The sequence below is a fragment of the Pituophis catenifer genome, unplaced genomic scaffold, assembly GCF_029215685.1.
Source record: "Pituophis catenifer annectens isolate HBS135680 unplaced genomic scaffold, rPitCat1.0.hap2 SCAF_8, whole genome shotgun sequence".
Lineage (NCBI taxonomy): Eukaryota > Metazoa > Chordata > Lepidosauria > Squamata > Colubridae > Pituophis > Pituophis catenifer.
Genome location: NW_027256888.1, coordinates 41,954,027 through 42,020,087, shown reverse-complemented (window position 1 = coordinate 42,020,087; position 66,061 = coordinate 41,954,027). Strand labels below are relative to the sequence as shown.

At 36.0% G+C, this 66,061-nt stretch overlaps 3 protein-coding genes across 7 annotated transcripts; 2 read left to right on the top strand and 1 right to left on the bottom strand.

The window, feature by feature from the left end:
- The first annotated feature begins 5,750 nt into the window (after window positions 1–5,750).
- ZDHHC2 (zinc finger DHHC-type palmitoyltransferase 2) lies at window positions 5,751–22,194 on the top strand. 3 transcript variants are annotated; one of them, XM_070948468.1, is made up of 13 exons: window positions 5,751–5,940; window positions 8,570–8,746; window positions 8,844–8,870; window positions 10,456–10,550; window positions 13,090–13,210; window positions 14,715–14,784; window positions 15,303–15,335; window positions 15,816–15,936; window positions 17,661–17,793; window positions 17,887–18,013; window positions 18,157–18,246; window positions 20,123–20,235; window positions 22,131–22,194. In XM_070948468.1, the coding sequence occupies exons 1-13, from the start codon at window positions 5,751–5,753 to the stop codon at window positions 22,169–22,171; spliced, it is 1,338 nt and encodes a 445-aa protein (XP_070804569.1). In that variant the 3' UTR covers window positions 22,172–22,194. The 3 variants fall into 3 exon arrangements, with proteins under 3 accessions (XP_070804569.1, XP_070804570.1, XP_070804571.1); XM_070948469.1 differs by lacking the exon at window positions 8,570–8,746; XM_070948470.1 differs by lacking the exons at window positions 5,751–5,940; window positions 8,570–8,746 and having other exon boundaries at window positions 8,855–8,870; window positions 18,157–18,250; window positions 20,127–20,235.
- Window positions 22,195–29,664: 7,470 nt separating this feature from the next.
- Window positions 29,665–52,039, bottom strand: CNOT7 (CCR4-NOT transcription complex subunit 7). Of its 2 annotated transcripts, XM_070948220.1 has the most exons (8): window positions 51,938–52,039; window positions 47,189–47,388; window positions 46,957–47,052; window positions 46,305–46,498; window positions 44,524–44,685; window positions 37,963–38,107; window positions 33,612–33,722; window positions 29,665–32,306 (listed from the first exon to the last, which is right to left on the bottom strand). In XM_070948220.1, the coding sequence occupies exons 2-8, from the start codon at window positions 47,303–47,305 to the stop codon at window positions 32,178–32,180; spliced, it is 954 nt and encodes a 317-aa protein (XP_070804321.1). In that variant the 5' UTR covers window positions 47,306–47,388; window positions 51,938–52,039; the 3' UTR covers window positions 29,665–32,177. The 2 variants fall into 2 exon arrangements, with proteins under 2 accessions (XP_070804321.1, XP_070804322.1); XM_070948221.1 differs by lacking the exon at window positions 46,957–47,052.
- Window positions 52,040–52,333: 294 nt separating this feature from the next.
- On the top strand, window positions 52,334–63,760 carry VPS37A (VPS37A subunit of ESCRT-I). Of its 2 annotated transcripts, none has more exons than XM_070948260.1 (12): window positions 52,334–52,686; window positions 53,906–53,980; window positions 54,707–54,821; window positions 55,504–55,604; window positions 56,487–56,700; window positions 56,974–57,044; window positions 59,271–59,398; window positions 59,487–59,545; window positions 59,626–59,694; window positions 60,319–60,462; window positions 61,461–61,541; window positions 63,097–63,760. In XM_070948260.1, the coding sequence occupies exons 1-11, from the start codon at window positions 52,517–52,519 to the stop codon at window positions 61,539–61,541; spliced, it is 1,227 nt and encodes a 408-aa protein (XP_070804361.1). In that variant the 5' UTR covers window positions 52,334–52,516; the 3' UTR covers window positions 63,097–63,760. The 2 variants fall into 2 exon arrangements, with proteins under 2 accessions (XP_070804361.1, XP_070804360.1); XM_070948259.1 differs by having other exon boundaries at window positions 62,275–63,760.
- The last annotated feature ends 2,301 nt before the right edge of the window (window positions 63,761–66,061 follow it).

The following is a 66,061-nucleotide window of genomic DNA, read 5'->3' as shown; positions in this document are numbered from 1 at the left end:
AAAATGCTTTAAAAGTTTTTCAGTGCAGAAAAGGTAGAGCAATCTAATAACTCATTATGCATAACCCATATCAGGGACTTCACAAATAGCATGATTTGTGCATTCATCAATACATTTACCTGTACTTTTTAGCAGGGTGAAACTGTTTCATTTAAATTCATTTAAATGGTCAGGAAGTCTATAAAAATACAGATGTATTTAGAAATGTATTTTTAAAAATCAAGTGTAGTTTATTTTCTCATGCCATTCCATTTTTGTAGTTCGTTTCTTAAGCTGATTAATGTGCCTATAATAATTACAATTATATAGGAGAAATATTTCCTTCTAGAATTATTACAGGAACATATATTCAAAGTATGAAATGAGGTTCATTTTTAAACAAAATCTAATTGTGTGGATAAAAATTGTAAAGCTATCTATCACTATGAATTATTAAGGTTTATAGTATAGAAAGAACCTAAGATTTTTTTAAAGAAAAATCTATAGACTATTTAAATTAGATTTTTTTTATTCAATTCTTATGTTTTTCATTATTGGCATTCAGATTAAATAAAATTAGGCACTTTAATTTATTTGATCTAAAGATGGTAGCTTTACTTCAGCACTTTACTATAACCTTGTAGATTGATCAAAGCATATTGATTTTAAATGTTATAATGATGCATAATAATATAAAATAAATGTATATTTATTTATTTATTCTATGCTGTTAATGAAACAGCTTGGATACTAACAAACTGAGCAAAATTCTATTTACAAGATGGATCTCTTGCTCTGGCTTCTCTCTACAGCTCCTCCTGTAAGGGCTTCTGAAACCACAGGTTGTGATAGTATGAAGAATCACCAAAGATCTTCTTTTCAAAAGCAAAAATCACTGTTTAGATTCCAAACTATTCTTTTTTGTGCTTTCTTTAGATAATCTACTAAAATAATTTAGAGTCGGTAAATGAAGAGAATTCAGATCTCTGACATAAAACTTATAGTGGCTTTTTAAACTGCTGCTACTTATCTGGTTTTCATAACTGTAAAAGGAATGCAATACCTGTAGAAATATCAAGCCATATTCAGCCACAAAACTTTACTAATTTTTTTACCTACAAGATTTATATAAGCAAAAGGATTATAAATGTAGCTTCCATTAATACAGGGGTGTTAAGCTTACGGCCTGTGGGCCAGATGCATCACGTGCTGACCACATCCACCTCCGGTTTAGTGAAGGGGGAAAAAGTTGTGATATGTCATGTGATGACGTGTCATCAAAAATTTGACACCTCTGCATTAATACATAACATTAGCTCACTTAGATTACAGCTCTATATGAGAGTGAGCATGGTAGGGAGAGCTGGGAGGCACTGTTCATCCATAGCCTCTTTGCCTTGCAAATAAGCCCTGAAACTGGAAGGATAATATTCCTCCCTCATTTCTGCTTTTTTACAGTAATTTAGTAGGGCTCTACCTATATCAAAGACTAAAATATCAAAGTTTCCTAAAATAGCAAAATAATTATGATAAATCAGGTCCATAAATTATTGAAAACTGCAAGGATATAATTTTGTTTTTTTAAATAATCAAGAGATACCATTTTCTTATAGCTCCTGAATACATGAATGCAATACAGTTTTTCATTTGTGATCCAAGGATTTGTTCAGATGCTTACCAGTTACCTGGCAGAGCATATCCACATTTCCACTATTGTAATACTGGTTCCTATTAAATGAATAGATGTACAAATAAGCAGGGTTGAATCACATTGCCTCCTTCTGTACTGCCAGTTTTTGAAGGATGCTATAAATCTACTATTAACCAATCTAACAGAGTAGCACTGGATTTATATATTATCTGATAGCCAGCACTGGATTTATATATTATCTGATAGCCAGCGCTGGGTTTATATAGTATGTGATAGCCAGCACTGGATTTATATAGTATCTGATATCCAGAAGTCAGAGATTACCTGTGTCCTTATGCATGTTTTAATTTTACATAACAACTAATTATTTCACTAAAATAGAAACTACAATTATGGAATGAGGTTTATATTGGACTTGATCTAAACATTTTGCTACATGAAGAGGAAATGCTTCTGTGTCTTCTCTATGTCTTAAAAATGTATAAAGAGGGGAGTGTACAGTTTTTCAAACTGCACAGAGTAGTATGGAAAATGATAAATTAATGATAACTTTTTTTCACCAAATAAAAATATTTCCTTCCGTTAAGAACCTCTTATAGGTTAATTGGAATCAATTAAATTAGATGATACATAATTAAGTTTATGGTGTCATACTGAATTAACAAAAAGATTTCTTAAAATGCATAAACTGAAAACAGAAAAGCTGAGACTGCCTTAAAGTAGCAAATTTTAGGAAGAACATAGATGATGATTTAGGACAAACTGGATATTTGTCCATATTTCAAATAGAGAGAAGATATTGTCTTGCTTTTAGAAATAAGACCACTATGAATAAAAACAAGAAAAAATCTATTTGAATTTTTCTTCAAAATGTGCACGGCTGTTATTAAAACTGAACAAAGTGCAAAATTAATTCAGACATTGTTTTCATTATAATCAGTACTGTCTATTATTTTATGTAAGAATATAATAAGGTTACTGTATGTTTGATTACTTAGACAAAACATATGACACTGTACATAAGCCTTATGTATGAAAGATGCTAAAGGCTGATCGTTAAATTTGAATACAGCATATAATACAGCAGCATATACAGCATATACAGCATATAAAGAGGCCGCAGAATATGAATAGACGAGATGACTCTTCTAGGTTATCAAGTATTTGGAGACCTGCACTGAGGGAAACTCAAGTTTTAACATCAGAGAATAGGCAGAGATTCCAACAGGCAACCAGTGGTGTTGTAATGCCTGCCAGAGTCCTTCCCTCTTTGCAGATGATAGCTAGCAATAGGGAGAGAGAGAGAACCGAGCCAGAAGATAGGCTGAGATCTCAACAAGCAATCAGCGGTGTTGTGATGCCTACCAGAATCCTTCCTTCTTTGCAGTTGACAGTTACTAATAGGAAACCAGAGAAAGCTGGGTCTTTAACACGCAGTCAGGCTGCAGCTAGGATAATGAAGCAGGAGAAAAAATTGCTGCCCTCCAATCAGGACACAGAGTTGCAAGCTAACCAGCATACATTGGCAGCAGCGAACATAGAAAAGCGACAACTTCGATCTCACAGCATACCTACAGCTTCTAAACTGAAAGTACAACGATGACAGAGAACTTGTCGAAACGTTGCCAAAAATAAAAATTTTTAAGTGTTGGTTAGGATTTTAGCCAGAGTTTCAAAAGACCTTACAAAGTGTTTTGTTGGGATTTTGGAGGATCTTAAACTGAGATTTTAGCCAGGATTTTAAGCATTTCAACTAACAGACTTTTAATGACACGGGAAAACACCAGAGATTTTAACTTTTTACATATAAAGTATGTGTGGACAATTCAACACTGAGTAGTTAATAATAGATATGAAGTATTCTCTTGCTTATTTAGTAGAAACATGAAAAATGGTTGCACTGATGTTAGAGATGTTGGTTAAGGAAGTGTTTTTATGCCAATGACATCATGTTATTTGACTGAGAACTTGAATGATTTTCAGAGAATGACAGATTCGTAATACAGTGAGAAGTATAGATGTGAAAATTAAAATAAATATAGTTTCATTTGACATATAGAATAAATAAAAATTGAAATAAGTGGCAAAAATTAGAACAAATGTATAAATTTGTGCACCTTTGCAGTATGTTTAAGAAACATGGGGAAATGGATGGAAACTTTTTATAACATGTCAATTATCATATAAAGATAGTAGATAATCTCTGATCTGCTGCAAGTTATGTTTATTGAAAAAAATTAAATTGGGTTGACAAATGTCTGCTTTTTTCCACATCCTTTATGAAAATGAGATTATATATGTATAGAGAAAATTAGAAGCTGAACTTAGAATAAATGGAGTACTAAGAAATTACATCCTCTTTAAGTTCTATAGTTTTATGTATCAGGACATAGTAAAAATCTGGTCCTTAGCAGTTCTTAAAAATATTCTGGTTAAAAATGGACACTAATGTCACAATCAATACAAAAACTATGAGTTGCGCAAAGAGCCATGGAAAGATACATGTTCAGCATTATAACACAAGATAGAAAGACCTGCATATGGATTAGAGAACAAACGAAAGTATACAATATCATCAAGGGAGTAAAGGAATTGAAATGGAAATAGCAAGAAGAACTGATGGCAGGTGGACTAAGACTGTCATAGAATGGATTCCACTTGATAAAAAGTGTCCACAAAAGAGAACTAAAACAAAATGGATCTACAACATCAGTAAGTATTGCAGGCCCAATTGGCAAAACAAAGCTCAAGACTATATTGATTGGAAACGTGGAAGAGACCTTCATCCTGCAGTGGATAGACAATGGCTAAAATGATTGTGACAACCTCAGATGAACAACAACACATTACATATTAAACTATGTTTATTTTAGAAAAAGAAAGCCAAAATGGAGAAACTGTATGGAAAACTATGTAACCCAACCAAACTAGAAAAATTAAAAAGAAATCCCGGAAGAAGATACTGGTCAACCATCATATTATTGTCAAGAAAGCAACATGAATCTCTTCATGTGGCCAATAGGAATTGACTTAAATATGATGGTGGTTTGATTTTACAAATTGAAAAACAAGGGAAACTTTTACATGTCATAATGGCAACCAGCCATCCTTCACGCAATGAATTAATCTATCAATTAAACGGGGGTTGGTGAGGATTCAACTACTGTGATTTGCAAACCAAGTGTTGGGCACTTAGTATAAAGCAGAGACCAGGTTACAATTTAAAAGATCAAGAAGACAAGACTAAATCCACTCTATAAGTCTAAATTTCAAAGGGAGTTCATGCTGTTATATTATTACATTAGTGTTATGTTGCTGGAATTAATTTATCAAAATGAATTCCTTCTGTACTGGCCTATGATCGTTATAAAAAATTGATTTCATTTAAATTTCTTCCTTTTGGCTGCAAGACTGCTACATCGCAGGAAAAGGTCCTTATCTTATGTCATATTTCTTCAAACTAGCCATTCATTCCAAACCAGTAACTTTATTCCTCAACGTCCCATCGGAAGACATAGTCCCAAACATTGCTGTAGGGATTGATGTAGATTAACAAAACGTTTACTGGCGCAAAGTTTACCGCCTAACGGTTGCCAAAAGGCTGAAGAGCGGCCGAAGGGACAACGGGAATTGCAGCAGGTATCCCACGGACCGGTCCCTGTGTACACCTTTCTAACGAGGTACCAACCGCGTCCGTCCCTAGGACCTCCTCAGGATGGGTGGATCCCGAAAGCCCGTGCCGCCTCCTGCTACAGGGAGGTGGGAAAGCCTCGGTTTTCCTCTCCCCGCCCTTCGCCCTGCGAGCCATCAATGCGAGCAGCCTGGGGCGGTGGCGGGAGAGTCCTCAGCCGCACCTTCTTTTTCCACGGCCCCGGTTCAGAGATGGGCAGCTGAACCCTCTTCAGTGACTGACGGACAACCGAGCGGGAGGGAGGAGAGGTCAGTGGCTGGAGGCGATCGTGGAAAGGAGGAGCAGCCTTGCCGGCTGCGCTGAAGGGGAAGGCGACGAAGCGCTGGGACCAGCCAGCCACTTCTGCCGCCGTCGCTGCCGCCGGGGATGTGCGGTGAGGGCCCGGGCCCTCCTGGCAGACGGAAGAGCTGATTAACCGGGGAAGGGAAGATGGGGCGCGGGAAGATGGCGTCTCCGGCGGGGTCGGTGGCTTCCTCCCGCAGCTGCTCTCGGATAGGAGGCGGGAGGCGACACTGCCTGTGGCGGCGTGCTGGTCCTTTCCTTTACTGGGTGCCGGTCCTCTTCATCTGCAGCATCCTGGCCTGGTCTTACTATGCCTACGTCGCCCAACTCTGTCTGCGTGAGTCCCTTTTTTACCTTTCCTTATTTATTCAGTATTGACGGATTCTTATATGGATCTGATGCTGGAAAGCAAACTGGTAATTTTAAAGGGAGCTTGATTTTTAAGACTTCTGGCCTTAATTCATTAAGAAAGATCTCTTGAGAGTAACTATCTGCTGTACAGGAAATAATGTCTCCTGGGGTAAGTGTTAGCATTTGTTAATCAAGGCAGAGCAGTAAAAAAACGCCTTGTGTGCGCTTGCTGGTATTGAAATAGCAATGTTTATCAGCAATATATAAACAAACGCAAGGAGTAGGCACACACATTCTCTGTGAAGCTATATTTCTAAGAATGGAAAGCAAACTTAGGAAATTGATTTTAATACCTGCACATTATCATCTTCTGGGTAAATAAGCTCAATGAAGAAATAGATAAAAATATCACAGTTTAGATGTTCTGCTCTGGTCTAAAACTTCTAAGCACTTTTATATTATAACCAAATTACCTGCTGGATGGTGTAACTATAGGTATAAAAATAAGGAATTGTATTTTTCAGAATCTGAACTGACAAATAATCTAAATTTCACGAAGGTTGGCTGCCATTAAAGCATGTTAATAGAATAATGCCTTATTTGAATATCATTTTCAGGTATGTTAATTCTTTGTGTTGCTTCTTTTTTGAAATGTTGATTAATAAAATACCTGAAGTGTCCACAGTCTGTATTAAAGGTTGCCTTTATAACCAATATCCAATGTTTCTTACCTAAAAGAAAGATGAGCCTGCATTAGGGAGATCCTTTGGGTGACAGAGAGAGAATATTAGAAAATACTTGTTTATTTCCATTATTGTCCTCTCAATGAACCTAAGACAATTCTAAAAATAAATTACACTGAGAAGCCTAATATGATAAGTATGCTGAAAATGAAATGAATAGTAGATGATATTACTGCTTCTCTTGGAACCATAGCAACAGTCTCTTCCTAAACCTCTTCACCACCTCAATCTGGAATAATGCTATTCATGTGATTTTGATTATCCACTGTTCCTTTCTTTCTCACATCCTTCCCCTCAGTCTTTTTATATTTTTCTTGAAATGTGAAAAAGTAAACAAGAAAATGGTGGACTGATTTTTGGTGCAATCTTTTTTAAAGTCAGGATGAGATCTAACTTTTATGTCACACTCCCCTACTTCATAATTTATTTATGTGATGACTCTCCTATTTTGGTTTGGTTTTATCTCCATGGAGAATTTGGCAACAATTCAAAATGAGAGTAGTTGATATTTTGTTTATCCATACTGTCTGACATTTAGTCATGAAATATGTTCAAAGATGAAAACTAAACCTCACTGTTTACCTCAGAATAGTTATAATTTTCATTGTATGTGGAAATGAGTAAAAATGTCAAGGAAATCCTTACAAATGAATGTTCCTAATTTCTGTCTTTGAATTGCATAGAGAGAAAGCAAAATTTCAGTACTGTAACTGTCAAATCATTAACAGTTTCCAACCAGCTACAATTTATTAATTCTTAGTAATTAGTCATTCTGTAAAATAATTAAATATAAATATTTCATTCCTTAACAATTCATATCTCATAGAATCATTGAATGTAAGGTTGGGAAATTGCTATAAAGATAATTCAGTTAAATCTGCAAGAATCCCTTATTACAGCAGCCGTGACAATGGCCATTCAACAACCTCTGTTTATATATTTCAACAAAGGGGAGTCCACCATTTCTCAGGAGGCAATCTGTTTCTCTGATGTTCATACAATTAGCTTTTTTTTTTCTGATGTCAAACTGAAATTGACTTCCTTCTAATTTAATCCCATTGTTTCTTAAAGTATCTTAATAAATATACAGTATATTGCTACCCATCAAAAGGAACTCTGAGCAGTGAACAAAATAAAACAAAATACAACTTAAAGTAACCAAATTGAGGCTTCTGTAAAAAAAATAATACCTTACCACACATAATACCTTATGTGTTTGTACGTTACACAGAAACAGAGTTCCATTAAGATTCCAGGCAAACTCCGGTGAGAGAAGCCAAGGTTTTCATGTCTTTCAGGAACGACAACAAAGTCTTCTCCTGCCTTGTGGAACAGCTCAGAATGAATCCGCCCCATCTTCTGGCCGATCTTAAGATACATGAAAATGGCTATCAGATCTGTCTCAGTCCATTCTTGAAAAATATGTAGTGCCTTCAAACACTGCAAATTTTTCATTGTATTCTCCCTATCATCTTGGTTGTTGTCCTTTGGACAGACTTCAATTTGTAAAAGTTTTTCCTGAATGTATTGCTCAGAACATCTTGGGAAAACAGGAGGAAGAGTTGCAGACTAGACAACTATCATGCAAAAGGTATCTCAGCTGACGGAAGCAAAAGAGACATGGGAAGCATTTCTGAAAAGACTCTTTCTGGTTTTCTGAAAAGTAAGAGAGGGAAAGAATGCTTTCAGGCTTGCGAGATTCTGTTACTTCAACCTTTCAATAAGTGTTAGAATTCATAGTTAGTGCTTTTTGTATGGACTGTTTTTATTCCCCTCTGAAAAATCTGCAAAGGTCTTATTCAAAAGCAATATTTAATTCAACTACAATGTACGAATGCAAAATAAACTACAGTATTTATATGTTCATTCCAGGGGTGGGTTCTACTTACCTTTACTACTGGTTCGCATTGGGAGCGCGCATGCGCGCTTCTGTGCATGCACAGATCACCTATGATGACGTCCGGGTCAGTGGGCGGAGACTTCCGCCGGTTTTACTACTGGTTCTTGTGAACCGGTCCAAACCGGGGGCAACCCACCACTGGTTCATTGGTAAGTATATATGTACTCCAGAAACTGAGAATGCTTTTTTGGTGTCCAAATAATGTCAAGTTTTCTCACTGATCTTTCCTCCTTTCCTCTTTTGCAGTAACAATATCAAATATTGGAGAAAAAAGTAAGTAATAGCTATTTTTTCCTACTTTATAGTTTATAGAATTTAAGGCTGCTATAATGTGTATATGTTCAGAAACTTCATTAAAAAATTTATTTATTTCAGCAATAAATTATTGAAGATTGCATGCCTTTTTAAATTGGATTATAGGCTGCATTTTTGTTTCTATGTCTCCCTATATAGATCATTATATAGATCATTAAACCTAAGCGATGATCATCAGGTTTTTGTCGACTGGCGGCCCCCAGGGGGAGAGCCTTCTCTGTGGGGGCACCTACCATCTGGAACGAGCTCCCCCCAGAGATACGGAAGATCCCGGACCTGTGCACGTTTCGCCGTGCTCTCAAAACTTTTCTATTTCAGCAAGCTGGCCTGGCCTAACTCCCATCTTTTAAATTTTTTAATTTGTGATTTTATAAATTGGGTGTTTTAATCTGTGTTTCGGCCGAAATATTTAATAATTTTAAGGGACTTTTTTAATATTTGGATTATCTGTATTTTATCTTGGCTGTTCACCGCCCTGAGTCCTTCGGGAGTAGGGCGGTATAGAAATTTGATTAATTAATTAATAAATAAATAAAGAAAGAAAGAAAGAAAGAAAGAAAGAAAGAAAGAAAGAAAGAAAGAAAAAGGGGACAAAAGGTTAATCTTCTCTGTGTGCATGACAAAATATAACCAAACAGATTCTTTATAATTTAATAGAAGAAATTGAGGTAACTTTAGTTGATACTACCAAACTCCTTCCTATTCTTCTATTTGCTGCATTAATACCAACATTGTAGTACTGTAGTACTTATATTACTCCTTGCCCTAGAAAATGGGGCAGAACCAGTCAGGAGACAATTAAGGAATATATAACGGTGTTTATCTTGTGTATTGCTATGTATTTTGTCCTATCTTCTACTGACACTAATATAGTTTGGTAAGCTATTTTCTTGTTTTTCTTTGATTTTATCTTCTTTATTCTAGTAGTTAAATTGTAGACTTCTTGAGCAGAAAGTTATCAGCTTTTTTATTCCATCCATAGATAAATTATATTATATAGTAAAACTACATTGATGACCATCATCTTAGATGAGTTTAAGATGGATTAGTAGTTATTGCCTGTTTACCATATCTCTGAACATTAGCTGCTATAGAAGAGTAATTGGTTTTAGTGGCAATAGGACATAAATAAGTCTTTGATTTGATAGAACAGGGCCCTTGAGTTTCTGTTATTATTGTATAAAACCAGGTGCATAACAATCTTGCTATATAGACCCATTAAGAAGATTTTCTTGCCCCCATTAGATCCATTCCAAGGAATACAGATATAGATAATGAAAAGTTTAAATGACAGAACATACAGAATTTTCTTCCTTACAAAGTTTTATATCTGAATACATTCTGGTAGTGCTTTGTAGCTTCTTTAATAGCCATTTTTTATAGTTTTATTGCTGTTATGATAGCATTGTTCTTTATTGTGAACCATTCGAAACGTTTGGCTCTTTTCTTTTTCTTTTTCTTTTCTTTTCTTTTTTGGTTGTCTGTATATCTCTGACAATTTCTATCGTTTGCTTAATGTCTTAATTTTATGATCTTGTTTTAGTGGTGTGCCTGATTGCGTATCATCTATTTTTCATGATGTTTTTGTGGTCTTACTGGAAAACAATCTTTACATTACCAATGAATCCTTCCAAAGAAGTAAGTTATAATTTTGTGTAAGAAAAAAAAACTTGTTTACTAATTTTTTTTCTGGGGCACAAAGGTTCTGTGTGTCTACAGTAAATAACAACCTACATAAATATATTCTCTCTAGCTTTCCATCTGTTCATCTGAAGACATAGGCTACCCACATGTGTACTTTATTGACAATATCAAAGCTTTTAACATTTTATGTGTGAAAAACATTAGTTTATATTGTGTGTTCTTTCAAGAACTTATTCTTTTTTCTCTAATTTGCTATTATAGAAATATCCTTATTTCTATAATACCCCCCCCCCCCAAACAAGTATATTCAGTTTCTTAATACTGAATTTTCTTAGTCTTGTCATCAGCTCAACTAACTGGTGGAAATAATTTTAACATATTTCAAATAGCAGATTGTTAAATAAAATTGAAAAAATATATTACATTACAATTTATACATGTACAAATGGAAAAATGTAATACTATTTCTTGATCTTAATAAAGGAAACAAGGAAAATCATTTTTGTTTCTATAGGCAGACCTATTATTTTTAATTATTTAACAAATGTACAATAATGTGTTATTTTAAAATGTTGGTTTAAATCTATGTATAGCAATCATTTTATAATTACTTGCAAAGGGCCACTTCTTTCATTAAATGATATAAAACATTGCTGATAATATTGTGGTTTATTCAAAGATTTCTCTTCTGCACACTGATCAAGATTGTCTTTTAACCTCATTTTCAGATTGCCTTTCAAATTATTTCTTAAAGAGGTTAAGGGCAGATTTAGTTTTAATATCTGAAATATTCTACCATTTTTATGGGGAAGAGAGATTGATGTACTGATTTTCAATATTACACAATTGTAAAAATTTAAAAATGAAAACTTTAAATAGTTGTCTTTTCATTTGTTTTCTTTTGTTCTTAAGAATATGAATGTACTTTCTTCCTACCAATTTCGCTTAGCAATATGGGAGGGGTAATTTGTTAGGATTCCCTTAAAAACTCTAAGCACAGTCCAGCTTTAATAAATCAGATCCTTAATTATGGATAAAGTTATAATTTCATGTTCAAGTAACTGTGATTACCGGTTATCCTTGAGGTACAACAAGCAATTTAACGAACGTTTGAAGTTACAATACACACCCCAAAAGCTAAATATGAACCTGTTTCAAAGTTACAAACCCTGCAGTGGCCCCATGGTCATTTGCCCTTACAACCAAATACATAAATGCTGCAGCACACCCACCCACTTATTACCATTCCATCCTGCCCAGCCAGGTCCTCAGAGGCACTGGGTCTGTTTTGCCAACATACCAAGTTCCACGCACTCCTCCCCACTCCCCAGTCACCATTCGCTCTCTTATCCAGAGTTCAGGAAGTCAGGATAGAGAAGGCTGTTCCCGTGCTCCGCCACCTGGCACAGTCAAGAAGAAATTCTGTCACTTTTGCTTCCGTTGCAATCCTTTCCTCTGCAATGAGTATAAATTGCTATGATTTCTTCTTAGAGCCCCCAGTGCTAGCTTTAGACTTATGCTGCAAAGCTAAGAAGAAATTGTGCCCATTTTGTCCCTTGCAATCCTTTCCTCTCCAACCAACTTAAATCGGTAGTGATTTATGCTGGCTGTCAAGGAAAGGATTGTAAAGGAAGCAAAAGTGATGGGGTTCTTCTTTGCTCTGCCAGCATATGACTAGCATAAAACTGGTGACGCTAAGAAATCATGCCTATTTTGGTCCCTTGCAATCCTTTCCTCCCCAGCGTAAATTGGTATGATTTCTTCTTAGTGCCACCAATGCTAGCTTTACGCTAGTCTTACGCTGGCAGAGCAAAAAAGAACATTTGCTTTTGTGGTAATTCTTTTCTCCCCAGCCAGCATAAATCACTACCAATGTATGCTGGTTGGGGAGGAAAGGATTGCAAGGAACCAAAATAGGCATGATTTACACTGGCTGGGAAGGAAAGAGTTGCAATGGAAGCAAAAGCAAGAGGATTTCTTCTTGATTGTGCCCTTGAGCAAGGGAGCAGCCTTCTCTACTCCAACTTACCTGAGCTCTGGATATCTTCAAAAGGTACGTGTGCAATTGTGATGGGGTGGGGTATGCAGGTGGCCCATAGGGCTCTAGGGCACCCAAGGGGCAGGACGCAGAGCACAGGATACCTCAAAGGGTGGAGAAGGCCTCCTAGGTATGCCTATGCCTGCACTACACCTCCCTCAGTTTCTCACACACCTGAGTCACCACATTCTCTACCTAACAACCCGTGCATTCATTTAATGAATGCATTGGAGAAAGCAGGGACAGGGAAGTTGTTAATCATGTGCTTCATGTAATAGTCCATGACTTCCGACAGAAATGGGCAATCTCCATTACTCTCATAAGTCGAGGACTACCTGTATAGATAGTCTTTCTGAATTCAGAAAGTAGCAGCCACATCTGCTTGCAAAGAATTGTCTCTTTAGTTTCAAACTTTCCAATATTTAGGTAAATGTCTAAAGATGATTATACTAAATGGTTAATAAATAATGATTCAAGAACTGCATTATTTCCTAGTTCCACTTGAGCTATTCAGATAAGGAATTGCTGGAAAGAGAACCTAGAAATGAAACCCATCAAGAAGTGCTGAAGAGGGCAGCCAAGGACCTCCCTATCAGTACAAGAACAATGTCTGGAGGTAAATATTTGTCAATAATGATGTCCTCCTGATTATTTAGCAGACATAAATTAAGAGTAGCCTTATAAAATCTAAAAATTCCATTATGAAATACATTAAATAAAAAAGGTGGTTGGTTTCTGCCCAGTGATTTACTTAAAATGAATTCACTTGTTAGAAAAAGACCAAGCTAGGGAACATATTGTTCGACTAGAGGGAAGGACAAAGAACATCTAGCATTCTTCTTATAAATAAATATTTAGTAGATTGTCAGGTGTACTATGGCAACTAGTTTTGTAAGACTGCACTCAAGAGGCTCATCTAGAGTGCTTTGTGATCTCCAGCTTTGGTTCTCTATTAAGCAGCCATTCAAAATGGTTCTCTATAAATTTTTGTTTAACAATCCATGAAACCACCCCAGTTCCTTCTCTAGCCTATGTCCAGCTGATGGCAGAGAGATAGAATTTGTGCCCGCTGTTTTATTGCCCAATAGATGGTCCAAATTTATTTACTTGAATCTTTTTGAAAAAAATCAAACCCAGTTATAATATGCCAAAACTAAGTGAAACAAAGTGAAATGAAATGGTCTCTCAGGAAAAAAAACATTCAAAATTTAGGATATGTTGGATTGTTTTGCTCATCTCTATAAATTAGGCCAGAGTATTTTAAAAAGAACAATTATTAAACCAAAGGATGCACTAAAGTTATTGTATCTTTAATTTCAATTGCATTTAATTATAAATAAAAATTACTAACATTAAAGTTATTTCACATGTTTTTCCAGAAAATATTAATATAATATATCATTGTTTTAAAAATATAACTTGAATTCAATCCAGCATTATCCCATATGTTTTATATTAAGACTTCCCTGCTTAAAAACTTTTAGTGTATAAATAAAACAATATTTTGGCTCTCTTTACAGACTTTGTGATTATGATCCTTTCTGGAACAATTGTATAACTATTTGAAAAGGATGATTAGTTGACTGCACTTCCAGTCCTATTGAATGTAGAGATTGTTTCTTAGGAGAATTCTGCATAATTTCAAATTCATGCAGCAGCAGCTATTGATCAGTTTTATCGAATAATTGTTGGTAACTTTGATTAGTTGTAGTGAAAGGATCTGATAGTCTCTTCAGTTGCTTGCCAAACAACTGATTATTTGCCAATATTTGTTAAGAGTTATGAGAATCCTCTTGGTACTGAGGTTACTAAAATCAGCAGATATTTTTGCATTATTGAAGAATATGGTTAAAATATGTTTTAGCTAAAAAGTAATTCTATGCACAAATATGCACAAATATCTATGAATATGTCTTATTGTACTCAGTGGTCCGAGTACAAATTAACAGGGTAGAATTATAATGTATAACATCATTTATTTTTTTGTGTTCAAAAAGAAATATGAGATTGTTAGCAAAATGACTCTTTGTTACATACTTTGAACAGTTGTCTGGGATATGCAGGAAGATATACACAAGGCAGCAAGGAGAGTAAACATGAATCTTTTTGTGTCTTTACAGCAATCAGATATTGTGATAGATGCCAACTTATAAAACCAGATCGTTGCCATCACTGTTCTGTCTGTGATAAGTAAGAAACAAACATTACAATATTTGCAAAGCTGAGAATTTATTTCCATCTTGCCTGTCTTATTTATTTACTCACTTACTTACTTACTTACTTACTTACTTACTTACTTACTTACTTAAGCACTTATATAGCCGCCCATCTTATATCAAACTCTGGGTGGCTCCTAATCAAAAACAAAAATTACATAGAAGCATATTAAAACTATTAAAACCAAAGACATAAAACCAAAAACCTGAGCCCAAATCAAGCTTCCTATATTCAGTCACCTCATTTTATGCCAGGCAGAGGCTAGACAGCCATCTGATTTAATGGTAAGACAAAATAAGGAAGTTATCATATGAATGATAGCTAAATCAGGTCAAGCACAAGTTAAATTATTCATTTAGATGCTGGCCCAGTTAGTTATGGACTAACTTGTTCTATGTATTAAAATTGTCTTTGGCATAAAAGTTTTGTTGCAGTATGATTAACTTTTCTGTGAATTCTATAAAATAATCTGCATTGTTTGTTTTTTTAAGATGTATTTTGAAAATGGATCATCACTGTCCCTGGTAAGTAATTTTTTGTCATTATGAATATCAAGAATATCGGGAAACTGGCTGTCTTTATTAGCAAAAAAAAAAAAAGATTTTACTGTTGCTACTTTAACAATATTACTGGTCAGAACGGAAGAAGAACTATAATGAGAAGCAATACTGTTGAAACCAGTTTCTTTAAGAAACTCCAGGGAAGGAGTAATATACCAGTTCAAAAGCTGTGTAGTTTTTGTGGAAAATAATGAAAGAAATACCTTAATGACCCCAGTCCATCTTTCTGTTTTTAATTTTTGTGACTATTACATGTTTATGTTTGTAATATTATTATGAGTTATACTGTTCATTGATGTAACTCCTTTATTTAAATAATTATTGTAATGTGAAAAACAGAAGTGTGTTTACTCATAATAACAAATGGAATATTATAAATGATAATTTGTGTGTGTGTGTCCATTCATACATATATTTTCAGCAATTTGTATTCTCTTTTCCTAGGGTGAACAACTGTGTTGGATTCTCAAATTACAAGTTTTTCCTTCTGTTCTTGGCTTACTCTCTATTATACTGCCTTTTCATCTTTGCAACTGAGTTACAGCATTTTATTAGATTCTGGACAGTAAGTTTCAATTCATTTCTGGTTCTGATGATGTATACACTATTGAAACTGTTGTGTCTATAAGCTTCAATTAGATGACATTGGAAGATGTCTAAATGGGCTCATGGACTCATGCCAGGACTCATGACTCCTGTGAGAATGAAACTTGGGAAAGCTGTAGATATTTCAGCACCACTGCACCTTCTGATTACACTTCCATATGACAGGCATTGGTATTTAAATATATATTGGTATTAGTCAATAACTGGAATATTCTGAATTGTTTAGACTGTGCTTAAACTCTATATAGCTCTATAGTTTTTCAAACAATGTTCTGCTTAAAGCTGGTCTTTAAAATTGTGTCTTCCTGACAAGATATAATGAGAATCAGGAATATGTGATTTTTTCTCCCTACATATTCCATTTACAGTATTTACCATAAATGTTATGGGTGTTAATTAGTATTTTGGATCTTTAAATAAAATTAGATAGATAGATGATAGATGATAGATAGATAGATAGATAGAAAGAAAGAAAGAAAGAAAGAAAGAAAGAAAGAAAGAAAGAAAGAAAGAAAGAAAGAAAGAAAGAATGATAGAATTCTTTATTGGCCGGTGCCTTCAGTATTTTTAGTACTTAAAAAACTGGTTAGAGGTCAATTACAGAGTACTCTTAAATTGATCAAGCTTCAACTTATAAACCTAGTTCATTCATCATGTTTAGTTGTAATTTGATTAACAATTAATTAGCTATGATTTAAATAAATCACAAATACCTGTAGTTGGATTTGAACAAATCATGGTTTACAAAACACCATGTCTGGGTTTGCACACTATCTTAAGGCACATTCAAACAGTCCTCTACATTGTTCCATATAATAATATAAGTAGTCATTGATTTATGACCACAGTTGAGCCCCAAATTTCCATTGCTAAGCAATGCAGTTGTTAAGTGAATTTTACCCCATTTTGCTATCATTTTTGCAACAGTGTTAATCATTGCAGTTGTTAAGTGAATTGTGTGGTTGTTAAATGAATCTGGCTTCCCCCATTAACTTTGCTTGTTGGAAGCTAGCTGGGAAGATTACAAATGGTGAACACATGACTCCCAATTGTCAAAAGCCCAAATTTTGATCAGGTGACCATAGTTTGAAAACTGGACATAAGTCAGTTTTTTCAGTTCCATTGTAATTTCTAAAGGTCACTAAATGAATGGTTTAAGTTGGGCCTACCTGTATTTATAGCACTTCAATTAGGTCAAATATAGCAATAGCACTTAGACTTATATACCGCTTCATAATGTTTTTACAGCCCTCTCTAAGCGGTTTACAGAATCAACATATTGCCCCCAACAATCTGGGTCCTCATTTTACTTACCTCGGAAGGATAGAAGGCTGAGTCAACCTTGAGCCTGGTGAGATTCGAACTGCCAAATTGCAGGTAGCCAGCAGTCAGGAGAAGTAGCTTGAAGTACTGCATTCTAACCACTGTGCCATTGCTATATTATAGTTATAATATAAATCAGTGTTTTTCAAAGTTGTCAACTTATAAGATGTGTAGACTTTATACTGTCAGGGGAATTCTGGAAGTTGAAGTCCACACATCTTAACGTTGACAAGTTGGAAAAAACACTGGCATAAATAAGAGAAGATTGTATGTAGTCATTATTGATCTAACTTGATTTTTAAATGGATGTATTTATGTGTCTAAAAGAACATTGAAAGATTTTTTTCTCTTTCTTTATAGAATGGCCTTCCTGACACTCAAGCCAAGTTCCATATTATGTTTTTGTTCTTTGCAGCAGCTATGTTTTCAATTAGCTTATCCTCTCTCTTCGGTTATCATTGCTGGTTGGTCAGTAAGAACAAATCAACTTTAGGTAAGGAATTAGAATTTTATTTTGTCAATAAACCAGGCTGTCCCTTGAGAGTGCTATTTTGAAAATGTTAAACAATGCAACAATTTCTTATAGAGGCCTTCCGAGCACCTGTTTTTCGACATGGAACAGATAAAAATGGGTTTAATTTGGGCTTCAGCAAAAACCTAAGGGAAGTCTTTGGAGATGAGAAAAAGTACTGGCTGTTGCCAATTTTTACCAGGTGAGTTCTGCATTTAAGAGAGCATTGTTTCCCCATTAAACTATGTGAGCTAAATAGTTTTTTAAAACCAAAACTTAAATTCAACATTGAAAAAGCTTTTGAGTGCAGTTTGCTTATGTATACGTTTTTTAATTAATTTTCAGCCTAGGAGATGGATGCTCTTTTCCTACCTGCCTTGTTAACCAAGATCTTGAACAAGCTTCTACTCCTGCAGGACACAATGCAAATAAAAAGTATGTCTTTAGATGATGATGATGATGATGATGATGATGATGATGATGATGATGATGATATAGACAGACAGACAGACAGACAGACAGACAGAAAACATAAAAACAGCTAAAAGCATTGAATCACAGACACAAAATAATCTAATAGGCAGCAGAAATAACAAAACAAAATTGAACAGTTGAACAAATAATAAATATCAATCCCATATCTGGGACCAAAGCAGATTTTTACAACTTTCCAGAACTCCAGGAAAGAGAGAACCAACTTTATTTGGTGGGGATGCTGTTCTGGAAGCACTGGGGGAGGGGCAATAGGAAGTCATACTTCCTATGCCCCACAAGATGGCAATATTTAATGGAGGGGACCTGGAGCGCACCCACTTTGCTTGAACGTAATGGCCAGGCAGAAATAGCTGGAAATAAGTGGTGTCTCAGCTACCCAGGCCCAATGTAAGATATTATTGTGTATGTTGTTATTTGATATAGAAATAATCATCTTATACTTCAGACACATTAATAGTGATTATCTGCCATCCAGAAACATTCAGAAAAGCCATACATTCAGTATGAAATCTCAGTAGTACAACACTTGGAGACGTACATAATGGCCTTCATGTAGCTCATAACAAATGCTAAGCCATGTCTAAAATAATTAATGATCACTGCCTTTTATCCAATTCTGTTCTGTATCTTTCTATCTTAACAAAAGCAGCAAACCTAACTTGCATCTCTTTCACAGCCCATCTATTATACCTAGTAATGGGTAAATAAGACCTCTGGGGTTTTTTTTTTTAACAAATTGAACTTAAAACATTTTTAGTGCGTCCTCACATTTGCGAACCGGTAGGGAAGTGAATACCACCCCTGACAAGAGGGTTCATGAGACAAAAAGAATCCAGAATCCACAAGGCCCGATCCAAAATCAAGGCACGGTGTCAGTCCAAAACAAGGCAGGAATCGCAATGACCAAGAAACACACAACTAGGAAATGAACACTTTGTTCTCAGTGTTATTTCCATCTGTCTCCTGTGTTAAATAGCTTCCAGTGCAGCCCATCAAAGGGATGAAGCTGCCACCTCATCAGTAGCCAAACTAACCTTCACTTCTCCTGCCTTTTCTCTGCCCTTCGTGTTCTCAGATCAGGTGGAGAAAGCAGTTCCTCTTCCTCATCACTGACCAGCTGCAGCTGTGTGCTTTCCCCACCTGAAGCCTCTGGACTTTTCTGCTTCAGCTGTGCTTCAGCCAATCACTCTCAGCCAGCTGCTTATGCAGTCACTCTCCCATTGAACACTTATCTCACTTAGGCTCACAGTCCCCATCTTGGAGCCATCAGCCGATTCCCTTCCTGATGTGCCGGGGACTGGCTCATCCTCCTCTGAACTAACATCTGGAAAGGCATCTGGGGAAGCATCTGGGGCAGTCATCACAGAAATTCCTTACCGTATGGCAAACTCTCTCTCCCTTATTGGGAAGGAAATAACATAGGCGTTCCCCTGCTGTTATTAGGAGTCAGGCTCAACTAAAGCTATATTCCCCAAGCACCCTGAGCAAGGAGCCTTGGTAGTACAGTGGTTTAAAGCACCCTGTTATTAACACAGCTGCCTGCAATTACTGCAGGTTCGAATCTTACCAGGCTCAAGGTTGACTCAGCCTTCCATCCTTTCTAAGGTAGGTGAAATGAGGACCCAGTTTGTGGGGGCAATAAGCTGACTTTGTATAAAATATACAAAAGTATGAAGGCTATTGCTTAACGCATTGTAAGCCGCCCTGAGTCTTCGGAGAAGGGCGGCATATAAAATCAAATTAAAAATAATAATAATAATAATTTAGTTCATGGAATTGCTTCTCATTCAACTTTTTTAAACCATTTTTTTAACAGTGAGAATAGTCACCATTTTCCGGCTAAGACATTACGAGATTCTCAGAGCCACCTTCTTACTGATCCTCAATCTTGGACACAAACTAGTGCAGATACTGAAAAGAACAAACTAGGTAAGAAATTGTTACAATATTTTTAATAGTAAGTTTTGAAAGTGTCTTGTTAGGGTGAGGCATCAAATCAGATCATTTCAGCCAAAGATAAAATGAGAACATTTTAGGTTCACAAGCTGAAAGTTTGGACTGAGCACATATCTTGATACAGGTAGACCTCAACTTACAACCATTACTTTAGTGACCATTTGAAGCTATAACAGCACTGAAAAAACTGATTTACGCCTGTTTTTCACACCTATGACCAATGTGACCACATCCTAATGGTCATATGATCAAAATTCAGATGTTTGGCAACTGATTCATATTTATGATGGTTGCCATGTCACTGTCCTGGGCTCATGTGATCACCTTTTGTGATCTTCTGACAAGCAAAGTCAATGAGGAAGACAGATTCAGTTAACAAACATGTTACAAACTTAACTGCAGTGATTCAATTTACAACTGTGGCAAGAAAGGTTGTAAAATGGTGCAAAACTCACCTAACAACTGTCTCACTTAGCAATAGAAATGTTGGGCTCAATTGCAACTGTAAATCGAGGAGTACCTGTATAAGATGTTCAGAATGTTGGCATTTCCTTCCCTTTGAAGAAACCCTTTCATCATGAACAATTCAGTGAAGATAAATTCATTTTTTCATCTAGTGATGATTTTGATTTATTGATTCTAAATGGTAGAAATAAATAAGAATAGATGAACTCAGTGTACAATTATGAGAATTGAAGTCTTGGTTCTACTAATATCACTCAGTGGTGTACCCCCATCCCAAGAAACCATCACTGAACCAACATAGTAGAATTACTGTTCTACTAGCCCCGCCATATGCATGAAAACCTGCTGGGTGCCTTTGGGCCAGTGACTCTCAACCCAACCCTCCTCACAGGGTTGCTGTGTGGAAAATAAGAGGAGTCTTAGTTATTTATAAAAATAAAGCAGCATTAAAAAGGGACCATTTTTGTTCAGTTTACACACATAATAGGGCAGTTGGTTGCAGCTTCAAAGGACACTTGAGGAAGCCGATGATCTGCACCTTTTTCAGTCAAGTTTCAGGCTGAGATATACTGCAGTATTTGAAAGCATTGGTAGCACTTCTGAGTGACAGCTGGCAGGACAAGAATGATGTAACTTTCCTGGTTCTTCTGACCTCTCAAGCAGCCTTCCACAGTCCATTGATTGTGTTTGCCTTCTGGGCTGATTCCAGAGTTTGTAAGGTGGAGACACAGTTTTATAGTGATCTCATTCATTTGTCTGGCTAATTTCAGTTGGTGCTTGGAAGGGGTGGAGGAGAATAGAGCCTTCTTTGTAGGATTTATTAGAGTTTAACACTGTTTAAGACCTAACACAAGGCTGCTGGGCAAGGTCATCTGCCAGCATGGGATCAGGTGCCATAAACCTACAGATGATGCTCAATTATATATATATATTGAGCCTGACTGGCCAAGTGATATAAAGCTCCTGTCTTCATACATGGATGCTGTTAAGGTCAAGGTGCGGAGAAACAAGAGTCAAGTTCAAACCCAGTGAGACAGAGTGGCAGGGATTTTGGCTATCCCATTTCTGAGAACTTTTCAACTTTAGTTGTACTTCCCAAATGGCAATCATAGCCAGGAGTGTTTGCCTAGATCTGCATTGTGCACAATGATGTTCTTTCCTTAGTTGTAAATTTCCATGCCTTAGTCACTATGCAGTTGAACTATTGCAACAGACTCTATATGGGCTGCCCTTGAGCACCACTCAGAAGGTACACACATACAGAAAGAAGCAGTGTGAGTGGTTATTAGTCATTTTGGTTTATCCACACAATGCTTCTGCTCTAGTTGTCAGTAAGCTTCAAGGTGTAACTTATTTAAAACAAAGTTAAAAATCATTGTTTAAGAGAATCTTTTTTTTTAAAGGTATGAGCAATCCTGCATTATCTATGGAAAATGAAACCTAGTCTTACAAGTAAAGAAAACAACATTGGGTCTTAAAGTAAGTTATTTTTTAAATTTTTGATGGCTATTTCATATTTAATAAAATGCTTCAGTATTTCTCAACTTTGGCAACTTACAGATGCATACTGGCTGGGGAATTCAGGGAGTTAAATCCACACATCTTCAGGTTGCCAAGGTTGGGAAACATTGCTTTGTTTTGTAATTTCTGTAGTCGTGTAGAATGAAAGCCATTAATCAAATTGTTTTTCAAATAATACTTTTTTGTAGAAAAAGCACTGGTGATGAAAGGATGAAGAATTCATCCAGTACATCAGCATTCATCAACCAGCTACTCAGTCCACTGCTACATGGATGTGCTCAGAAAAATTTCAAGACCTAATTAGCTGTCTCTGCATCATCACTTGAAATATCTGTTGACACGATTATCATAAAAATAATGGTTTGGCTAACATAGAATATGGTTACAGTGTAAAATGGAAGTCTTGAAAAATGACACGTTGGGAATGAGAGAAATCTTAACATATACAGGACAACTGTTAATCTTTTAGAGATTATAGGCGTGGTTTTTGCATCAACATTTATAGCTCAAATGAGCATAAACTTTATATATAAACTAAACACACTCTTGGAAGCAGTTCTTGAATCTTTGAATGGAAATCTTGCTTGTGATTTCCACCTTCAAACTACCTTTATTCCTTGGACTATAAAGAAAGCTTTCTCGGTTCATTGAATAGTTTGTTTGTTGATTGGGTATAATGAGAAGATATTTTTGATTGCTGCCTTCAGTTGAGTTAGCAAAACTTTTAATTATAAACTAGCCTCAGGTTGGACAATCATGCTCATGCATCCCTTTATATAAGGGCTAGATTACAATTTCTCTTATTTCATAACTGAGAGACCAAAACAAACTTCACATTTATTTATACATGTAAAAATAAGGAGTGTAGTTAGAACCATGCTCAGAGCAAGACTTTTTGAAACTTTGTGATGGCGAATTCAGTTACTCAAGCTTACTTGAAATGATTTTTTTAAAAAAAATTCTTGAGAATGGTCAACTTAAAACTTTGACCTAAATTTGTATTAATAAGAGGCTTTGTTGTAACTGAGCATCCTTGAATTGCTGCATTTCTCGCTATTACCCGGGTGATTTACATATGAAGAGATGTAGAATATCATGTTAACACTCATGTTCATACTTTTACCGTGGTTTAGATTATATTCTTAATAAGATAACTGGATCTAGCAGAGACACACTTTAAATGAAATTAATTATCTGGGGCTTTTATGAACTTTTATATGATCTGATTTAAGAACCGAATTTAAAATTTACGAAATTTCGGAAGCCAAGGAACTTAACAGTTTCATAGAACTGGTTTTATCAGTGCCTTTGCATGTACAGTGGAAGATGGAATTAATACATTTAAGCTGCACATAATACAGTATGCTGTTTACATAAAATAGGTTTTAATTAGTTTCAAAATGGTCCATAAACAGCTTGGTTAGAGAAGAATGTGAGAAAATTGTACATCTTACTGAAAAGTATTTAAGAAATAAAAAAATTGTTTTCAGAATCACTTTGGCAGTCACTTTAGACTTCTAAACAGGCACTACACATAAATCTGATTGAATGACATTCCCCAGCTGCAGTGGTCTCAAATATTTTTTTAAAAGCAACACATTATTTTCTGTAGCTGTATAGATTTTAAATATTTCAGAATGGTCTTGTGGAGAATAAATGAGATAGCATGATGATATTGTGATGATATTATTACAACTGTAATAGCGTAGATTTGGATTTTTCCCTGATATTTTAATCTATTTGAAAAATCTCAGTAGGATCTAATCACCAAAAGTGCCAGAATATGACCCATAAAATTTGGGATATTTGAAAAGGTTGTGTACTTCTAGTTTACAGTTTTACACAACATATATTAGCATTGACAATTCATTTTCATAGCAGTGTTCTAATTATTTATATTTAGATATGGAAGTGATGAGAATAAAATGAGAATACTCCTTATACTGCTTAATCATCATATACTGTACATTGTGAAATGTTTTGCTCTGTTGGGTTGTCTTTAAACTATGTGTAAATTGAAGGGGAAAAGTTGCAATTCAGTTCTCATACACTTGTTAGATATAACACTTTACAGTATTTTTCAATAAAATTCAAAATAACGGGACATGTCTCTCTCAGCATGTCTTTATGAAAACAGAGACTGTCAGCTGTCCAATGCCAAAATTTTGAGAGGAAGGAAGACTTGAACATATTCAGGTGATAAGAGCCATGTAAACTAGAGAGGAGTTTACGGTAGATATGGGACTTTAAAATAATGTACCTTCTTTTGATACATTGAGCATAGAATGTATTCATTCAAATTGTTTTTTCACATTACACCCATTATTTTGCTCTGGAAGTAAATTCCGTTGACCTTTACAAGCAGGAGACTTCCAATAAAAGGTTTGGGATTGGGGTGAATAGTGAGATAGCAATGACAATAAAGAAAAAAAAGAGGCATCTCTGCAAAATGGTATTCTAATCAGCCTTGTTCAAATTCCCACTGTAACTGTTTGGGAAAAAGAATTCTGTGCATTATCTGCTATACACTTGCATTTGGGAAACCACAACCTTGATGAACTGAAAACTAGGGTTCTTGCCTGATTAAAGACATTTAATTGTAATCAATTACATGTTTTTTGCTTGATTGCTTTATTCCTAAGGTGGGCAATCTTTGTGAGTTTGTATGTGTGCCAGGGAAGAGCCTTGTCATTTTCTAACATTGTGTTTCACTTGTTTTAGGATTACCACTATAATTTTATCTGATTCCTGTGTTACATGTGCACTAACAAACTTGGTAATGGGTAAGTGGGTATATTGTGATTTGGGATGAACGTAAGTTCAGGAAGGGGAAAAATACCTTAAATGATGCAGGCCTTGCCTCCATGCAAGAGAAAAAAGAAATGCTTCTATACAAACTGAATACAGCAGAAAGAATCTTAAGTATTTGTGTTAGAAATGTATTGCCATATTGAGCAAGGAACTTTTTAAATGCCTACAGGAAACGTATACACATTGGTAGATTTATTCTATGTTTTTCATAATTTTTTTCTAAATGTAGAAAGCAAAATATTTAATTATAGCAAAATCTGAACAAATTGATTTGAGTTCTTCAGTGTTATTTCATCAGAGTTTAAACATTTCTTCTGCACTTGGAAAATGTAGCTACTATCCCGTCCTACTAACTGGAATTCAGAATAATTGATAGTAAAAATCCAGCTGCTATAAAAATGGTAGAGGTACTCGACTTACGACTGGTTGTTTAGCAGCTATTCAAAGTTACAGTGAGTGCATGATCCAGATTCAAAGTTCCAATGGTTGCCCCCTGGGTCTGCAGTCACATGACTGCTTTGGGCACTCGGCAACCAGGCCGCATGTATGGCCATGTGCAGCATGCCATGGTCACATGACATTTTACAGCAATTTTGCTGAAAACCACACCCATAATGAACTATTGGCTCACTTAACAACTGTGGTATTTGCTCCACAAGCACTGTGTTCATTTAATGACTGCCAGAAAAAGGGTTGTAAAATTGGGTTGATAAATGATTGATCCATTTTGTAGCTGTTACAACTTACGACCATGGTGGGCAGGTTACATTACGTTTCTAAGTCAAGGACTACCTGAACAAATAATTATGTTCCAACAGCATTTTCCTTAACTCTTCCTGCACCTTTTATATCAGTATTCAAACTCTGAATATTGTTAATTATCAACAGTATGTTTTGGTGAAACCGTAGCAAGTATGAAATTTCCACAGCAAAACTGCAGCTAGATGACAATACTATCAACTGAAAATAATGTTTTAATCATAATTTTGTCTGATTTCTAAAGACTCACTGTGCACTGTTTTACAAATGAATTAAAATCCATAAATGTACTTTAGTTAACTGAACACAGACAAAACTAAGCAATTACCTTTGTGAAATGGATTTGTTAGTGGCCAATGCTAGTTGGAAAAAAAATCTGTCATCTCTAAAAATGCAAACTGCTACCGTATTCCTATAACAAATCACACCAGTCTATACAAGATCAGTTATAGATACCACCTAGTAGCTTTCTCATATAAACAGATTGAACAATAAAAGCTGTGTTAAGCTAGAATTTGGAAAATTGCAAAGCATATATAAAAATATAAACACATTGTATACATCTAATAGGCAATTCACCTCAAGTTGTATGTCCATTGGAACATGTACATGAACATAGCAATATACTATATTTTAATTTCTTAAAATATTAATTTTCCCTTATTTTCAGGAAAAAATCAATTATCATTCCCAAATAGGTTTTCAATTATCTGAAATAGGAATTTGTTTGAAAGTAAATTATGGGCATTAAAGATCTATCCACTAGCCCAAAGTACTTTTCTAAAGGCATATTTCATTAGTCACTGGAACATGATAAAGCAAAGACTTGATATCCATGTTATTATTTCACCTGTAAATGATACTTTATCCAGAAGAACTCAGAATGCTTGAGTAAATTTTATTTTTGAGGAAAATATGTATTCCTATAGGTATCAGGATTTAGTAATCATACTATAACAGCAAATTCTTCAGTTTTGTCTTTCTGCATAATTATCAGACATGCTATACCATTTAAAAGCAAAAGAACAGAACACAGTTGGAATCAACATGGAATATTCCAGTTTTACATAGGTTTTGCAGTCGTAGTTTTTAAAAAATTCATACGTTGCTCATAGAGTAAGGCAGGTAGAATTCCACCTTGAGTTTGCAAAACAGAAGCCAGCTTCTTTAAATGGAACCAGCCTGTTTCATTCAAGATTGAACACTTTTCTAAAATCAAATGATTTCTGGAACCCTCTAGGGATGGAATCTTCCATGGTGGGATGTTTGTACACCCCAATTCTCATGCTTGTTATGACTGTCAAGACCATCGTTTTGTTGTTAATCCAGAAACAGTAGTTATCATCTCAAAAAATGTGCACAAAAAAGACATTCAAACAGTGCAGGAAGGGATAAAGAGTGAAACATATCTCCAAAATCTAAGGGGATTAAATACTTTTTATTAGTAGTGTGCCTAATGTAGTGCTGTATGAAGATAATCTTGAAGAAATAAAAGGGCAGTGTCACAAATACCAGATTAGCCTTGAAATGGAAGAGTATGAGTCATTTTTTAATTCTTTTGGACACCTAAACAAGCCCAGTTTTGTGCATCCTAAACATCAAGTCCAATGCAGAAAGTTGATGAAAACAAGAAAATGTCCATTTGCTGCACACTAAGCTAACTTTAGTGACCTAATTACTATATTATTATAGTGCATTATTTTACATGACTATCAAATAAAGTTCAATTATGTAACATATACTGTATGTGGAGACAATTACTGTAATCACTGCTGCAAATTTTAGCAGTTTAAAATGCTCAGGGTACTCTGATTAGACTGGCTGTCGGTAACTTGCGACTCCAGAGCTGTATGCGGCTCCCCGCCGACCCGGTCATGCAACCTGCTCTCCGTCCTGAGAAGGTACAAGCCTCTTCACAGAGCTGCACAGGTAAACCACCCCAGCGTTTTCTCCGCACTGCCTGCAACTGGCCCCTCTTTGTGATTCTGTGTCCTTCGTGAGCAGCTCAGCACCAGCCGCGGTCCCCTTTGTGCCAGCTCAGGAAGGAGGGGAATGTGGAGAAGCAACTGCCGCGGTTGGATGCAGGGAGGGAAGAGTTCCGGCTGTCCTGCACAGCAAGGCCAGCTACTCACCTGAGTGTGCAGTGGCGGCTGCAGGAGGAGGAGTCACCATGATCCCGGCTCAGGAGGGTATCCTGCTTGTGTGCAAGCACACAAGAGAGACGAGAAAGAAAAAAGGGGAGAAAAAAAGAGGGAAATGAGAAAATGATGGAGGGAGAAAGAGAAACGAGAGAAGGGGGAGAGGGAGAGGGAGTGGAAAAAGAAAAGCAAATGAGAGGGAGATAAAGAGAAATGGGAGAGAGAAGGGGAGAAAAAAATGAGAAAATGATGTAGGGAGAGAAAGAGGAAAAAGAGAAATGGGGGGAAAAGGGAAACAAATGAGAGGTGGAAGGAGAGAAAGGAAGAAAGAAAAAGGGAGAGGAAAGAGAGAAAAACAAATGAAAGGGGGGGAGAGAGACCCATTTCCCACAGAAAACACCGGGAGCCATAAAACCTAGGTAGGCATGGCTGGGGGGGGGTCATGTGACAGGGGAGTGCCTGCCCAGGTTTTGTGGCTCCTGGTGTTTTTTGTGGGAAACGGGTCCAAATGGCTCTTTGAGTGTTTAAGGTTGCAGACCCCTGGATTAGACCAATTTCATCTACAAGGAATAGGCGTTCAAAGACATAGATTTAACTGTTCTGTTATTTATGCCCTTCATGGCTTTTATGTTTATGTATGCTTTCCTATTTTGTTTAATAATGGCAAATTTTCAATTCCATATAACTATTTTTAAATCTAACATTCCCATACTGAAAATATTCTCAAGTATTGGCCTAATGCCAGATTGTAGATAAAAGTGCAGGTCTTACGAAGTGTAGAAGTGCTTCTCTTTTGCTTTCTTTTGTATTCAGCAAAAACATACTGCATATTTTTGTATTATGTTAACTTTTGGGAAAAAATTAAACTCTTTCAAGCAAACCAGTCATGGTTTAAATGCGAAAAGTGCATGAGCAACAAAGCATTGGTTTAGTTGACTTATGTTAAGTCAGCTGTTCTGCTGGCTTAGAGGCTATACAGCCAGTGAAACATCTACAAATTTTCTCAGCACATGAAACTTAAGGGGAGCAATAACTGAAAGACCCACTGCAGAATCTACCCCACTTTAATCCCAGAGCAAAAAGTATTCAAATAGAGAAGCGAAGAAGTTTATATATATTACAGAGCACAAAGGCTATGACTCATCCCAGAGTAAATCTCAATGTAACATAATTGGAAGTAAAAGTTGGAGCTATGACATACCACATTAGAGCTTCCAAAGGAAAGGTTAATACAGCCCTTGGCCAAAATTGAATCAGCATTTTGAGAAAAGCAGCAGAATCAGAAGTTGCAAGCTTGTAAATTCATGCTACACAGCATACCACATTATGTCCATTATGCAAACAACACACGTCTAAATTGTACTGTTTCAGATTATGAAGGAACAATAAGACTGACACAAAAAGAGTAGGATTCAACCTCAATCAACCAACATGCTCATTTTCAGATCTGTCCTTGTAGTGAACACTTTAAAATACCCCCTTTAATCTGAAAGAGTCCCACTGTGGCTCATAAGGAATGGAGGTATGACAATCTCACAATGTATAAACAAAAAAAGCCTCAGCCCTCTATAAATGAAAGTTCTTATAAGAGCAATAAGAAGCTATTTTAACTCATTACGGTTCCTGAAAGGGATGACAACTGAAGGATGCTCTTTGAAGCAGCTTACTTCTCATTTTATTCAACAGCCTTGTGAAATATTTGCAGCTAAGTTCCATTGTATGAATTATGAGTTTATTTCATTTTCTCCTTGCTTTCGTACAAAACATCAGTAAATAATTCCATTGCCAACATCATAAAAGGTATGGTCAGTGAAAAAAATCCACTATTATTTACCTCATGATAAAATAAATCCAATATAGTATAGTTCAAGATATTGATTTGTGTGGAATTCAGTGAGTTTTTTTCAACAGTGATGGACAAGAGGCATTTATGATTAGTACTTCATCAAGGCACAATCTATTGTCAGCTTGGTATAAAATAGTCCAGTTATTACTTGAACTTAAATATACAAATTTCCCAGCAGCAGAAATACTAACTACAGAACTGCTATGTTTACAGCATAGTTGAGTTTTTATCCACTTGGCAAATCACAAGCAGCAGTTATTAGGGTCTGTAGCTCCCAACAAGGTACATGAAGAACAATATTTAGTCTTTAAAAATATCTGATGGCATGTTAACCTTCTCACCTACTTGCTGGACTGCATAAATTCAAGTAAGCTTCTTAGTAAGGCAGGTTATTGCTATTGAATGAGAAATTATACCTGAGCACAATATTTGACTTTCAGGTCCTTCCCACTTCACTGATGAGCAGCAAACACATTATATAGCCAGTTCTTAACAAACATGGAAATCAAGAGATTTGCTCTTGCTATATTCAACCACATTTTGAGCACTCTAAAGTGACTATAGTGATGATACTTGGAGCAGCCAAAGTATGACTAACAGACCACACTGAATTAAGATGACAAAGAAGTAAGAGGCTAGACAGATACACAGACATGCCAGTGGGGTTTCAAATCAAAACCACAAGTCTCTTAAATATGTAAGAAAACATTATTGAAGCCTTTATTTACAAAAGCTTTAAAAACAAATACCCTCTTATGCAAATGTCTTTGTAATTTTTCCTTAAAAGAAAAAGGACTGCCCAGTTACATTATTGTAACTTTAGGAGGATAAAGGGAAACATATTAAAGTACATGGTAGGTATATCAATTTGCTGTACATTAAGATTTACTCCCATTGATTTTCAGTGTAGATGACATGCCAAATGCTGCCATCAGCACTCTATCATTTCAGGATAAGATTTAGCTATTCCATACTAATAAAAGTCTTCCTTCACAATTGCTTTTTATGAGCCTGCTCTGCATGGTCAGGAAAGTACTTTGTGGTTCTTTAGTAAAACACCTATAAAATATACTGCTAAGATAGACTCAAAAAATAAACTAGCCTTAGAAGCCTTAGGTAACTTTATTAGGTACAAATAAATTTGTTGTTTGACAACAAATGTCTTGTGTTGCAGCTCCCAAAAAGGACATATCTTCCTATTTATCTTTGGATCTCTTACTTATATTGTGTTCATCCATTTATGTAGACAATAAATTAATATTTTAAAATAGAAAAGTATTTAGGCCATAACTCATTGGAACGGGAATAAGGAAATGGATTACAATTTTAAATTGCTATTTTAACTGCAGCATTCCATCTTACAATTATTCCTTTCAGACACAAACGCATAAAAGGATACACATACCTTCCATAAGGCTGCAAAGCAGCACCCCAATTCCACCCCAAGTCGGTGCCCTTTAAATATTTGGCTATTAACTTCTATACATTCCACACGTTTTAGAAGTTATAGTCCAATAAACCTGAAGGTTGCAACATAGAGAAGGCGGCTGCTATAGAGCTTGCTTTAAATGGTGGAGAATACACAAAGTTCTCCTAATCACACCTCATAAAAACTGCCCAGCAAATTTAGGCCCCATGAAAGAGACTCTCAATTCAAGAAAGTATCCTTGAGAGATTCCTCATGATTCCACCTAGTTGCTTCTATCAGAGAGCTGGCAGGAATCTTTGGAAGACGAAACACCAGTTTTATAGTAGCTGCTAAGATACCTGTAAATTTGAAGAGAGATTAGGCAATGAATGTGACTTTGTTCAATGTATTTGAGACCTGGAAGAAGCAATACTGGCAGATGAACCCTTTTTCTATGTCAGGGAAGAATATTCAGAACTTCAGATAAAACAGAGGATCTGACTCAGAGTCACTCTTCTAAAGTGCAAATGTGATGGTCCACAATTATGAATAACTAAAACCCCTGTACATCGGAAGGGATTAACATCCAATGGGGAAATTGATTACAATCAGCGCTTGCCCAGGTTTGAGGGGAAAGGGCGGGGATAATAAACCAATACAAAGGCCAATTAAAGTTTACTAGAAATGTCATTATCATTTTAGCTTTCCTCTTCTATCTACCACACTGTTCCTACACGTGCTTCTGTACAGATGGGCAAGGTACATGGCAACATTTAATCCAGAAATGCCTATATATCAAGGTCAAAGGATTGGAACAGGAACAGTCAGGTTTAGTACATACAAAGGCAAGAGAAAAGTGTGCTGATAAAGAGGAAAAGAACGCCTTATTGTCCAAGGAATTCAACCAGAGATAAAACCTATGTACAACCATATATCGAGCTTAGAAAAAGTGCCTTCTCATTTCATGTCATGATTGTTTGTTGGCTTCTTCTTCATATGCATTTCCTGTTCCATTCTGTACATAAGATGAACCAGAACCAAGACCATACAAATGACCACAGTACTTGGCATCATCAATGTGATCTTCAAAGAACATCTAAAGAAAATTTAAAGGACAAATTATTATTATTATTCTCCTATTTTTGGAGGCACTACTACCTGTATCAAAAAATATCATTCTCAGATCAAATATAAAATTTAAATAAAATATATCTCCCACAGTTTATATTTCTTGAAGGGTATCGAGAAAAGGATAAGTCACAATAATTTCCCTGCCACATAAACCAGATCTTAACAATAGTAACATAATGCATATGAAACAAAAAACAAAAGAAGGAAAAGAGGCAAAGACACATCTGTATGGCTTTCTTGCAACAATACAAATTGCTTGTCATTGTTTTCTTTCAAGGTTCTTTTTAAAACTTAAAACTTCTCTGTCTTGCCAACAGCAGCTTAGATGCTATATTTTGGTATCTCTCCTACTAATGAAGTTACCTCTTGCTTAGCTTTTCAAGATCAATCAAAGATGGAATGTCATTTAGCTGAACACAAAACCAAAAACAGAAAAATATAAAGATCTTACAAATTAGAACTGTCAAAAGCAAAGTAGGCTTTATGAATGAAAAGCCTACTAGAATAAAACGTCAGTGGTTTCTATGAAAGCACTTAGTGGCACGATTCTTCAGTGATCGCTCAACTGTAACTATCTCAGAATAGTCACTGCTTCTCATGCTCACCCTCATCCTCATCTTCTCAAAGAGAAGAGAGTTCTCTTTGTCATCAAGTTTAATCTTCAAATAGTCTGCTATGAAGCAATGTAATACTAAGCCCATTAAGGCTTTAAAGTTTAGAAGCATCACTTCAAGTTGACCTTGAAAGTAAATATGGATCTAGTATGGCCTAATTTAATTTACTATTAATTATAATGTTAATTAAATCACAAGTTATAATTTAATTTGCCATTACTATTAATCTAATAATTTAATCAAAATACAGGTAGTCAACAATAATGGAATTGGGACTAACAACAGTACTGAGCAATGTGGTTGTAAAATGCAATTATTACCTGACCTTGCTGATTAAGCAGACAGATGCATCAAGTTCTAGTTGCTGTCATAAGGCAAATCTCACACAACTGAAGCATCTCATAGTCACATGATCACCATTTGCAACCTCCTGCCAGTTTCCCCATTGATTTTACTTATCAGAAGTCAGCAATGTGAGACACTGCGATATCATAATTGCAAGCAGTTGCCAAATACCTAAATTGCAATCACATGACTGCTATGACAGCTGTAACTACCACCCGTCCTAAGTCCCCTCCTTCAGCACTATCAATATTATCATACATTCATATACACACACACACACACACACACACACAGAGTATATATCCATCTACCTCTCTCATTTTGAAGAAGGCCATGCCTGTTAGTAGAGAATCAGATCCTGCTTGATGCTGAGGACCTATTCTTTCCAACTCTAACTGCTCAGCAACTTCTTGTAATCCACCCTAAAAGGAAGATTGCAGCATAATTAGAATAGTTGAAAATATGACAGCAGGCAATAGCATTACTTTCCACTATTCACCTATATGAGCAAATGATTTGAAGATCTACACTTTTAGTTTAAATCATAGTCCCAGTCACATGTTCTTTAACATCATAGCAAATTATGACAGCAAAGGTCTTCAGACCTTTTGTTTATTATCATTCAAGCCTTTCCACCAGGGAAAGGCACTTTTTTCAGTTCTGTTGTAATTTTGAACTGTCACTAAACAAACTGTTATAAATTGAGGACTCCCTGTATACAAAAAGTATTTTCAAACCAAAATCCCATCCATCTTCCCACTTTGCTTACAGTTGTTCATCAAGACAGGAGATTAGGAAAAAAATCAAATGTTAAAAAATATGCATAACTGTATATAAGGGTGAGAAACTCTGTAATAGCTAAGAGCAGCACTTATTTTGATATGAAGTGCTGCAAAGTGTGCACATGGCAGTGGATATTTATTTATTTGAATTTATATTCCACCCATCTCGCTGTCAAACGACTCTGGATGGTTTAAATGTTATCAAAACAACTTTGGAACTTGATGGTTCCAAATATTCCTGATTTTTCAATTTCATGCTAAATGTGTACAAGCATCTGCAACTTATACTCCTGCTTGCAGAAGTGTGGCTGAGTTTTGGATTGTTGAAGCATTAGAGGGCGAAATCCTGAGGGAGGCAGTGTTGGTGAAAAATAAATTTCTCAAGCTCTTAAAAAACCCTGGAAAAGGAACCTGTGAAAAGATGGCCTTTCACTGATTATAGAGCATATGCATGTTTCCCACTTGGAAGAGGTAAGGATGCCATATATTCTGCTGTCTATTTCAAGCAATTAATAATAGAATTCATTATTCATTCAAGCTAATCCCTTTAAAAAAGGATCCCTAATCAAACTGATTAACTGAAATAATCCAGTGAATAGAAATACAGTATTAATACCTTACACTAAGAAAGGTTTATGCTATGACAGTCTAATCTTCATGTTGTACGACTGTCATAGTCTAGTTTAGTATAGGCACAATAAAATTAAGCCAGATAAACTTTCCTCAGCGCCTTCTTCCTTTACAACTGAAGCTTATTATAAAAGTTCAAATAATCTACTATCCAGTATGAGCTCTGTATGTAAACACTGGGCAAAACTGTTAGAAGTCCCTGGTCTTCTGCTTAAACCTTTTACATTTGGTGTGGCCAACTTAAGAAACTCCTACTCCCTTCTTTGCATAGCAGGAATTTCAAATTGCCATATGAGCTGTTAACAGAGAACTGCTTCGTATTTCTCCTTAAAAAAAGAAAAAAATCTACTAACTTTTTCAAAATATATTTAGATCAAGTGCTACTGTATATGGTTCAAAAATAAACACATGGTGTGTGAATTTTTTTATGATGGGAACTGTCAAACCAGGGTGGATTTGATTTAAATCAAGTTGATTTAAATCACAATTTAAATCATGATTTAAATCACAATTTAAATCACTAGTAAAAAGGCTTGATTTAAATCAACTCGATTTAAATCATAATTTTTAAAGAGCAACTGTGATCTCTGCTATTCCTTTGACCCACCGTTGACTCACCGATAGTCCCAGTGTTGCAGAATATACAGCCTCATGCTACATAACTAAGCTCCATTTCATGCTGAATAAACTAAATTATTTATGTATCTTAAATAGAAAACTATCTTACGATAGATTTTTACCCCAAAAGTTTTTTATTAAAATAAATTCGATAAAAATAAAAAAAATCCGATTTAAATCAAAAAAATCTGATTTTTTTTATTTTTTAAAAAAAATCATTGATTTTTTTCCACCCTGGTCAAAACATTTTGAAGGATGAGTAAAAATGAGCAAGGCAAACAAAGGTTTTTTTTAAAAAAAATATTTTCAATCCTTAAACTAAACAATAAGAGTACTTAGGTGACTTTACCAATGAATAATTCTTACATATATAATGTGCCCTCTTTTATTACACATACGTTCATTACCTCATGTATTTCCACCATGTTTGAATAGCAACGATGGGAATTAAGACAGTTTTAAATTGAAACAGAAGAACACAGAATAAAGGATAAATCAGGGCTGGTGGAGCAGAGAAGAAGAAACTGTATATGTGTGGTGGGCTGAAGAGGAGACAGAATTCAAGAGGTTTGGAACTCTAAGGCACCAAATAGATCTAGGTATATATCCACCCTCATCTTACCGGATGAATTCCAGCTGGGAAAGATTGACTTGCTCAAAGTTGTGGGTGAAAAATGGAGGAAGTTATGAATGCTGAGGTGGCAAAGTTGTTAGAATGCAGTACTGCAGACTCCTTCTGCTGCCTGCCAGCCACCTGCAATTTGACAATTCAAATCTCACCAGGCTCAGCCTTCCATCCTTCTGAGGTCGGTAAAATGAGGATCCAGATTGTTGGGGGCAATATGCTGACTCTATAAACTGCTCAGAGAGGGCTGGAACGCATTGTGAACCGGTATATAAGTCTAAATGTTATTGCTATTGCTATTGTGAATAATAATAAAAATAAAAATGAAAGGCAGGACATAAAAAGGCAGGAAATAAAAACTAAACTAAATTTAGCACTTACTCCAGCTTGCTAATAATTTGCATCTTTTTCCCTAGAACTAAGCTTCCTTAAGTTACCTTTTCACAATTTTCACAAGCAATTTAAAAGGTGACAAGCTATAATGAAGTTACTTGATAGCCAACTATTAATTTATTTTGCAGGAAAAAACTAGATCAAAATATTCATCAGAAAAAAGGATAATCTGAAGACAGTTTTGAGTATTTACAATATTTAACCTTTTAACACAGGTAGACTCCCAGGTTTCATTATAAAACTATATTTAAAACATGATCTTTCAATGTATTTAATAAGAATAATCATGGAAATCAAAATGACAAGTGACATTCAAAGTATGAAAAAGCAGAAATGCGAATATTCTGATTTGTCTATTCACTTTCTTCTCCAATGATAATTCCATGCAATAGATATGGCTAGTTGATGAACCTATCCCACAAGCCTTGCCTTACTGAAGATTTTTAGATTTTTTTAAAGTCATATCCACTGTCTCCAAACAACACATAGCACTAACTATAGATTCACTGAATAATGTTCACATCTGGCTCATCAATATTATCACTGGTAACCAGTTATTTGTAAAACCAGGATTCAGCTACATCATAGTCAAAAATCAATTTATCTCTGACTTCTTTGCTTACAAAAACATGTTGATTCTTTTTATATTATACCAGCCTTTGCTTCAAGTCATCTCAACAGCAGTTGGCATGCAGGATTTTTTTCTTTCCTTATGTTTGTAAAAACCACAGCAACAATCATAATACTTTTGGGTGTTTGTCCTTCATGCCTCCATGTACTTGTCCTTCAGATGCCTTGCCTCTAGATGCCAAGCTAACAGAACAAGCCAGTTTGTAGCCCAACTGACTTCTGTACAGAGAAATAGGTGAAGGATTTGGGATTATATCTGTCCTCTATGTTTTAATATGTTCAGTACTTCTGATTGTACACTGTTAACTGACAAGTTGATAAACTATATGCTTACTCAATTGTAGAATTGCTAAAGAAATGAAACTTAATTAATGAAAGAGCATTGGATAAAACCTTGAGATGAAAAGGCTGCTGCATGACTCATTTCTCTTGGACCTAACAACTGCTATTATCATCTTTTCTCATCTTTTTCTCTCTCATCAGTGCTGTTTAGCTTCATCTTGTCATAAAAAATAACAGAGAGCTGCAACCTTTTATTCGCCTCTGCTGGTATCTAGGAGAACGCAAGAGCAGAAATGAGACCTTGCTAGTGGCTGCATCACTGATATTTCCATACAGCTGTTGTGTGAATTGATTTCATGCTTAAATTATAGCCACCTCAAGAGTGTCTCATAAGTCTGAATGCATGGGTCTACAGTATATGTTTATAGACCAGAAGCTGGTTCTATGATTTCTTTCTCAATGTATACAAACCCTATGGCTTAGTTATTGGATTCACATAACTATTAGTTTTATTAAAAAATCCTGGGATACATTAATATCCTTCTCACAGGCATCTCTTTTTCAAGAGGTTCCCATTACATGGGTTTCTCTATGAGAACAGGTTCTAAATGTAACTTTTATAACTGCCCATAAGTAAAACAGACAAAATTCATTTGTATATTCTTTCCCTATAAAAACTCTAAATATAGCAGTAGGAATTACCTTGAGATTTTTGCAACTCTTCATGAGGTACTTCACATCATAAATGACAGGGAAAAATAGTCTCAGTATTTCAAAGAAGTCTAGCTCTTCTTCTGGTAAATTGGAATTTGTCAAGATCTTGATCAGATATCCAAAGTCATAGCCACTGCAAAGTAATCATAAACAGCAATAAATAGACTTAAGGTTAGGAAGGCAAAACATTCCAGATCATCAACAGAAATTTATCAACCATTTTATATATGCTTTCACATGCATTCCTTGTAACATTAAAATCATGGCAATCTACTATTTTATAAGTAGAATTTTGTATATATTATGGATTGATTTGAATATAATTCTAAAGTTATAGAAAACTCTGGTGCGTAAATATTGCATGAGCCTAGAAAGAACTCCAAATCTATGCATTAATTCTATTCCTACTACATGAAGAATTTGGGTTTACAGAAAATCTTCATTTATCATTATCTCCAAATTGGCAAATCATAATTTCTATTTGCTATCCAAATCCAAAATTAAGTTGCTTAGTAAGTAACTCTTATACATAATATTTTCTACATAAAGTGAGATCATCTCCACATACATAATAACTGTCAAATATCTATTTTAATTCAATATCAATTGTTTAAAGAAACATTTCATAAAGCAGTATTTGTAAATGTGATTCACAGCAAAGTTACAAATATAGAGAAAAACTTAACATACGAAAGTGTACCTCTACCAGATGACTGTTTCATTTAATTTGACAAAACACAGACAAGGCTTTTATGGGCATTTAAAAAAAAAAAAAACACAAAGCGATATCCTACATAGTACACAAAGATAATACAGTATATTTCTTGCTAGTGATTAAAAGTCAATAGTAGATTTCTACATCCTAAAGAGGATTCAGACTGTTGTAGACAGCTACCTAGAAAGATTGTAAAATGTAGTCATCTGGAATTGATAGTAATGTATGCAGTTGCAAAATGCATTTGCTCTGATATATCTCTTCTAAGGACATGTCAGAATTGTCATTAAAATAAACATTATATATTTAATGGTTCTTAATAATGCTTACATTAACTTCTACAGTTAATCTTCAAAAGTGAATAAGTAATCTTTATATGAAAAATCACTAAAACAATGTTAAGAACTTTGACTGTAACCAGCAAGTAAAAATAAATAATTTCTATTATTTATCTGCCTCCGTCTCCAAATAGCAGAATGCTTGAAAACAGGGGTGACTAAAAATTCCTGCAAACTGAGTAACTTTCAAATCAATAATCCTACTTCGATATAAAGCATTGAACTACTTATTCTAATATTAAAAAGTAGAAATTGCTTAGCATATCATAGCTCATTTAAAAAAAAGAAAACTAAAAATCTCTAATAAAGAAAATATCATTATACCAGGCGTTCCTCTGGTTGCTACAAACTAAGGACACGTTGACTTTCTGGAGATTAGTAAATAGTAGTTTATCTACAGAGAAATCCCATCTACTCACCCATGCATCCCAAATACAAGGGAATCCAAGTCAAAGAGGGAGCAATATCTGCACTTCTTACATGCTTCCTTACATGACTGTGCTAATACCAATGCAATCTTAGAGCTTGAGCAATACAGAGTCATAGCTTCCAGTCACCTAGAAAAAAAGGTCTAACCATTGATAAAGCCTTCACCTCCAACAAACCTCCAGGTGAAGATTACCTTCCTAGGGACTTATTTAAAGATAATCCAAAATAACGAGATCCTATCCTTAGTTAGATTCTCAATCTTATAAATTTCACAGATCATTGGCCCAAAGGCTGGAATTTAAGCATTATTACAGGTAATCCTTCACTTAGAACAATTCATTTAGTGATCGTTCAAAGTTACAACAGCACTGAAAAGTGACTTATGATGGTTTTTCACAGTTACGACCTTTGCAGTATTCTAATAGTCACGTGATCAAAATTCAGATGCTTGGCAACTGGTTCATATTTATGACCATTACTGTGTTCCAAGGTCATTGATCGCTTTTTGTGACCTTCTGACAAGCAAAGTCAATGGGGAAACCAGATTCACTTAACAACCAGATTGCTAATTTATCAACTGCAGTGATTCGCTTAACAACTGTGGCAAGAAAAGCCATAAAATGGGGCAAAATTCACTTAACAAATGTCTCACTTAACAGAAATTTTGGCCTCCAATGTAGTCGTAAATTGAGGACTACCTGTATTCCATTCTTTAAGAAAGGTAACTAAGACACTCCAGCTAATTACGGGGCAATTAATCTCACTGACCTCATAACCTAGCCCTATGACAAACATGTCCTGCGCAAACTGGAAGATTGAGTTGCTGGTATCAATATTCTTGTTGAGGAACAGTTTGACCCAGTTATTCTACCTTAGATCACTGCTTTGTATTGCCCTATTTGATACACAAACATATCAACATTGCAAAGAAATTGTATGTGGCATTTGAAGACCTTCCTTCAGTTTTTGGTTCTATTGACTGAAATAAGTTACAGCTCAAACTGAAAGCTCTGAACTATAGCAGACTGCTGGATTTAGTAATATAGAGACAGGGCCACAGCCTTGAAGCAAATATTTAAAAACTGTTATGTAAACAAAGATAAGTACTCTTTATGTCCTGAGAAGGAATCTAAGAAGAAACTCAGGAGAAGTACAATCACACTCAAAAAATTCTGTTACTACAACCTATCTTAATAAAGTAATGTTTTTTTCTATTAAGTATTTTTCCCAATCTGGTTTATCTTAAAGGGATGACAATAAGAATTGCACATGAATGTGCAAATATAAGTGACTCCTAACAGACCATCTGATAGATACTTTCACTACAAAAATAAGGAGCGTCCAACTGGGCTGAGTTTTACCTCCATTTTTATTCAATCCTTTTACAATTTTTTTTTCAGCTCTTGAAGGATGGTAATGTTTTTGAGACAAAATTGGTGACAGAAACCTGACTGTCCTTCCTACTCAGAGCTGATTACTCTGATATTTGGTGTCCAGCACACAAACTGGTTTACGTGGGCTGTTGTCTTCTTTAGAGCAATATTCTCCCCACCCCACCCCCCCAAAAAAATCCCAATACCACACTTTAACCATTAACTATTATTGGCAATTAATTATAACATTTGGAAAAATCAAAATTTATAGTCTTTGGGCATAACTTTCTTACACAATAATGAAGTGCAAGTGTTCTTCACACTGACCAAGTAACTTTTTATCAGGTAGCTGGTTTGCCTGTGACCTCCAAATCTGAACAATTTAACAAATAAATTAAACTACAGAATGAAGGTATATTACTCAAGTAAACCTTTTGTGAAAGAATTGTTGAGAGGATGGCATGAAATTAACCTCCAAGTACCCTAGAAAAACATCTGGTTCCTTTGCTATCAGAATTCAGGCCTAGGTATTAAAGCTGATGACTCTGAGAATAATGTACTTCTTCTGGTCTTCTTAGACCTCTCAGCAATCTTTGATTCCATCAAACATGGTATCTTACTGGATCATCTGAGAAGGTCAGATTGAAGGCATGGTTTACAGTGGACCTATTCCTTCCTGAATGGGAAGTTCCAGTCAGTGGTTTCAGAGAAGCTCGGCTGCTGTTTAGTTGTGTGTTTTGGAGTTTTCTCTATTATTTCACATTCTCATGAATACTTTCGGAAAGGTCCCTGAGCTGTATGGAGTTGCTGTGATATCACCTCCAGCCTGGATTGTGTACAGTAATGTGGTGGAGATCTTGTACTGTTATTTGGGAATTATAAGGAACTAGGAAAACTCTGAGGGGGAAACAAGCTAAAACTAACACATAGTTCCTATTCATTCACTGTTTCTCAATTAGGGAGTAGGCCTGTGGTCTGCGGGCCTTCTCGACTTGCAGCTACTCCTAAATAGGTTGACAGAGACTACAGATGGAAGGTCTAATTTTAACTGATAACCAAATAGTAACTCAACTGAAACAACCTTTAAAAAACCTGTAGCAATAACAACATGTGCCCTCATTACTACCGCAACAAGCTCTACATTGAGCTGCCTTGGAGACCACTTGAAAACTTCAGAATGCCAAATACCATTTACTAATTGGACTGGTTCACTAAGAGCACATAAGTTTGATGTATGGCTCTGCACTGGTATCCAGTACATTTATAATTCAAAAACTTTGGTTTTTATCTATAAAGCCCCAGGTGACTTGGATTCATAAATTGTTCCTAACCACTGTATTTATTGTATGGATACCCAGCTTGTTACATCTAGCTCCCAAACTATTTTTTTTTTTCATTTTTGGTTTCCTAATTTCATCTAACGATGTTGCCTTTCATCATAATCACAATGAATGAATGAACCTTATTCACAACAAATCATCTCCATCTAGAAAAACAATTATTCACATATACTAATAGTGGCAGCAATAGATGTATTTATTATCTGCTACCTGCCATCTAGGTTTTACATGAAAGCAATAAAACACATCCATTTTCCAGCAAGACAGAAAATGAAACAAACTACAAAAAAGTACTATAATTTTTATGTGTTTTAAAATTGTCATATGGGAAGGAGCTAGGATAGCAAAGAGGCAGCAGCTACTGTCAAAAACTCTTTCAAAAGAGGCTTTTTAATCGCCTTATCCTTAATCTATTGTTTTAAATACTAGCCTTGTGCTGCCTTATTGCAACCCTCAACATATAGAAAGAACAGAGAAAACTCTGAGACTTTAGTGAGAATCAAGGAAAAAAGAAGGAAGAGACATTGTACACTTTCTGCAACAAAGCTAGAGCCAAGCCCACAAAACAGCTGAAAGTTGAGTTATCTAACAAGAGGGAACCAACTCCTATAAGTAAATTTATTCTCCAAAACCCTTCCAATGGAAACGATGCTTTAGAGTGGAATTAACAAGCAAAGATTGAAAGCCATTAGCTTACAGATCTCTCCTCTTTTATGGAAGAGGACTCTCCCAGCTCCAGACATACTGCTGTGATCTGCCCACAGCTACAGAGTTATTCCAGGATAAGGGTGTAAATATTAACTAATCTGATAAACCTAAAGAACAAAAACATAACTGACTTCCTAACCGTACAAAGCCTGCTAACAGCACTAAAAATTCCATTTTTGAGTTGCACACAGTTAAAATCAAAGTGGAGACCTTAGAAGACATCTTCATAAAACTTACTGAAAACCAGTCAAATGGCAACACTGCTAAAGCACAGATCTCCTTTACAATGTATATTTTCTATCTGTGAAGATTCTCAGTTGTCCAGGTCATAGATGCCTCAAAAGTGCTTTTTTTTCTTCAAAAGGCAACTGGACTGTTTTTTCCTTGAGGAAGAAGAAAAAAAGAATAAAACAGTCCAATTGCCTTTTGAAGCAAAAAGCACCTTTGAGATAAATTTTCTATCATTTCTCTAGCAGTATTTTGAATCCCACACAATAACAATTCCCCATCAACAGCTATATGATCAACATTTTAAAAGCTAATTTAATTCCTTCTAATTGTTCAAAACAGAATTTAAACTCAACTAATGGTATTGAAGCACTCTTCCCTCACTGGGATACATGTTTGTTGATACACAATACATGTTTTGGGCACTCCAAGCTAAGAATATTTGCTACAAACCCTTTTCATTTCAAAGCACCTGTATTCCTGAAACGTTCAAACCTGTGCATCAGGCTATGCCCATCTACACTATCTTGAACAAGATGATTCATTTTAAGGTAAATATCCCTGCTAGTAATCTGTTCCAGAAAACTTTCCAATATTAATCCCTGCCAAAACCAACCTTCAGTAAGCAGCTTTATGCTCAACAACCCAACTAACGTAATAATTAACTTATTTATAAATTAATCAACTGAATATTCCTTTTTTCCTAGTTAAGAATTGTGAAGTGCGTCTTACAATATATAGCACAAGATTGTTCTCAATGACTCAGATCTTGAGTGTATGCTTACACTGTCCTCTAAGCCTGAAATCATATAATTCAAACATCAGTCTCAACCATTTTTTTAAAGGGGCCATGCCTCTATTGGTGGGGAGGGGGGCCCTAGGGGGTTGAAAAAAACAAAAGAACTAGAATATTGGAACCAGGTAAGAAAATAGGTTCATGCAGCAAAGTTTAATTTTCCAATATTTGGCATTACAATTAAGATAAAAGTTTCATATTTTCCCTACCAGCATTATCAAAGAGTCTTCAGAGCTGTACTGAATTTGGACTTTCCAACGATGTTAATCAACTAATTCCAGTTTCCATTTACCTGCTAACCGTACACAAAGGGCAGATATATGTGGCTGTTCCTTCCTCTGACCTGGAAAACTGTCAAAGCAAAATAGAAAAATACAGTGCTCCCTCTCTACATGACTGACACTTTAGTACCTCAAGTTAAGATAGATAATTTGTTTCCACTGGAGCCAAAGCGTAAACTGAAGAGGTAAGTTTAAAGCAGCAAAGTCTTTACAAAATGATCTAGAAATCACCCAGCCTAATACTTCAGGTTAATAAGCAGAGATAATTATTTTGTCTTAAGGTTTCATTAAAAGGAGGGAAAAAAAAGTAGGCAAGCGATAGTTCTGTATGTTGTGGTTACCTATGAAATGAAAGCCACTTGACTCCTTCACAGAGCACAACACCCGAAGTCATAAGAAGTTCAGCGAAGTACTGAGTTTCAATTCCTTCCTCCTCATGTTTTTTGAACTGGATTCCAGATGTTGTTAATAGCTCTATAGAATCCTGGGCATACATGTCCTCTCTAGAAGAAGCATTATTAAAAAATAATCACTATTGTTAACAGAGTTGTCAAAAGAATTTGAAATGAATTACCAGCAAAAAGCCTGTATTACTGCTAATAAATCTTTGTAAAAGAGTTTTGCTAATTAGATATTTGCATGCACCAGGGGTGAAATCCAGCAGGTTCTGACAGGTTCTGGAGAACTGATAGTGGAAATTTTGAGCAGTTTGGAGAACTGGCAGAGAAAATTTTGAGTAGTTTGGAGAACCGGCAAATGCCACCTCTGGTTGGGCCCAGAGTGGGGTGGGAATGGAGATATTGCAGTATCCTTCCCCTGCCATGCCCACCAAGCCATACCATGCCCACAGAACACATAGTAAAAAAATTTGGATTTCACCACTGGCTTGCACACCCGCACGCGCGCGCACACACTAAGATTTCAGTATCATCAGTTACAGCAACTACTCTGTATAGTTGCTGTAGGAGTTGGTTCATGATGAGGAAGGGGGTTAGACTTAGCCAGCAAGCAGAAACCATAGAGAAATATGTGTTACAACCCCACTTGGTGCTCCACTTGCAGTCTACCTCAACCAGGAGAGTCTGATGATGGAACTCAGGCATTGATCACTAGACTTCTGCAACACACTTTTTTTAAGATAGCCCAAAGGCTATGATGACCCAAAAGCCGCAGCTGATCAAAATGCAGCAATCAGACTGCTAGTCGAACAATCCACTTTTGAAGCTGGACTAGTTAGTAACAATTGTCTGAGTTCAATTCAAAGAGCTGTTGATTATCTACTAAGCCTTTCATGACATAGCACTGAAATACATCATGTACCATGTTGTTTGCTGAGAGAAGAAGATATGTTGGGTAATTCTATCATGCTTTGGATGTTTACCTTGGGATAGATATTTTGCTGTGTTTTAATCTGTGCGGGTTTTTTTTTTTTTTTACTGTCTTGTCCATTATCAAGATTCACACAATTAGGAAGATCTACATACATTGTAAATGAATAAACTAAATGTAAGCTAACTTCAGCTAATATCAATAACTTTCATCCAGAGATGCACAAATCGACATATGAAGCGAACGTTTCTTAATGTTTCCTCCTTCCTGGAAATCCTAACACCCATAAGAAACCAAATTAAGATGATCCAGAGAATCTTATAAAGAACAAAAAAATCTGGAGAATACAAACTTTGGCAATATGTGGAGGAAGTCAGCTAAACTTGGGCAAAGGCTCCAATTTTGGCTGATTTCCGTCTGACCTCAGCCAATTCCAGAGATTTCCCTGACAATAAAGCTAGTGGATAACAAGGCCTCCATATGTGGGCATTCTTACATTCATTGCTTGATATAAACCAGTGAATGACATCAATTTAAAGTTCAAGCACATACACAAAGGATTTAACCCTAACTATCTCAACTAGGCTTCCAACAGAGGTTTTTAAAATAATATTAATAATAAATCTCAGATTGAACATTATATGAGTTTTAGGAACTTGAACAAATTTACATAGGCATAATTTATCACACTTCCTGAACTTAATGAAAAAACAGAGAAAAAAACCTAGTTAAATTATTCAATTTTAAAATATTCTACACACTTAAAGACACACAACCAAGTTCCAGAACTTACGTTAAATTAAATTTAAAATTAAATTGCCATGTTGAAGTTCCTGGAGGGTATTCACCTTGCTCATTCATGAATGTCAACCCTAACTGGATTATTTTAAGTAAATCTACATTACAGCGGAGTAGCTGGTATTGATAGTCCGCATTGCTTCTGAATTCTCCAATAGGTCGTGCAACTACACCAGGAAATTCTGTGTCCTGAAAAGCATAAATGTGAAAGACAAAATGGAAACTATTAGAAGAGTAATACAATTCCCCACTTTTTATAGCTAGATGCTCTAAATGTTCTGTATACTTTTCTTGATATAAAAGACTAAACATGGAACCCAATTACTACAATGCAGTTAACTCAGACATTATGGGTAAACCCAGGAGCTGTGCAAAGAAGCTTATTTATTAATCTAATTATTCAATATTAGTTTATTTTATTAACATCCCAAATATAACTAGGAACTGTAAAAACAACATACACGTATGTCCCTATTCAGAACTAATTTTTATTCAATACTTTGAACTTTTTTCCAATTAAATCAGTAATGGGAGACAGTTTGGTCTAGTGGTTAAGGCATCCAGCTAGAAAGTGGGAGACTATAAATTCTAGTCTACTATCTTAGCTGGGTGACTTGGGTCAATCATTCACTCTCAGCCCAACTCACCTCACAAGGTTGTTGTTGTGGGGAAAATAGGAGGAAGGTATGTTGGATATGTTCACCGCCTTGAGTTATTTGTAAAAATAATAAAGGCAGGATATACTGTATATAAATAAATAAAATGGAAATCTTTTGTTATTTTTGAAGAAATGCATTATTTCCTTTACGTTTTTCTTTTACAAATCATTTACACTGCCTCTGTAACTTAAGAAGAATACAGATATTCCCAATATCTTACCATGGCAACATAGTTAAACTTCCGTATAACCTGACGAATTTTCTTCATCTCTTCATCCAGGTTACAAGCCCACACTTCACAGATTCTTTGGCTGTGATCTACTGTGGCTGCTGGCATAATTAGGAGGTTTCAGATACCAGGCATCAAAAAGGTATACTTGATGAAAAGTTGATTTCATAAAACAAGTTTAAATTTTATACCTAAAACAGCAAGACAAGAAATAAATAATTTTAATGAATTTATAAACATAAACAAAATTATCAAAAAGTACATAACAATTCAGCACACTATAGCACAACCAGCACAAGCCTCACCTCAAAAACATCTTAAAAACAACTCCTTAATTTCACAACACATTGGCAGACTTAACCATAGTTTGAGACCAAGCTAAATCCCAAAACGCTAGACAATTCCTGAAAGTTTGGCACTCAGACAAATCAACCATCAACAGGCTCAAAAAGATAAAAAATATTTACATACCATTCAAAAGACACAATAAAAAAGCTAAAAAGTAAACAAATAACAAAAAAACTCCTCCTCACCAGCAATTCACACACAGATAAGCAGGCATTAATACCAGAATTAATCAAAGCAAGATGTAAACAATATCCTAATCAAGAAATTACCATCTCAGATAAACAATCAAGCTGTCAGGGTTCAAAAAGCTGGCAGTGAACAAAAGCCTAATCAAGGAACTACTAAGATGAAAAAACATCTCCACCAACACATACAGCTAGCTACTGTATATAAACAAAAAGCAAACCCAACTCCCTTATAAACATTTAAGATATTACTTAATCTGGTAACAAAACAATCACAAGCAAACAACTAAGCTCAGATAGCTTCAAAGACTCCACAAAATTCACTGGACTATGAGAAATATATAAAGAGAAAGGGAGAGGAAAAAATACACATAAATTAGCTTACACAACTCAGTCAACTAAGATTACCTCATTTGCAAATCCAGAATTAAAAAAAATCTTAGATGAAGAACTAATCAACTATTATTTGTTAGATGAATATTCAACTTGCAATCCTATACAGTAGAAACTTCAAGAAATAGCTTCCACTGTGTTCAATAAAACCTAATAGTGTGTGTGTGTATATTACAATTCTTCAGACTCCATAATGAAATAACAGTTTATTAGTATATTATACACACCATTTATTCATATTAATTTTGAAGTAAATCTTTCTATTTCAATTAATAGTCATGCTAATATATAGATATAAATTTACTTTCAACTGTTCATTTCTATGGAATTTGTTTAGCATATTTTGAATGGCAACTTTGAAAAGCTTCAATTTAATTCAATAAAATAACAGCTATTGTTAGCAATCTATCTAAGGCATTTTAATTTAGCCACATTTTTGTAATCAGCAGTAATAAAATTTAATATTTATACTGGCTACTAATCTAAAACAAAACATGCCAATTGATCAAGAACAAATAAGCAATTAATGTAGAAATAAGAGCTCTATATCCTGCTGCCAAATATATGCTCATTTCCTGGGTGTGCCTGAAGAAAATTATAAAATTACAATATTGTTCCATATGCTCTCTTCTCTTGCAATCTAGGACTGTTTTTTTATTGCTAAAGACTAAGAATTTAAACATTATTCTTTATATATTTAAACAGTGTCCTCCATTTGAAACAGAAACCAATCTGACATGAAACACTACAGTTCTAGACTGTAATATCCCCTAAATGTTTACAGCACTTAGTAATTCACCAATTGATTTCGACCTTAAAATTTTTGCCCTCTGACACAATTTGCTAGGAAATATGGAAGCTCTAATCCACATACTGGAGAGCATCAGACTGCTATGCCCTGTTTTAAGGCATAGAACAAATTACTATAATAATCAAAGCATTAAACAAATATGTAGAGCTAACCATTTCTAGGCGAACTGAATTTCCTTGGTCTGGTTTAGAGTTTAGCCACAGAAAATGTTAAGAAAATTTGATAAATATCTATTCATGTTAGTTATATAAGCCTATAGATAGTCCTTGACCAACAACCACAATGGATCCTGCCCATTATGGTCAAACATCATGATTGATGTGAACTGCCCACATGATCATCTCACTTAAGACCACTCATTCCTGCTCTTCCTGATGCGGTTGTTAAGTGAAGCACGGGTTGTCTCAGGGGTCATGGGGAAGGCCCTGGAATGCCTAGCACAGGTTCCTGCCCCAGGAATCCCTCACACTTTTCTTCAGGTCTGTGGGGACCAGGCAGTGGGGAAACTTCCTATGGTCAGCCATAAGGACAAACGACTGTGCAGGGTGGATAAAAATCGATTTTAAAAAAATTGGATTTTTATTTAAATCGGGTTTTCTTATTCAAATTGGATTTTTTTGATTTTGTATCATATTTATTTTAATAAATTGCTTTTGGAATAAAATCTATCTAAAGATAGTTTTGTATTTAAGATACATTAATAATTTAGTTTATTCAGCATGAAATGGAGCTGGAGTTATGTAGCATGAGGCTGCATATTCTGCAATGTTTACATTTTTGGTAAACTCATTCAATGAATCCAAGCTCTGCAAGCTGAGATAAAATGCACTGCATTAATGCATTCACACTATTTCACAGTAACCATGAAATAAATCATAAAACAAAGTGCAGGAATATTCTTTTATCCCATTGTTTTGCAAATCTATGTACACTAAAAACTATGATTGTTTGAAGAGAAATGCATCTGCATCCCCAGGATCTAAATGCGAGGAAGGGCAAGCAGTAAAAATGAAACTGAAACCTTAAAAGGCACCTATCATTTCAGATCCATTATGGCAACGGCTGTAAGCGGGCATCCACTCACTGCTGCCTGCCACGTCCCTCACCTTGTTGTGTCACTGTGACATCACCAGCCGTCCCATTAAAGTGAATGGGATTGTCGGTGAGTCAACAGTGGGCCAGAGGAGGAGCTGCTGTGGGATAGAGATGCCAGTTGCTCTTTTAAAATTATGATTTAAATCAAGTTGATTTAAATCAAGCCTTGGTACTAGTGATTTAAATCGTGATTTACATTGATGATTTAAATCAAATCATTGACTTGATTTAAATCAAGTCCACCCTGCACCTGTGGGAGTGCTGCAGTGGCCATAACTTTGGAACTGGATTGTAAGCCTTTGAGGGGAGGGGGGGGATGCCATAAATCAAGGACTACTTGTATAACAATCTGATCAGATACAACTGTATCATTGTGATATGTCAGCAATGCCCATATGTCACAGAAGTAACCTAGATTATCCACTGTTATTTATAAAGAGTTTTTTAAGTTTAATCATCTGTATCAAATTAACCATCCATTCTTAACCTTGTACCCTGCAGATTAAGCTATTTCACAACTAATGGTTGCAGATAACAAGAAATCATCTTAAAGTCAGCAACAAACATAGAACATAAAATGACTTGTTGCACAGTCAGGGAGATGTTCAGATGGGATTTGGCATTTTTGTCTACCTATCCAAGGACCTGAGATAGGCAGATGTGGATGCTTGATGGTGTTACAGGTATTGTCACAGGATGTAAACTGTTGTTATTTAACTATTTATTAGAATAGAATAAATCATCTGGAAGACTTATGGTTGGGAAAAGCTTGATACAACATTTCTTGTCCAAACTCAACAGTGAAAACTAGAGGTGATAGTTTTAGTTGTTCTTTTCAATACCTTCCCTTCTATTCTCATCCTTTCACTGAAAAGATAAAAATCCAGCAGCCCCACATTGCTATTTATACTTCTGCCCCAAAGTGCCATAGCACACCTTACATCAGGGGTCCCCAAGACACTTTGATCCTTGCATGTTTCAGATAGTCATTGCTCCCCATAATAGTAATAGAACAAACAATAACAACCTGAAACTTGGATAGTCCCATCAACCATCCACTTGGGGGATCCTGACTTAAGAACCCCACTCTCTATTAGCACCGATGATGTTACGTAGTTTGGGTAAATGAAACTTCTGTAAGAAAACAGCCAAGCTCAAGAGAGCACCAAGGACCCCCAATCGTGACTTAGAAGCATGTACAGTTATACACTCAGCTCTGTATACCAGAACCCATCCCTTGGCTATTGCTGAAAGATAATAGAAGTTATGTCTTTGCAATGACCAGAAATAAAAGACAAGTCAATGGCATCTAACTCTTATATCTTCCCGCACAATTTTTTTTTTTTTTTTTTTTTTTGAGTAGGAGGGAAACTTCAGAAAAGGGAACAGCAGACGTTGCCATAGGCCAGGTCTCCAATCTTGGGCACTTTAAGACTTGTGGACTTCAACTCCCAGAATTCCTCAGCCAGCAAAGCTGGCTGAGGAATTCTGGGAGTTGAAGTCCACAAGTCTTAAAGTGCCCAAGATTGGAGACCCCTGCCATAGGCAGATCTGTTCCAGGTGAGGCAAGAGACACCTCTAGCTTTACTGTCTCAGGAAGGAAGACAGGCAGGCAGGCTTGGATCGCACAGGATGAAGGTAAAGCAAAGGTGAGATAGGAGACTTCCAAGCGCCAGCCTCAGTTTGTTCTCTTCTGACTCCTCTTCTGCCCTCCCCCCCCCCCCGCACGATACGGAAAGAAAAGTTCGCCGTCGGACCGCGCGCGCTTCCACTTTACTCTCCCGACCACCTGCGTCTCCGCTCCCCCACCCCACCCCCTCACCCATAGACACCCATACACATACGAGAAACGCTGTCGCCGCCGCTCCTCACGGGCTTTCCTAATGCCAAGAAGAAGCGGTTACTCACGCGAGGGGAGGAGAAAGGGTCGAGCGAGGACCCGGCGGCGGAGGCAGCCCAGACGCGGCGAGGGAGAGCCAGAAAGCGCGGAAAACCACTCGCGCGGCTTCCCCACAGCCTCCCAGCGCACAAAGCCATTACATCATCAGCGCGCGCCGCGCTCTTAACCTTTCAACCCTCGATTTCTCTCGCTCGCTTTCTCCTCCCCCCCCCCCCCGCTCCTCCGTCTTTCACGCTCCTTTCCCGGCCGCGGAGACCCGGCAGAGCTCGCCCAATCGGGGCTCCCGAGCTGGCCCCTCCCAGCCCCTTTTCCACCAATGGAAAAGGCAACGGGCGGTGATGACCCGCCCAGCGGATCGAGCGCAGGCGTGTTTGGTCACTCGGGTCCGGCAGGCGGAACGGCTGTGTCGCTTGTCCTCGTTGTCTCCGGGGCTTTTCTTCACGTTCTGCTGGGACAGGCGAGAGACCCGCGGAAGGAGGCGAGGTGGTGGCGGCGACGCCGCTGACGGAGAAGCCAAGGGAAGGCCGCGCACCGTCTGGTGTTTCCCCCCCCCCCCTCTCGGTTAGCAAGGAAGGGGCTAGAAGAGGATGAGCTGGCTCTTCCACTACTCCAAAGCGGGTAGCGGCGGCGGGGCCACCCCCGCCGCCACCACCTCTTCCTCCTCTTCCGCCGGCGGAATAGCGTTGCCTTCGACTCTCACCAGCCTCCAGCAGCAGCGGCAGCGGCAGATCGAGTCCCTGCGCAGCGCCCATGCCGCGTGAGTGACACCCCCTTAAGGGAGGAGGGAATCGCCGCCCGGCTCTTTTCCATAAAACGGTTGGAAGTCAATCCAGAGGTGGGGGGGGGGGAAAGGATTGTGTGAGAATATGAGGACCTCCCTTGGGTGATCTCTCCATTGCTGTTGGCAAACATGGCTTTTTTTTTCCTTCAGTAGAGCGGCATGACTCGCTCCTCAGCTGAAAAACTCAAGTCATCAAACCAGGGCAAATGAGGGGCCACTTAACTTCTTTAAAGGCATGTGTAATGCACAATATTTTTTCAAGTAGTAGTAGTAGTATATTTAAGGCAGAGGTCTTCAAACTTGGCAGCTTGAAGACTTGTGACTTTAATTCTGGGAGTTGAAGTCCACAAGTCTTAAAGCTGCCAAGTTTGAAGACCTCTGATTTAAGGTGTGCCTTGATATTGCAACTTCAAAGGGTTGGTAGGCAGAAGTTAGAAGCCAGAGGAGACAAAAAGTGCAAAGAAGGAGCAGTCACAAAATCCTAGTTGAAAAGAGCAGCTAACATACAGAGGGCAATGCCTACCACTCTTTCAAAGTGAAAATAGTTTGGTTGCAGTCCAAAAACTATTACCGTGTACAGTTAAGGGAATTTGGCCTTCCCTCTATAATAATAATAATAATAGTAATAATAGTAATAATATAACAACTTTCTTGTCATTGTACATGTATGCACAGTATACCCATACAATGAAATTCACTTAACACCCAAAGACCAGGTCCAACACACATAACAATCCCCAGACACACTCCCACCCACCACAATTCCCCATCCCTAAACCGCCCAAACATCTACACAACAGACCAAGTAACAGGAAGTGAGTAAAATGCTGGTTCACCAATAGCCCTCAGCTTCCTTCAGCAAAACAAGTTGCTGCCCACACATGCTCCTATCGGCTTTCTTGTGAACAAGTTTCTGTTTCAACTACATGGATCAATCTTCCTTCAAAGGCCAGTTCTTATATTTTCTGGGGTCCACAGAGCTTTTATTCAAAATTAAGCGGATTAAAATAGGAAGGAGGGAATCAAGCTATTAAAGGAACCAGTTCTAGTTTAGTTATAATTTAGAGTTTCTAACAGAAGAAATGATTGTTTGATCTGACCTTTGAAATTAGGGCTTTTTAAGATGCTTAATTGAGTCATTTGTGTCTGATTTCACTATTACAGGAAACATTAATAAACGTGTTTCTCTTTTTAGTATAGCTGAAATACAAAAAGATGTGGAATATCGGTTGCCCTTCACTGTAAATAACCTGACAATTAACATAAATATGTGAGTATCTTTTGATTTGACTGTATGTCATGTTGAAAACTAAAATCATGCTTAGTGAATCAACGTGAACTAGAAGGTCTTCTGTTAATTTTCTATCACACCACATTAGGGCTAGAGTGAGTTTTCTCTTGTTTTCTTCTGTTTCAATCTGGATAAATTTTAAGGAGAGAATGTTTTTTCTGTGTGACTTTCAAGGAGCACATTGCCTACATCTATGTGGCAAAATTGTCAACAGCTGTATTTATCAGCATTTTTTTCTTACACACCTAAATGATCATCATTCAGTTTTATGAAGTTTTGCTTCATCAAAATAAATTGACTTATTTTGATTTTAACTTATTTTCTTGGAGTGCACCTAAAATTATTTTGATATAAAAATTCACATTTTTTTCTAGGAGATTTCAATAAAAAGGCCTTTGTTCACTATCTTCAAACATCTGGTTCAGAAAATTACCTAAACAGAGATTGAGTAGGACACTTATTTCAGTTGTTGTCTGACAGAGTGAGAGTATATCAGCTGTTTGTTGTTTGTGTTGTAAGTCCTAGAATTCAAATGGATAAACTATGTTTTTGGCTAGATTGTGATTGTCTAGAAATTGTTAGGAACAACTTCTAGTTGTTCACATTCTCTAGAAAGGTGAATTTTATATTTCAAAAGGTGATGCAATAGAGTGCTTAATTATATATGGAAGTTATGATAATAATCAAATATTTTGGTGTTTGCAGCTTGCTTCCTCCTCAGTTTCCTCAGGAAAAGCCAGTCATCAGTGTTTTCCCCCCAATACGGCACCATATAATGGACAAACAAGGAGCATATGTGACCTCTCCATTAATTAATAGTGTATGTATAAATGAATCATTTTCTGAAATAAGTAATGGTAAAATGCATGTCTCTTTCAAGATGTGCAACTGGCAACAGTTATACTTTATTGTAGAATTGTTAATGTTTGTATCTGCTGACCTCTTGGTTCTGGTAGGTAGTTTTCCCATGGACTTTCTTGAACAAAACCCCACATTTTTAGAGTGGTTTTTCCAAACTATTTTTTTTTTAAAATTAAAAACTATTTTTGCAGAGCTCCTGATGTGTTTTAAGTTCTTATTATTTCAGGTTATTTGTCAGCTCTGTTTCTGCACACAGAGAACAAAACGGCCTCATTGTATATACCACTGTCACTTGCATCCATCATCTAAGAGAGGCCACATGTTTGTTACTAGATTTGTATCACGCCTTTTCATCTGTGTATCTATGTAATCTATCTCAAGGCAGTAAACATAAGTAATACTCCTGTCTCTCCACAACAATAATTCTGTGAGATAGGGTGGGCTGAGAGAGAATAGCTGATTCAAAGTCACCCAATTGGTTCATGTCTAAGAGAGCATAGAAATCACAGGCTCTCTATTTCTAGCCCAGAACCTTACCCACTACACCAAGCTACCTTTTTTCATTTAAATCAATAATAAATGGACTTTGTTGTATGGCACATAATTTTTAACCATGCTAATTTTTTAAATAATTTTAACAGTTTACAATGCACTCTGACCTTGGCAAAATTGTTCAAAGTATACTTGATGAATTTTGGAAAAATCCTCCAGTTTTGGCTCCCAACGCAACAACATTCCCATAGTAAGTAAGCACATTAAAATATAGATAATACCGTAATTTCAAGCATCACTATGTGTATACTTATGGGGCAAACTCAGATCAAACATAATTAAATTAGGATGTGGCTGTCAACCTTATATAGCAATTTGGTTTCCTTCCTTCATCTTCTGCATTCAGTTGTATTAAAAAGTCAGATTTGAATAAAATTTTAAACTATTGTTTTGGATTGAGCTGTTCTCTGCTGGGCATAAGGCTAATACATGTAAATAAAAAATAAGTATTTTATATTACAGTATTGAAGGCTTTTAGCTCTAAACATCTTTCTTTCCCTGATCCATCTCAACATATGAGTACAAATGCTTATTTGTAATTGGTCAAAGGAGATACAGAATAGGGACAGTATGCGACCCGAAAAGCGAGGGTTTATAGTAGGTATCAGCAAAATACAAGGATCCATTGGCCTAGGTGTAGTAGCATCAGATGCATAACTCCATCATTTACAGGTTTGTTTTCACTAAAAACAAAAGCTTTTCTAAATTTCAGCATCTAGATATTGTGCATGTCTTATACTTTGGATTATATTAGCACTGAAAAGACTCATTAGTTCTGACATAATAAAACATTGCTGAAGTTTTAGTTAGCCCCTCAATTTTAATTACTTGGATTGAAAGAACAGTCATGTCTAGATGCCTCAGGAGATGGTGAATCATGCTATGTGATCACTCTGGCATTGATAAGATTAACTGGATGGCTTGTCATGCATTCAGTTAGAATTAATTACAGCTATTGTCAAATGTGTTTAACCAGAAACCTATTTAATGTTTAATACAATTTCATTTTGAGAAGAATAACTTGAAAATGCTATAAAATAATTTGCTGATAATAGATTGTTTTCCCCTTTAGCCTTTACAGCAAGCCAACCGGAATTCCTACATATGCTCAGAATTTTCCATTTCTTTCTGCATATCTGCCACAAGAAACAAATAGGTCTCTAGCATCTGTGCCCCTTGGAGAATCACTCTCTTCAAGTTATAGTACAGATAGACCTGCAGCTCCTTCCTTTGGCATGATAACTGACTTGCCGTTACCTGTTCCAACAACAGAAGCATTATCACAGGTATGTATTGGTAGCGTACCTTACAAAACAAGCTGTTCATTTCCAAAAGATACCATTCAAATATCAAATATTAACATTTAGAGAAATTGAATTTGCTAGTAATACTTGAACATACTTTTAAGAAGATGATATTCTGAGCTCCAAAATTTTTAGAGATTTTATAGAACTTGAGTACAGGAAAAACTGCTATTGTTTAGCTTAGTATTCTGTCATATAGATATCATGCAAGCTGGATTGTTATTTAAGGACATATATATTGTTTAATCTTTTTAGGGAAACCAGAATGGATTTGGGTACAAAATGCCTGATGTTCCAGATGTATTTCCAGAACTATCAGAACTAAGGTAAAAGTGTGTGTGTGTATTCTAAATATGGGTAAAAGTTGTTCCTCAATGTTGAAAATCATAGACTTGACTTATATCTATATCTCAGTAAAGCCAGTATGTTCCTAGTAGTATAAAATAAGTCATCAGCGAAATATCTCTTTAGCTAAATCTGAGTAGAAGGTGAAAACTTCAGTACTGTACCAGTTTCACTTTTATTTTTGTAAATATACTGTGCACAATTATTAGGCAAGTGACTATTTTTACTATATCATCATTTTAATGGATATTTTCCATCTCCCAGCTGTATAAACTTGAATGTTTAGTGCAGCAGTGTCAAACTCAAGCCCGCGGCTGGATCCAGCATGTGGGGTGCTTAGATATGGCTCACAGGGTCACTCTGGAAACAGCGAAGGACCAGCCCGCGGTGCCTCTGCCAGTGGAAATGGAGCTTGGCCGTGTGCAGCCCTTCCAGGCCGTTTTCAGCCGTGACATTCTCCTGCAGCCCTCTGCCAGCGAAAATGGAACTAAGGGGACTGCACTCAACCTTCCCGAGCTCCGTTTTCACTGGCAGAGGGCTGCAGAAGGATGTCACAGCTGAAAACTTGGCCTGGGGGGCACTGTTGAAATTTTTAAGATACTGCAGCACTCTTGAAATTTCTAAGATATTGGGGCGTGATCACAGAACCATCAAATGTTTTGTTGCAAATAGTCAACAGGGTTGCAAGAAACATGTTGAGAAAAAAAGACGCACATTAACTGCCAAAGATTTGAAAAGAATCAAACTTGAAGCTACCAGGAACCCATTATCCTCCGGTGCTGTCATATTCCAGAACTGCAAACTATCTGGAGTGCCCAGAAACTGTTCAGTGCTCAGAGACCTGGCCAAGGTAAGGAAGGCTGAAACCTGATCACCACTGAACAAGACACATAAGTTGAAATGGCAAGACTGGGCCAAGAAATATCTGAAGGAGATTGTTTCAAAGGTTTTATGGACTCATGACATGAGAGTGACTCTTAATGGACCAGATGAATGGGCCTGTGGCTGGATCAGTAACGGGGACAGAGCTCCACTTCAACTCAGACACCAGCAAGGTGGAGGTGGGGTACTGGTATGGGCTGGTATTATTAAAGATGAGCTAGTTGGACCTTTTTGGGTTGAAGATGGTCTCAAAATCAACTCCCAAACCCTACTGCCAGTTTTTAGAAGACACTTTCTTCAAGCAGTGGTATAGGAAAAAGTCTGCAACTTTCAAGACCATGTTTTTTATGCAGGTCAATGCTCCATCGAATGCATCAAAGTAGTCCATTGCATGGCCTTAAAAGATGAAAGGATAATGACATGGCCCCCTTCCTCACCTGATCTAAACTTATTTGAGAACCTGTTGAGAACTTGTGGGCCCTTCTTAAATGGGAGATTTACAGTGAAGGAAAACAGTACATCTCTCTGAACAGTGTCTGGGAGACTGGTTGCTGCTGCACAAAAAGTTGACCATCAACAGATCAAGAAATTGACAGACTCCATGAATGGAAGGCTTATGACTCTTATTGAAAGGGAGGGTGGCTATATTGGTTACTGGGGGGTTTTTTTGTTTGAAATGTCAGAAATGTTTATTTGTACACTTTGAGTTGTTTATTATTGTCACTTTAACAGATGCGAATAAATGAGTGAGATGGGCAAATTTTCATTTTTCATTTAGTTGCATAAGAATTCTGCACACTAATAGTTGCCCAATAATTGTGCACACATCGATGTTCTCCTAAGAAAGTCCAAGCCTCACTTTTACTTTCTTAAATATTCAGGTTTGAGTAACATTTGATTAACATTTTGGATTGACCGAGAGCACTGTTGCTATTCAATAATAAAATTAATCCTCCAAAATACAACTTGCCTAATAATTGTGCACACAGTGTATTTGACTATGTTCCTGCTTTGTTCATTTGTTTAGTGTAGTAATTGCCATGAACTGTTTTTGCCTGAGCATTGGCAATTCTCAGGATTCATTTTCTAAACGTTATGGCATTCGCAGGAAAGTAGCAGTGACTGAATTCAAGTTTTGGAAATAATTAAGCATTAATCCTGAATATGTGTTCATTTTTTTAATGAGATAAGGATTAGCATTATATCATATACACCAGAATGAAATGGCACATTATCAAGAAACTCAGTATATACAGTTGTCAAAATAATACATTAGATATTTTGCCTGGTTGCTAAATACTGTTTTTATTTCCTTTGCAATTCAGCATATCGGATCTGACAGACATGAATGAACAAGAAGATATACTGCTAGAACAATTTGTTAATCTACCCCAATTGAAGCATATAATTAATGATAAAGATGATTTAGTGAAAAGTATTGAAGAACTAGCAAGTAAGACTTCCAAATATTTCTGATTAGAATAACATTTTATCAAAAAAATGATATTCTTCTAAAATTCAACAGTGGGTTTACCTTGCAGAAAAAAATTTATTATTGGAACCAAGTTTGGAGACAAAAAGGCAAACAATACTAGATAAAGTAAGTACGAGGAAAAATATTTTCTGCAATTTGGGAATTGATTTCTGACCCTGTTTAATAAAACCATATTTTCATTCTAGTATGAACAACTGATTCATTTGAAAACCACATTTGAAAAGAAAGTACAAAGGCAGCATGAGCTTAGTGAGGTGAGCTTTTCCTTTTTGCAAGAGGAAACAAAGCATGATTCACTTACTTGTACAGAGGTTGTTAACACGAGATTCTAGTTCCCATCCCATCCTTTTTTTGGAGACTAACTTCTCTTAATTTTTTTTCTTTGGAGTTAAAAGTATAATTTATTTATCCTTTTTTAACTGTCCCAGTCTGATGGTTCTAAGTGGCATACAACAAAGCAAATAGAGCCAAGGTGGCGCAGTGGTTAGAGTGCAGTACTGCAGGCTACTTCAACTGACTGCTAGCTGTAGTTCGGCAGTTCAGATCTCACCTGCTCAAGGTTGACTCAGCCTTCCATCCTTCTGAGGTGGGTAAAATGAGGACCCAGATTGTTGGGGGCAATAGGCTGACTCTGTAAACGTCTTAGAGAGTGCTGTAAAAGCACTATGAAGTGGTATATAAGTCTAAGTGCTATAGCTATGTAAAAAGTAACTGATCAACCCATCCAAAGATGGACACCTATAGTAGTTAATTAAGGTTAATGGCACAGTACAAGCTGTTGTAACTACTTTGCAAATTGCCAAGGGGTGGGGGATCCCTGTGGACCTCCTTGGGAAATGAACTGAACATTTCCAAGTTACACACTGTTCTTTTCACAGAGTTGCAGTGCAAGTGCTCTGCAGGCAAGATTGAAAGTGGCTGCCCATGAAGCTGAAGAGGAGTCGGACACTATTGCAGAAGACTTTCTGGAAGGGAAAACAGAAATAGATGATTTTCTTAGTAGTTTCATGGAGAAAAGAACAGTATGTAGTTTTCAAAACCTAATTGTTCAAAATATTTGAAAACTTAAATAAAATTATAATTAATCCAATTGAAAGCTATCGAATAAATAAAATTCAGGTTTATTTTGCTGTTTTAAAAATAGACACAATTGGCTGTATAAACATAAATTCTTGTATTTAGCAGAGAAATACAAATACTTAAGCCTTCCTACTCCAGAATGGCTTTTGTTTGCCAAATTGCCTAACATTTCTGGCAAGCTAAGTATGCATTAAAATTATTGCTTTGGGAAACATGCACTAACTTATAGGAATACAACTGTCCCATCGCTTTCCTGCTATCTGCAATGCACAGTGTTATGCAAGTATAGAGAAATAATAACAGTGGTATAGTATGTTGTTTATATTGCTTAAGTAGGTAGGATTAAAAACAAATGTCAATATTACCCCATCCACCCTTATGGTAGTGGGCTAAAGAGCCAAGAATAAGAGGCTGTATGAAAGAACACCCCTAATGTGTCAAGTTTTTTCTTCCATTGGGGCACAGAATCCTTTTGAATTTTGTTCCATTGGAACAGTTCAATTATGTATGTTTTATTTAATAACTTCATTGTTAATGGCAAACTCCAAGGAGAATGTACCCAAGAAAGAATGTACCTTGATATTATTATTGATAGCTTTTGAATAATGTATATTGCAATGTGTGCTATTAACTAATTATTTAAACTGAGAAATGTTTTTCTAACATTTGCTCAGTCTTAAATCAGTAATTACTTGTCCTAGCTTTAGTGTCCTTAGAATTGCAGCCTAAGTACATGAATCACCTTCAACTATTCTACTCAAAGCCTGCACATGAAGCTTGCTTAGCTGGGATGAACACAGATTTAGTCAAATAAAATTTATTTATTTTATTTAGTATTTTTATTTAGTAAAATAAAGTTTCTTTATTTTGATTGTTTTAAAAGCATTATTTTCCACCAAAGTAAATTTAGAATACATGGTGTTAAATTGTTCTTCCTTAGATTTGCCACTGTAGAAGAGCCAAAGAAGAAAAACTACAACAGGCAATAGCAATGCGTGGCCAATTTCATGCTCCATTATAGGTACGTTACAAATGAGGCAGATTCTAATTGTCCTCCCTGACATACATTAATTTATCAGGATACATTCATATAAATAATGTCCACCAGTTCTGAATGTCTGGTAGGACACGTTCCTATTATGTGTATTATGCAAGTGTGTAGTCATATAAATTATGTATGTTTGTCCAGAGATAATTGTAACATAATACACAGAACAAAAACCACACATACAAGAACGTAAGCTTTTGATTATGTAATTGGGTAAATTTTACATTGCTTCATGTAAAAACATCACAATTAAGAAACAATGTCAATTGCTTATGAAGAAATGCCCCCCCCAAAAAAAATGGAATTAGCCAAAGCTTACATGCTCATATTTCATTCTCCAGTAGTTCCCACAATCATCCAAAAAGGCTTTTCTGAGCATTTGGGACATGGACATGGAGAGTCCTGGACATTGTGGATTATGTCATGCAATACTGCAAATGGGGTGGGAAAGGGCAGGGGGAATCATTAAAGATAATTACTTTATGGCTATGATACAAAAAACATGCAGTATGGCAACTTTCAACAATATATGCAGTTTTACTTTGTCTTTTGAGTTTAGCCTTTTATGAAAACAATCAGTGCAATCAGGGATTAAAGGATATGTATCAGTTTTTTGCCTTAAATTAATCTGAATTTAAGAAAACAAAGTTTTGTATGTGTGCATTGAGAATTTTGACTAATGGTAGATACTTTTTTCTATTCACAGATTTTTTTTTCCAGCTAATTAGAATTTTAAGGCAACAAATCCAGCAAAGCACATTTTCATAGATCTATTATTTTGCAAATAAGCATTTCATTATGGTTGTATTTATAGAAAAAAAAACTGTATATAGAGCTGGGGGTGATTTTTTGTACAAATTAGAGTGTCTTTCTATTCTTATTTTATTCAAAATGTACTTCTACTGCATTTTTGCACTAATATTTCTTGTTGATTATCCTTATCATATTTAATTTCATGCTGCTGTCTCTCTCACCTTTATAGATTAAATATTTAAACATGTAATTTTGACTAGATTTTTAAATTTTATACAGCATAATCCATAACTTTCTTATTAAATACTGACTGGTTTGTTTGAGAGGCATAGAAACGTAGGTTGGTTGAACTAAGTTACAAGTAAAATAAGGTAGATTTTTCATCTGGTTTTACCAGAACGCACCAGAATTCAATTTCTTGAAATCAGGTTTTCACCCTTTTTTGTATCATGTCACTACATAGAGTTCAAGTACTTAAGTATACACTACTGCAATCAGACTTGAGTAGCTAAGAAACTGAAGAGCTAAAAACACCCCTTCAAACTTTTAGAGGAAATCTGTATGATTTTGTGTAGAATCCTTTCTTTTAATTTTGCCACTCATTGCTTTGGGAAGTATCCTACCTCAAATTTCAAATGGAGATAGGCATAATTCTCTCCAATTCTTGCATCTTACTTTCTTATTTGTGTTGAAGCAAATAAGTGGGTAGATTGTATAAGTTCTTGGTATTTCTACATTTGCTTTATTTCCTCATCTCTGTTCTCTTTTGCCCTAGTGTGTCCATGTGTTCGTATAAGCACTTTTGAAACCAAGAAGGAAAGAAGAACTTTATGTAGTATATATATTATCAACAACTATATTATTTAGATCCAATAGAATTGACTCAAACCCTCATCTCAGAGTCCCCTGCATCAGACATAAAATAAGCAAGTTTATTCACCTGTTCAGTATTATGTTGGCAAAATGTAGTGAAATAACCACAGTCCTAAATCACTCTTCTACAGAGGTAAAATTGAGGTTATCCTACACTAAAAATACAACCAAAGAATTTTATTTTCATATAAAAATAGTTTAATTTTATGTCTTGCATGTTTATAAGAACTCAAAATGTTTTTCAGATAATTAAACCTTGGACTTTTTTCTTTGATAATTGGCAAAAATCTATGATAATATTGCAGAAAACGAAGTCTAGGAGTATACATTCATGACTTTGGTTTTTTTTTCCCTTTTATTGCTTTGTTAAGGAATAAATTTCATTTTTGTGAATGATTTATAGGGCTTCTCTCCAAAAAGGTTCAGTATTGATATTTGCATTTTTAAAGCAGAATATTTAATTCTGCATGTGGAAAAGTAACTGTAGAATTCAGCTTTATATACTTTGGGACGTACTGATAACTTTTGAGACTTAAACTGGAAATAAATAAGTTTGGTGGAACAAATACTATTGCTACGTGTCATTTAGGTTATTTTATCAGTTCTGCTGCTTACTGTTCTCTTCAGAATTCTTGTTTCCTGATCTTGGCTTCTCTCCCTCTGGCAGTCTTTAGATTTAAATTGACAATACGTGTTTGAAATTTATTTAATTGTACATCTCTTACTGCTACTGCCTAGTCTTTTTATGTAAATGGAAACAGTCCAGTTATGACTTTACGGCCATACTTCTTTGTTGTTGTAAATGTCAAGCTTGAATCATTTCTCCTTCACTTAGAAATGTTGAGAAAAATTACTGGTTAGAAATTTAATTTAAAATGTAATTCAAGTTAAGCCACAACGTGTTTTGTTAATATTCAATGTGAATTCAGCTATTGTGGCTAATGAAACAGTGTTTGTAATAGCCGCATTACATGAATCCAACCAAGTATGATTTATAAAGACACTGTTCTTAATCTGGTACTTGAAATCAACCAAAAATGTAGAGTTTCAAAATGCATCAAGCCTTCTTCCAAGTGAAGTGTGCTCATCATTGGGTTGTGAATTGTATACTCTTGCTCTGTTGCTGTCAAGTTCTTCCTGAATCAGCATGGGTTTATATGAATAGAGAAAAAAGCTGTGTTGTCTGCAGCACTTCCTACATTTCAAGCCTGTTCCTTCTTTCTATACAGGAATAGTGCCTTCCTGTGTGCACTTGTATTGACTCTTTATCCTGAAATGCTTTGCATGTATTGGGGTAACTGAGGAATTAGAAATTCTTTTTCTTATATTAATGGCTGATTATATAGTTATAAAAACTCTGCATCATATCACAGTATTGATAACAATACTCCCAACACAGGTAATGATGGAATCAACGAAGACAAAATCAGGGAAGCAAGCACAGACCCACTATTTGAATAAGTCTTCAGGTTCAATTCAATTTTGTTTATCAACAGTAACAAAAATATAATCAAAGGGGGACTTTTGCTAACCTATTATTTGGAGGCCTCTGTACAATGGAGATCCCAAAGAGGAAAGGAAAGGGAGACGATTCATTATGATGTGAAAACAGTGGATGCTCAGTCCTGAGAAATCATTCCATTCCCTGTAACAGTGTATTTATATGATGAATACCAAGATAAATGATACTGAAAGCCAGTGGGAAGTTAGGTTATCAACATGCATGAATGAACTGTGGGGTTATGTTTTTTAAAGGGTAAGCTGCAAGTCAACTTTCTTCTGAAAACAAAAATGTAGCTCAATGTGGATTTATTTTCTAACCATTAGCAGAAGTGGACATGACTTTGATTTGAAAAATAAACTAGAAACCTAAAGTAGCTGGCTAAAACCAATGACCAAAAGCTTTCATTCTAAGGATAAAAATCTCCTGAACGTTTTGTTGCCACTCCCTTTTTGCAACATACACATTGGATTCTGACATCATGCTTATTCATGAGATACTTTGCTTAAGGTTGACCATGAGACTACAAATAATATTTATTACAGCACTCCCATTTAATCATCTAAAGCTTAATGTGATGTGCCACTTCAGCCGCAAACAGAATAATTATAAAATTCAATCATTTTGTTTTCAATTAAGATAAACTCTTACAATAGTTTTCAAGAGCTCACTATGGATGTTTTTGCCATATTGTAAATACCACTTTGAAATGGAAGATTCTAGAGTGTAACAGTAAAAAAAACCTTAGATAATTAAACTATTGTTTATAATGTTCTAAATTATATTCCTAATGCCAACAGTATACAGTGCGCACCAGGGATGAAATCCAGCAGGTTCTGACAGGTTCTGGAGAACCAGTAGTGGAAATTTTGAGTAGTTTGGAGAACCGGTAGCGGAAATTTTGAGTAGTTTTGAGAACCAGCAAATACCACCTCTAGCTGGCCCCCGAGTGGGGTGGGAATGGAGATTTTGCAATATCCTTCCCCCAGGAGTGGGGAGAGAATGGGGATTTTGCAGTATTCTTCCCCTGGAGTGGGGTGGGAATGGAGATTTTACAGTATCCTTCCCCTGATATGCCCACAGAACCAGTAGTAAAAAAAAATTGGATTTTACCACTGGTGCGTACTATATCTTTAATTTTGCAATTTTAATAATGCAGCATTGGAACCATACAAGACAACCTATTAAATGCAAGATCTGAGTATTAAATGCAGGAGCTGAGTACGAATAGCTGCAGGTGTAAAGTACACTACACAAAATTTCTAGAAGACACAATATGGTATATTCTACAGTATTTCCATAATGCAGATTTTTATGGCAGATTTGACCCTCATCAATTCATACTTTATAGAGTAGCCATTTTACA

Excerpts from the sequence above, each read along its gene's own strand:
- VPS37A (XM_070948260.1), top strand. The coding sequence starts at position 52,517 with ATGAGCTGGCTCTTCCACTACTCCAAAGCGGGTAGCGGCGGCGGGGCC. Across the intron at positions 55,605-56,486 it reads AACGCAACAACATTCCCATA|CCTTTACAGCAAGCCAACCG; the intron begins GTAAGTAAGCAC and ends TTTCCCCTTTAG. Across the intron at positions 57,045-59,270 it reads CCAGAACTATCAGAACTAAG|CATATCGGATCTGACAGACA; the intron begins GTAAAAGTGTGT and ends TTTGCAATTCAG.
- CNOT7 (XM_070948220.1), bottom strand. The coding sequence starts at position 47,305 with ATGCCAGCAGCCACAGTAGATCACAGCCAAAGAATCTGTGAAGTGTGG. Across the intron at positions 44,686-46,304 it reads AATTTTAAATTTAATTTAAC|AGAGGACATGTATGCCCAGG; the intron begins GTAAGTTCTGGA and ends TGCTTCTTCTAG. Across the intron at positions 33,723-37,962 it reads AGAGTTGCAAAAATCTCAAG|GGTGGATTACAAGAAGTTGC; the intron begins GTAATTCCTACT and ends TCTTCCTTTTAG.
- ZDHHC2 (XM_070948468.1), top strand. The coding sequence starts at position 5,751 with ATGGGGCGCGGGAAGATGGCGTCTCCGGCGGGGTCGGTGGCTTCCTCC. Across the intron at positions 8,871-10,455 it reads ATCAAATATTGGAGAAAAAA|TGGTGTGCCTGATTGCGTAT; the intron begins GTAAGTAATAGC and ends ATCTTGTTTTAG. Across the intron at positions 14,785-15,302 it reads CACTGTTCTGTCTGTGATAA|ATGTATTTTGAAAATGGATC; the intron begins GTAAGAAACAAA and ends TGTTTTTTTAAG.